The 71,793-nt window shown below is 36.6% G+C and overlaps 5 protein-coding genes and 1 long non-coding RNA gene across 8 annotated transcripts; 2 read left to right on the top strand and 4 right to left on the bottom strand.

Annotated features, from left to right (window-relative positions):
• The first annotated feature begins 12,221 nt into the window (after window positions 1-12,221).
• LOC121785404 lies at window positions 12,222-13,951 on the top strand. The gene is made up of 2 exons (XR_006046951.1): window positions 12,222-13,001; window positions 13,093-13,951. It is a non-coding gene; the product is annotated as an uncharacterized LOC121785404 (long non-coding RNA).
• Window positions 13,952-21,672: 7,721 nt separating this feature from the next.
• LOC121785012 (regulation of nuclear pre-mRNA domain-containing protein 1A-like) lies at window positions 21,673-25,354 on the bottom strand. The gene is made up of 7 exons (XM_042183336.1): window positions 24,771-25,354; window positions 23,614-23,861; window positions 23,243-23,398; window positions 22,965-23,121; window positions 22,732-22,874; window positions 22,604-22,639; window positions 21,673-22,513 (listed from the first exon to the last, which is right to left on the bottom strand). The coding sequence occupies exons 1-7, from the start codon at window positions 24,844-24,846 to the stop codon at window positions 21,803-21,805; spliced, it is 1,527 nt and encodes a 508-aa protein (XP_042039270.1). The 5' UTR covers window positions 24,847-25,354; the 3' UTR covers window positions 21,673-21,802.
• A 1,246-nt stretch (window positions 25,355-26,600) lies between these two features.
• On the bottom strand, window positions 26,601-28,558 carry LOC121785575 (60S ribosomal protein L30-like). The gene is made up of 5 exons (XM_042184035.1): window positions 28,449-28,558; window positions 28,218-28,323; window positions 27,993-28,094; window positions 26,921-26,989; window positions 26,601-26,836 (listed from the first exon to the last, which is right to left on the bottom strand). Exons 1-5 carry the CDS (start codon window positions 28,467-28,469, stop codon window positions 26,796-26,798), a joined length of 339 nt encoding a protein of 112 aa, XP_042039969.1. The 5' UTR covers window positions 28,470-28,558; the 3' UTR covers window positions 26,601-26,795.
• A 1,287-nt stretch (window positions 28,559-29,845) lies between these two features.
• Window positions 29,846-33,974, bottom strand: LOC121785058 (actin cytoskeleton-regulatory complex protein PAN1-like). Its single transcript, XM_042183399.1, has 5 exons — window positions 33,786-33,974; window positions 32,000-33,269; window positions 31,096-31,281; window positions 30,856-31,007; window positions 29,846-30,614 (listed from the first exon to the last, which is right to left on the bottom strand). Exons 2-5 carry the CDS (start codon window positions 33,234-33,236, stop codon window positions 30,105-30,107), a joined length of 2,085 nt encoding a protein of 694 aa, XP_042039333.1. The 5' UTR covers window positions 33,237-33,269; window positions 33,786-33,974; the 3' UTR covers window positions 29,846-30,104.
• Window positions 33,975-39,027: 5,053 nt separating this feature from the next.
• On the top strand, window positions 39,028-47,993 carry LOC121785346 (protein CELLULOSE SYNTHASE INTERACTIVE 1-like). 2 transcript variants are annotated; one of them, XM_042183727.1, is made up of 8 exons: window positions 39,028-39,210; window positions 39,595-39,726; window positions 40,211-40,284; window positions 40,705-43,753; window positions 43,889-46,430; window positions 46,631-47,085; window positions 47,336-47,452; window positions 47,571-47,993. In XM_042183727.1, the coding sequence occupies exons 2-8, from the start codon at window positions 39,724-39,726 to the stop codon at window positions 47,730-47,732; spliced, it is 6,402 nt and encodes a 2,133-aa protein (XP_042039661.1). In that variant the 5' UTR covers window positions 39,028-39,210; window positions 39,595-39,723; the 3' UTR covers window positions 47,733-47,993. The 2 variants fall into 2 exon arrangements, with proteins under 2 accessions (XP_042039661.1, XP_042039662.1); XM_042183728.1 differs by having other exon boundaries at window positions 39,160-39,367.
• An 8,438-nt stretch (window positions 47,994-56,431) lies between these two features.
• LOC121783584 (photosynthetic NDH subunit of lumenal location 4, chloroplastic-like) lies at window positions 56,432-57,948 on the bottom strand. 2 transcript variants are annotated; one of them, XM_042181700.1, is made up of 3 exons: window positions 57,605-57,948; window positions 56,900-56,992; window positions 56,432-56,825 (listed from the first exon to the last, which is right to left on the bottom strand). In XM_042181700.1, the coding sequence occupies exons 1-3, from the start codon at window positions 57,890-57,892 to the stop codon at window positions 56,613-56,615; spliced, it is 594 nt and encodes a 197-aa protein (XP_042037634.1). In that variant the 5' UTR covers window positions 57,893-57,948; the 3' UTR covers window positions 56,432-56,612. The 2 variants fall into 2 exon arrangements, with proteins under 2 accessions (XP_042037634.1, XP_042037633.1); XM_042181699.1 differs by having other exon boundaries at window positions 56,459-56,825; window positions 57,581-57,941.
• Window positions 57,949-71,793: the final 13,845 nt, after the last annotated feature.

The raw sequence follows: 71,793 nt of genomic DNA, 5'->3' as shown, positions 1-71,793 counted from the left end.
TTCGGTGGAGAGCGGTTGAGCGCGAGAAGGATCTCGTCGGCAACCTTAAGAGGGGTTTCTTGAAGCACAAATATTGAGCCAAATTCACGTTTATTTCGTAGATAGATTGAATTCATAAAATAATTACATTATTCCATATTTATAATACTAAACCCTAACTTACCAAACAAGAAAATAATATATGGAAAGATATGCAAATACCTAATATATCTAAACAAAATAATAATATTAGAAGTACTCGTATCAACTCCCCCACGGTTAAAATCCACCATGTCCTCAAGGTGGAAACCACGAAGCAACGAAGAGTTGAAAGAAAAAGCTTTGGCGATTTATCTCCTCCGGGATCAAATGTAAATGTGCATGGTCGTTGTTTCAATCTCCAATAACATACTATTGAATATTCGATGTAAACATCCTCAACGAGCACCCTCATGATCGTAACATGAATGGCTTGTTATCAAGTTCTCCCATCCTCTTCACACCCATACGAGAGTATATTGACATGTCTTTCAACCCATTAACCGTGTCTTCGCGAGCATCATGTAGCTCATCTTTATACCGATTATGGAGCTTCTCTGGTATTGAAGGAGACACGAGGGACCATGTATCTGCATTCACTTCCTTCACAGATGTCTTTGTGAGACAACCATCGAAATCAAATGTTGCAATTTTACTTGAATCATGAAGACCATCATTGTCATCAATTTTATCCACCTCTATTGCTCGTACTTCTTCATCTACTAATTTCATCTCATTGAGCTGCAAGTCAACTTGATTTAACACTTGTGAATCACCTTCAACCCCCAAGTGCATCTCTTCACAAGAAACAAGCTGTGTAGTCGGGCGGGTGTGATGCACTCTTTATTAGCACTAAAAATACCTGCAAGTTTACAGGGTAGAACTAGTATAGCTAAAGGTCAGTACCGGGATATCGAACACAGGGAATAAGATTGCAACTGACTATCATATACTAAGCGTCATATACTATCTAGAGACACGAAGTTTTGGGTTTTGATTTTATAAACTAGACATAAATATAAACAAATATAAAAACAAAACAATACAAAACAGGCTAAAGAAAGTAGAGTTTTATGATCCAACTACTACGACCTAGTGATGATTAATCTCACAGAACCTTTACCTTTATGTGTCTCCAGGATTATTAGGAAAGTCGCGATTTTCAGATAAGCCCTCTCTCAAGTGCACCTATCCAGTAGATTAGACTCTAACTATCAAAGTCTCCTTCCAATAGATTAGATTCTAACTCCTTAAGTTCCTAAAACTCAAGTCCTCACAAAGGGTCCCCTCTCTCGAGTGCAGATAAACCTATGTGTTGTACTCGTTCCTTTTACCACGTAAAACTAGCTATCTCTCAATTAATCTAGTTAAACGGACATAGTTTTAAAGTTGGCCAGACAAAAGAACAATAAAAGTACAAGAACAAGCAAAACAATCACAAGAGCTAGGAAAAGGTTCAATTCAATAAATCAAAACACATGTATAATAGTTTTCACCAAAAGAAGCTACAAAGTATGTTTAACTACTCATAGACAAGTAGTAAAAACAATAATAAAAGCACTAGTGAAAGAAATTGATAAAACCCAAGGTTGAATCTTCAATCTCCAGTCTTTTGTTGCCTGGATCTGCAGAGCTCCGCTCCAATGGAAGATGGATGAATTATGTGTGGAAGATGGAATGGAAGAATGTGTAGAGGGGGAAGGATTGGAGGCTCTGAGATGGGGATTATGAATTAGGTTTAGGAGTATTTATAGGCTAGAAAAAGGGTTAGTCTTGGTTATTTTCGTGCCCTACAAGAAATGAGAGAGATTTGGTTTCACAATTTAATAATTTATTCTCTTTCTTGAATTTCCGCCCAAATTTCCGTTAGCCTTGACTGCATTGCGCAATATTCGTAGAATTATAATAACTTTCTCTACAGAACTCCGATTGAGACGTTTAAGGTATCCACACGAAGCTCTTTCGAAGACGAAGAGAATGACATGTAGTAAGCACTGATTGGACTTCAAACTTGCTGGGAGAATGGGCTCGAACAGAGGCTGCTACACCTTGACCTTTTTGCATCTTTTTTCTATCTTTTTCTATCATTTATCAACAAACACATTCAAAATACCAAATGTATAATATATGCAATTTAAGAACATAATTTGCATGATTGACATTTAAAACTAGTCAAATCTAGCCCTTAAAAACATGCAAAATCCGTGTTTGTCAGGGTGCTTGGTAGATGCGAGGAGGGCGGTGGGACAGCAGCAGGGGCCATCGGTGGTATTGCTGAGCGTTGGAGACTTGTCGGACCGAGCAGCGGTTGCAGCTCAACAGTGGGCTGCTTGTGGCAGGATCGGCTTTGGGTTGTGGCTGCTGGGCGATCGCGGTGTCGGTGGATGCAACGTTCGGTTAGTGATAGGGAACTCTGGCTGCCACAAATGATACCTGGCAGATGAATTTTGTGGCTGCCCATATGAGTCCGTATATGGCGGATGAGGGGGCAAGTAGTCAGATTGCCTCACATGGTATTCGGCGTCGGGATTTTGCAGCGCCGCGTCTGAAAGCGTACAGGTGTACGGCGAATGCTCAAAGACCGGTGTTGGATTTGATTGATGTTGAGGTCGGGAATCGCCAAACTGATTGAGGGGATCGATATGTGCAGCAACAGGTTCGTGTTGCTGCCTATAGGTGTGTGTCTGCTTCTGCTTCTCGTAGGCGTGCCGACGCCACTGTGCTGGCCAGCAACTTGGGGGTGAGCGTTGCGGTGGCGGCCAGCCGGGAGGCTGTTCGTGGCAGCGGAGAAAACGAGTAGGTTGCTAATAGGGATCAGTATCGTAGTTGGACGAGTAACGTCGATACGCTGCTTTTGATGCCTGTAATCTTGTCACACTTCGATCAGTTGCTTCCCAACGTGATTCCAACCTGTCGAACCGAGCCATGATCAATTCCAAGCCTTGAGACGAGGTCTCGCCCGCCCCTGCCACGGCGCGCTGTGGATTGCTGCACGCAGGGCTATCGCGCTGGAGCAGCCTCGGGTTTCCCTCGCCGCGGCGGACGAAATTTCCAGAATCCTTGGGGAGGCTCCCCAAGCATCCGAGATTGCCAGAGCTTTCCAATATCTCTGACATTTTTACGCGCTTCGGCTCATTCAAGGACACGGAAGAGGATATCGAGCAAATCCTTCCAATAGATGAAGCCAGCGAAGGCTGCCGCGTTGGCGGCCAGAGTTTTGGGGTGGTGCTGGTGTAGCCACAGCGCGGAGGTGTAGAACCTCTCTCTGTCAGATTTGCCGGCGCCTTTCACTCCGCGGAGATTGCAGACGAGTTTCAGAGCCTTGAGCGGATCGTGATCCCACGCGAGCTTCAGGCGGTGGTTGATGGTTTCAGGGGGTGTGCGGAATGATTCCGTCGGGCAGCGGTGTGGCTAGTTGTTGTGCGCGGGTGGATTCCAGTCGGGTTGCAACGTAGCTTTGGCTCGATCAATGTGGCTAGTTGTTGTGCGCTGTGGATTCATGTCGGGCAGCGACGTAGCTATGGTTCGATCGGTGTTGTGGAGGGTGAGCTCACGATGAAAGCACCAATTGTTAAGGATCTAATTCCTCAACGTCGAGTTCCAGTTACAATCAAGAAACGAGCGCCCAACGCGTTGGGTCGGCGATTGCTTCGGTGGAGAGCGGTTGAGCGCGAGAAGGATCTCGTCGGCAACCTTAAGAGAGGTTTCTTGAAGCACAAATATTGGGCCAAATTCACGTTTATTTCGTAGATAGATTGAATTCATAAAACAATTACTTTCTTCCCTATTTATAATACTAAACCCTAACTTACCAAACAAGAAAATAATATATAGAAAGATATGCAAATACCTAATATATCTAAACAAAATAATAATATTGGAAGTACTCGTATTAGTCCCACACTAGTATTAACTTAAATTTGATATTTTGTGCGCCATAGGAGGTGACATATTTTTAAAAGTCCACGGTTCGAAAATAAATTTAGGATTACATACTTTTGATGAAATGACTAAGGCACGCTAGCTTTTGAAGAGTGGAAAAGCATGAAGAACCCATTAAAATGTGACGATCATTTTAAATCAACCAAAAGTTGTGGTATCACCGCCCCAAACTAACAAAATATTTCAATTATTGCATGTGTGGGGCTATTGGATTGCGGTGGAAAGACCATAGATGTCAAAGACATCATAGGATTTGGGATAAGAATAAGTATTAAATTAATTTTTAATTTGAGTATCGAATTATTGACTATTGAAACTTTTATACTATTGAACTTTATTTTTTTCGTAATTTTACACTATTTTTGTATTTGGACATAGTAGTTATTTGCATATTTCTATCTATGCTAATGCTTTATGTATGATGTATTGTTTTACCGGCTACGACTTCCTCATAGCGTGTAAAAATACGCCAAACTTACTTGAACTCCTGAGTATCCGCGCTTCACTCAATTTTTCGACGACGACCCCACAATTGTTGTCTACTCCTTGTGAATATCATGATTAATAGCATGATTGGCCACCTAATATTGGATGGTTTCAAACTAGAGAAACATGATCGAACTGATTAATGATATTTTACGATAATATTAACACTCATGGGGCTGACAGTGAAATCGGGTCTCGTCCACCCCATTTCTTTCTCCATTGCTGAAGTCCCGATAGTCAAATAATTAACATTAATTAATCCAATGCAAATCTATAAGCGCGGCAATAATTAACATTAATTAATCCAATGTAAATCTATAGCGCGGCAACTGCGCGTAAATTGATAGGTTAATCCAATGGCAGTACGTGTGCGAGAGATCTACCGTTGCCCCAAATCGTGCGGCTACGATGCAAAGCCCCAATTTCATTATTTCCAATCTAAACCGCCCCTTCCATCGCCACAATCGACGCTCATCCTATCCTTCCCCTTCCTTTAAATTCACTCATTTTCGCCTCTGCATTCACACACACACTCGCAGCAAAATGTATTCGACTGGGGCGAGCTACGCGGCGTTGCACGTGGCGCAGAAGCGGCAGAAGGAGAAATTAGCGAGGAAAATGGAGAAAGGTGGGGAGAGAGTGAGTGTGGAAAAGCATGTGGGAGAGGCATCAGATCGGAAGGCTGCTGCTCAAATTTGCAGCGCTAAGGGAAAAATTCACCCTGCGCCCTCCTTGATTTGATTTTGAATGTAAGTGGAATTGAGTTTGTGCTGAACGAAACCATCCACGGTTAGGGTTTTATCTTTTTCATTAGCGTCTAGTTATGCTATGCTTCTCCTCATATTGTAATTGTAATTCCAGCTAATGTTGAAGGGAAATTGATGTATTACTATTTCTTTTCCTTTTCTTTTTGGGTTTAACTTTAATTGATTTTGAATGTACCCTAATGAAGAATGCATGAAGAACTCAAAATAAGCCAACTCCTTAAGAGCATCAGCACTGGGGCGGAATTCCCCACGGAATTCCCAAAAACATCTCGCCACGTCAGACGAACTTCTCGCTGCACTGTTACGTCATAAGGAATTCTCACTGCACAATGACAGACTAACCCCAAAGACTTCCCACAATTAAAAAAATTTACAAATTAAACAATTTTCGGAAGTAATAAATTTACAGAATTAAATAGTACACGAATACGGAGAAAATGCAATCACTTTATTTTTAAAAAAACATACTTCATTATATAAAAAAAAGTGGTGCGAATGAAATGAAGTTCAACGAGACGTATTTATAGAAATTAAAAAAAATATTTAATGCAATAAACGAGAATTCTGCGCGGACGTCCGTTGGAGTTAACGCAATGACGGACGTCCGCGCGTTGTCGCAACGGAATTCCGCGTAAACGCCGCGGAACTGCGGTGTCCTCGGCGGAATTCCGTATCCGTGCATACCATGGACAATGGCGGACGTCCGCCGTGGAATTTCGGCACTCCGGTCGGAATTTCGCCGGGACGGGCGCCATTGCTGATGCTCTTAGTGTTAAGATTTAAGTACTATTTTCCCACAAATTTTGAGTGCCTATTGTTATACATTTATTTAAAATAAAATACTCCTTATATGCCAAAAAAAAGTTACTACTATACTGGGTCATGTTAACGGACAAATTACAAAAATATGATGATTTTTTGTTGAATTCCAGTCCATTATGCAATTTTGAAAATTGACATGAATTTTATTATTTTTTTGAATAATGCATCCTAAGGAATTACTATAAATTTAAATTCTCCATTATCATTGTGTGCATATTGAGAGATTGGTATACCGATAAATATGCGAGCAAGACTCGACTTTTAATTGGGCCAGCTATTAATTTAGCCCAAGTATTTTAAAGGCCAAATTCTTGGACTAAAGTCCGAATTCAACTATGGCACAAGATGCTTTCCAAAGATAAAAATAAGATTTTATATCTTTGTTTATTTTCATGTAAGATTGAATAAGATATATTATTAATAAATTCCACTATATGGCCATAGTTTCCAGATATAGAAGAACATAATTTGATTGGTATAACAAGTCAAATCTTTATATGGATATATTATGAATATTTAATAGTCAATGAAATCACCACATGACCACATCAACCCTTGGCTTAAAATCATGCAAGCTCAGTATAAATAGGGTTTATGTATATCTGATCTAAACTCATCAAATCATAATTGAAGAGTTTAAGATTGAAATCCAATGCACTCTTCATAGAAGCATCAAGAGTTGTCTGAAAGACAATGAAGCGTAACTCAGTTGGTAAGACACTTCACTTCTTACCAATAGGTGAGTGGTTTGAGTCACCGCAGGGAAAGATGGAGAACCATTATTGATCATCTTAATGGAACCATTATTGATCCTCTTCAAAAAGAGGGATAAATAATCAAAGAGTGTCTGGAAGCCCAACGTTTGATCTGAAAACATAAACATGTGGATTGCCTCCACATCAATCAATGACCTATGTGATCAATACCAAAACTTAAGTCAAGCCCAACATTTGATTCGGGAATAAGACAAAGGTCCTCTGAATCAACGTGATAAAGCTCAAAGTTCAAGTGAAATTGTTATGGACTTAATGTCCCACATCGACCATAAGAGCAACCTCTAAATCAACCGGACTCAATGCCCCAAAACTTAAGTCAAGCCCTAACATTCTAAAGTGTTTGAAATAACATACAAATGTTCTTTTGTAATTATACACTTGGAACATAATTTAGGTCGAACCAACTAAATACTTCATATAGTAATTTATTTGTCGTAATCAGCTTTTGGTCTCACTTACTTTGCATACATGTCTATCACTTACCACTGATTGGCTATTCTCTTGAGTTTAACTTTTCATCAAGTTAGGTTATGTCAACCCCAAATAATAAAATAGGGAGTAGTAATTAATTTAAATATGTCGCATTATTAATATATTTAAGAAAATGTATGCACCAACAATTTAAAGTAGGAAATAAAATATGATTTGAGTTAGACAATTTCTGTTCTAATGACCACTCGACAATGTGGATAACATTTACTATAATATATAAATATAAATATAATATGACATAAGTTGGTGGGAGATAAGTAGACTTGCTAAATATTACTGACCTTAGTACTTAACTGGCCAGGGCAGACCACTAATTAACATTGCTTTTTTATCTTAATTTATTCAAATAATATTGTTGCATGGAGGTAAATTTTTTTGTTAAAATTAAGATATGACGTTAGCTGTTCTTAACTAATGACATTGATGTATGTAAAAATAAAACGTTAAACAATTAAATTTTTTTAATTTGTGTTCCAAAATTACAAAAATGTGAACAAATTAAATTAAAGCCAATTAAACTGTATAATCATTTTAACATATTCTTTCGGCGGTTCCCCATGCAAATACAGCACATGGATAATTATATAACGTAACTATTGATTCCTAATTTGGATATATTAATTTCTAAATTTATTAACTTTCAGTTAAAATTGATTAATTTACAATTATTTTACTTGGAGAAAGTGAATAAATCCAAGATCAAAATTAACACAATCATGTCACTAACAATTATACACTCTCTAGCTGACTAGCTCCATCTTGATCTTATAAAAATGTTATGCGGTGATGAACTCATTCTATTTTTTTTGTTTACAAGAGAGGAGAGGAGAGCCCTTAAGAAAATACTACGGCCTATCCAACTTGGACACATGCAATTTCCAAATAATTGTTCAATAACAAGTTTCGTACCCCAATTGGTGGCTCATCATGCAAATGTATACATGTATATCCCGATCTAACGACCAGCTTGCCAAATAATCTGCAACCAAATTAGCCTCACAATATACGTGTTTCAATATCACAGATCAATTTCTGTCACACATACCAAAAATATTTCGAACGACCAACTCATTCTTGATAAGTATATAAAAAGGTTAGCATAAAGATTTTAAAACTAGAATGAATAAGCCAGCAATAACGACTATTCAATTAATTAGTTATGACAACATTCTCTATTTAGCTTGGGCAAAATTATGGCATATAAAAAACTGCACAACACAAGCTAGTGGTTAGTGGTTACCAAATACTAGTTGATAAAACAATTAAGCAACTGACAGCCTAGTTCCCATATTAATCACCAAAACCACCCATAACCACAATATTCTTCAAGATAATAATGCCTTTAAAGATGACCATTTAATATGCCTTTCCTTCCATAATTAAACCACACTACTTAGTGATTTTCTTCCTCAGAAAGCAACCAACACAACACCTCTTTCCCTATAAATTCATCCTCGCCTTGTAGTTTCTAAGCACACCAACTTCTTCCATTGCATTCATAGATAGATACCATTTAATAATTTTGTTGTAGAATGTCTTCAACAGGAGCTAGCTACGCGCACCTCTACGTGCAACAGAAGAAGGCGCAGAAGGAGAGAACGAAGAGAATGGAGGAGGAGAGAGCGAATAATGGGGTTTCGAACAATGTTGATGAAGGGAAGAGTAATAGGAGCAACACTAGGGTTTACCCTGGGAATTTAGTCTCACCTCATTTCAATGGAGACACAAGAGCTTAATCATTTATCATAATAATAATAATAATAATAATAATAATAATAATAATAATAATAATATGACTTAATCCCCCATGTGTAAATTATGATGTTCTTGAAATATTTGCTTGTTCGTTGGTTTCTTAACGACTCATTTGCTCGTTGTATCTTCAGCTTGAGCATTTCTTTTGTATCAAAAAAATCTTTTTAGTTTGGGTTTGAAAGTTCTCTCCTTTTTCATCTTGTATTAAATATTGGCTTAGTGAGTTTCTTGTTACATGCATTTTCTCTTTTTCTCAATTCCATAAGTTATATTCCATTTCTATTTGAATAATATTCATAATTACAAGTTGACAATCTCTATAGTATTAATTAATTAATGAGCTATTTTATATTAGAAGCGTTGCCAAAAGGAAGTGCGTTGCATGTGCGACACTAATTATTTATATATTTTCCGAAAGAATATCAATAACTTTGATCATAAAAATAGAATAAGTTTCATGTTAATGGATGTCCAAATTAGGCATTTAAAAATTAAATATCACCTAGTTATGTGTCACCACGTGAGGAGGAAACCTTAATTAGAATATGACTTACATGGCCGACCATAATGTTTTTCGTTGTTATAGTTGGATAAAATTTGTCACTTGAAAGTTTTAATAATAATAACTTCATACTTCTGTAACCACACAATGAGTTGAGGGCCATGTTTTAATTGTTAAAGTTTCATAGAGAAAAGGGACATTTGTAATTGGCCTCCTAAGAGAATGAAGCCAAATGACCTTGGCAAACAATAATTAATATAGTAAAAGCAAACTCAAATGGCCTTGGGCATGCAATAATATAATACATGCACACGATGCAGCTATTTTAGAAAAAATATATACTCCCTAATTCCTTCCATAAAAATAATCCCATTTTACCAGTTTAGGATATTCATGTATAATAGTCTCATTTCAAAATAAAAACTTTTTCTCAAATTTTACCCAAAATTTTTTTCTTCTCTTACTTTTTTCCTCTCTCCTTCATTCCTTCTCTCTCTTACTACTTTTTATCATTTCTCTCATATTCTCTCACTATCTCTTATTTTATCAATTTATTATTAAAACTAGTATCATCTACAAATAAGACTATTTTTTTTGGATGTAAAGAGTATATATTACTATCTTCTTTTGTTGGCAATAGTTAATTTGTATGGATATCCAAATATTGGAAACCACTCAAAAGTCTTTCATTAGAAATAGCTGTGAACGTTTATGTAGTATACTTACATTTTTATATTTCTGATTTATGTTATGCGCATATATATTAAATATGCATATTTTTGTATGGCAGTATGCATAAATTTGTTTCTAAATATGCTAGTTTCATATTTGTACTATGTATATTTTGCTCGAAAATATATTTGTGTTCAAGTATATTAGTATGTGGAGTATGTTTCAATTTGAAAAGTGGTTTCTATTTATGCATGTTTTTATTTGAAAATATGCTAGATTTTGTTTGAAAATATGCACATTTTATGTTTACAAATTGTCACGACCGCATTTTCTAAGGATAGAAAGCACGGTTGATCGCGACTAGGGGAGGATTAAAGAAGCGGAGAAGAAAGGGGGGGGGGGGGAAATAATATCAAGCATTGGCTGCGAGACATGACTAATCAAGTATTGATACATAGAAGAAAAGATACTCGATCATGAAAACTCGAGTAATTGTTTGTAAAGAAATTTCAAAATATCAGAGTTTTGAACAAAATAGACTTGAGTCTTTTAAGATGCACAACGGAAGCAAATGCACGCGGTTCCATGTATGAAGACATGAACCTCCGAGAGTCAAAATCTGACTGAATTAAATGTCTTGTCTCAATAGCACTTCCTCCACCACTTCGCTGCTCAACCTGCACATTTAGAAATATATGCAGGGCTGAGTACAAAAAGTACTCAGTGAACACATTGCCGAACAATTACACATATACATTTGAAAATATTGTCAAGCCATCATCACAGTAACACTCGGGGTTTTATTGAAAAGACCCAAGCTTACTAAAAATACTCACATTGGACTGCAGTCCCTTTTTCCTGTACTTAGCCATATCTGATCACATTGTGCCGTCGAGATGGTGTTCTCACACGGTCACCTTCTCTGCCCAACATGTCAGAGGTATTCTTGTGCCGGGAAGGTGGCCACCTTCTTCGGTCACCTGCTCTGCCCAACATGCAGAGGGAGCTTGTGTACACTAGTCCGAGTGGGGACACCACCCTCACTGGGACCCGAATTCGACTTATATCATCATTCATAATTCACTTGGCCGTAGCCAACAGATAGGCATCATACACAAAAACATTTATGACAAGACAACATCTTTAAAAAAATCACGAACATGTGTTCAAGTTTTCATAAAATACAATTTGTATTTTTAGTATAAGAAAGCTCACCTCGACTGCTTAAAACTCCTTAACTTGAATTTTCCTGACTCCACCCTTAACTCACGGAGATAGCCTTTTGAAAACAAATAACGTACTAATAAGACTCGAGAAAATTCACATACTTATATGAATGCATGCCCCTACTTTATTTCTTTTATCATTTGTTCACCGATAGAAATTTTAGAAACTTGCATATTAATTAAATTGGGAAAAATTTAATTAATAGCACTTCTTTATTAAACTTAATTATTTTTGTGACTTGAGAACGTCGTCTCCCTCTTTCTTTCCATTTCCTTAGCGGCCGCCCGAGGCGTCGCGGGGCAATGCCGGTCGGCCGCTTACGCCTATAATTCCTCCGTTGGCTCCTCGTATTTTTCTCAACGATATCGAATTAAATCCTAAGATTTAATTGAGCACATGAATTAATTATCGAAGATGTTTTCCCTTGCAATGTTTATTTCGGACTTGGGATAAATTATTCATCCTTCGAAATATTCCAAAAAATTAACTAACTAATTCTCAACAATTAAATTATCGGCCCAAGGATTAATTACTTGACCCAAGATAATTGTTATCTTAGTCCACCTTATTTCACCAATTTATTTAGTGAGGCCAAAAGAAAAATAGCCCAAATTAATAAATCCCCATCCTTATTTCTCCATTTATGTAATAATGCCCAACTAAAATTGGTGTTGTGTACCTTACTAATTATTCTACAAAAACATAACAACTAGGATCATAACAAATCATTTTATCTTACTTAACCATTTGATTTAAGCCCAGAAATAATTAAATTTGAAATCGAACCTCACATTCACTATGCACTGCAGCCCCAATTTGTTTATAAGTGCTCGAATTCATGTTTACATAGTCCAAACTTCCATTCAATTAATTTGTCTCATCTCAAAACAATTTGTAAACTTTGTGTAGTCCAGCTTCTAACTTGAAGAAGGAAACGGACTCTCCCTATCTCAAGTCATCCCCAAAAGGTTAATATTGATTTCACTAAACTTAGTGTGATTCGAAATATTCCACTAGTCTAATATATTTGCTATTACACATGTGAGACAAATCATTATCGGGCCAAAGAATTAACATTTTAGAGCCCAAAACAATAATAATCCCCAACCCAAAATAATTTGAAGGAGCCCAAGTCAAAAGTGATATAAGAAAAAGATAAAACATGGAAGTATTCTCCCATTCCCTACGCAAGTCTACTCCCTTCCTTCACTTTTCACTTTAACCCAATAAATATTATAGTAGGAGTACTAAATAATTAAACGAGAAAATCAAATACTCCCTTAACCCCCCTATGCGTATCTCTCTCTTCTCTCTCCCTCGCGTTTTTTTTTTCTTTTCTCCCCAAAACAGAACCCGCCGATTTTCTCCGATTCGCCGTGGTGCAAGAATCGACGTTGCCGTCGACTCCGATCTCTCTCTCTCGATTTCCACCGCCTCACATCACCGCTGCTCCACCGCCCCAGCCCCCTTCTCTCCTGAATCTGCCGCCGCCGTCCCTTCTTTCTCTCCAGCTTCGCCGCCGCTCCGTCGGACTCCCGAAAGGTAAGGATTGATTTATTGTTCTTCCCTTTCATTTCAATTTCTAAGAATTTATAATCTTAGATTTTAAAGTTTTGGAATTTAATTTGTGAAGGTTGTGAAATTAGTGACGTATCGGAGTGGGGGCTGTCCTTGGTTGTCTCCGGGCTGCCGAAGAGCCGTCGCCGGAAATCCGGCAGATTCATGTTCAAGATAAGATTCTCAATTTATGCTTACCCTGGTTGTAGGACTTAGTTGTCTATTTTATAAATTTGGTGAATTCTGGACAATTGTGTGTCTTCTTGGAAGACTTAATGGTGAAACAAGTAATTCTTGGTGTTTATTGTTAACATTTGGGCAGATTCTTCTTCCAACTACATATATGCATGCTTGTACATAGATGAAAGAAAAGAAAGGCTTGGTGTTTACCTTTTGATGTGGCAGTTAAGTGTTGTTGGATGGTAGTGTTTCACTCTACGAATTGTGTGAAATTCTTCTTCCTCAAACTCCTATATCCATGTTGGCTTGGTGTGTACAGACAACTTAGGATTACTTAGGATTTGAGGGTGATGTGTGTGTGAGGGAAAGAAAAATGATTGTATACAATACAAAAAAGGTGGCATTGAAAGTGACGTGTAACAAGTTGGTGTAGCAAGTTGCATGGTATTCTTATCTCTAATTATTCTCTTTTGTCAGAAGGGATATGATTTGTCTGCCCTCATTAAATGAGGCATTTAATGTTTTGAAAAAAAAAATCATCCTCATGATCGGCCCTCTCTCCCCTTTTTTATATATATATTATTTGTTTAATTTGGTGCAGGAAAAAAAATTCAATTCCAGTTCGGAGCTGTTCTCGTTGATGTACCCGATTTTCTTTAGAACAAAAGATGTATTAAATTAAATTTTTGTTGGACTTTTATTGGATGTATCGGACATTAAGATTTTGATTATGGGACTTTATTTATTTACTTAAATTTATTGTATTCATAAAGGTGTAATATATATTTACGTGTGTTTTATTCATTTGTCTATCGTCAAAACAAACAACAACGATAATCTATCGTAGCTCGGATTTAATCGCATAAAAGTTACTTATATAGATAATCAAGCTAATAATATTGTTTCTAATAATATTGGCTTAGCGGGCCGTTACACAAATATTTTGATATCTATTGGCTAATTTATCGAGTTTCGAGTCAATCCTACTCAGATTGCATGCTAATTGAGTTCAAATTTTATCTGAATTATAAATATTTCCAAACTTAACCCTGAATCTCGTTTTGGGCTAGCCTAATTGGTTAATCGAGCTAAAAGCTAATATTTAACCAACCGCGTCGTCTGCGCATGAGGGCTACCGGAAAACGACACCTCTCAACCCCATCGTAAGTACTAGCGAAAAATTTCATTAACCGGTGACTTCATGATTCCGACATTCGTCAGATCCTTAAGGTAGAAATCTGTTACTACTACATTACATTTTTGTTGTTTCTAAGCCAACTTAATTTAGGTCGAACCAACTAAATACTTCATAATTTATTTGTCGCAATCAGCTTTTGGTCTCACTTACTATTGGTTTATATGCGTGGCTATCATTTTAGAACCAAAGTTGGGTTTCCACTGATTGGATTTTCTTTTTCAGTTTAACTTTGCATCAAATTAGGTTATGTCAACCCCAGATAATATTTATTAATTATACCCAAGTGTGGTTCATATTAATTTAAGAAAATGTAATACATGATGTATTATGCCCCAACAATTTAAAGCGGGCACTTAAATATGATTTGAATTACAAAATCCCTGTTAATTCTAATGACCACTCGACAATGTGGATAATTGTGAGATAAGTTGGTGGGAGATAAGTAGACTTGATAATAATTATGACCTTTTAAATATAATACTCCCTCCGTCCCCGAATAAGAGTCGCTAATTTCCATTTTGGGCCGTCCCCCATTAAGAGTCATTCTTCATTTTTACCATAAATGGTAGTAGGCCCCACATTCCACTAACTCACTCCACTCACATTTTATTATAAAATCAATATAAAAATGTGGGTCCCACATTCCACTAACTTTTTTAACCAACTTTTTTCTACATTTCTTAAAACTCGTGCCCGGTCAAAGACTGACTCCTATTAGGGGACGGAGGGAGTATGTAACTTGGCTTGGCCAGACCACTCATTAGCAATGCTTTTTTTATATTATTGCATGGAGGTAAAACGCATTTTAATATTTTGTTTAAATTAAGATAAGATATGTTAGCTGTTCTCGACTAAATGACATTGATGTATGACCAAAAACTAAACATTAATTAAGTGTAGAAAAATTTACAAAAAGGCCTCATTAGTACATATACTTGTGTTCCAAAAATGCAAAAATGAAAACAAATTAAAGCTACTATATAAACTATATAATGGGAAAAAATAACATTTTTAACTTATTCTTTCGGCCTGTTCCACATGCAAACATATAAAACATGGATAATTACGTGACTATTGATTCCTGTTTTGGATTTATTAATTGCTAAACTTATTAACTTTCAACTAAGATTTAATAATTACTTTACTTTGGATATAATTAAAGATAAAATTAGTAAATTTAACTTTAAATTAACTCAGTCATGTGACCAAAAGAACTCAACCGCACCATTCTACAAAGAATTTAGTATGAAAGATATATAGAATAACTTAAGATTTTGAAATTAACTCGTTAAGTATTAGATTTTACTTATTGATGGCGAAAGTAGTAGATTCGCCTTTAGGATTTGATCAAACATTGGAATTCAATAACGACAACACACAATATTTGTTATTTGTTATGAATCTAGATCTATATTTGTCTTTGTAATTTCCAGTGCGTATAATTTGATGATTACATTAATTCCTAACATAAAACATTTTGTATTATATTAGTATTGAATTCAACCAATATGTCAAATGATAAAATTATTAGTATATGAGTACTACACTATAGTACTATATTTTTTTTTATTTAGCAAAGAAGTTTAACATTTTTCGTATAAAAGTATACAACACATGAGATAATTATAAGCCATCACAGAGAACAATGCCCACATGATACATATATATTCAACATCGACACTCATTCTTGAGAAGTTTATAAAAAGATTAGCATAAAGGCTTCAAACGGGGGTGGATAATTAGCTAGATAGCAATAATAAGTATTGAATTAGTGATGACTACATTGATTAATTCTTTAATTAGGGCCCAAATCTTGAATATAAAAAACCTCACAAAACGTATTGGTTTCCAAATAGTTGATAAACCAATTAAGCATAGAAATCAAAAGCTGCTGACAGCCTAATGACCAACTAATGCACAAACCATAACCACAATATTATTGAAGATAATTAATAATGTCTTTAAAGATAACCATTAAACATGCCTTCCATAATTAAACCACACTACTTAGTGATTTTCTTCCTCAGAAAGCATCCAACACCCCTTTGATCACTCCTCTCCTTCTCCCTATAAATTCATCCTAGCCTTGTAGTTTCTTACCACACCAACTTCTTCCATTGCTTCCATAGATAAATATAATTATTTGAGCTAATTAATTTTGTTGTAGAATGTCTTCAACGGGAGCTAGCTACGCACACCTCTACGTGCAACAAAAGAAGGCGCAAAAGGACAGAACAAAGAGAATGGAGGAGGATGGGGTTTCGAACGATGTTGATGAAGGGAAGAGTAATACGAGCAACACTAGGGTTTACCCTGGGAATTTCATCTCACCTAATTTGAATGGGGAGACAAGAAATTGATCATTATCAACATCAAACCCTACTTCTCCATGCAACTTCCTTTCATCTATCTTTCATGCCTAGTTTCCCATGTGTAAATTATGATTAAGATTGCATGTGTGCTTTTGTTAGTTTACGTTTGAAGTTCTTTCCCTTTTCATCTTGTAATAAATATTGGATTAGTGAGTATCTTGTGACATGTGCATGTTTACGCGTTGCATTATACACGTTATGTTTATGCATTATGAGGGTAATGTGGTCAATTCATTATTGAAGTTAACCGCCAGAATTTGGCAAGTCCGATTTTGGTGCGATTTACTCCCGTCTTTTCAACTCTCTTCCACTCTCATTCAATTCTCTCTCAACCCTCTCCACTCTCTCCACTCTGTCCACTTCCACAAACCCTAGATCCACCAGCCGTAGTCAGAAATCGGAAGCCTCTCACAAATTTGACGCCGTACGCCCACCCAACGACGAATCAATTCCAGATACACAATTTCTGGTGTATTCAAACATTCATCAAGGTATGTCAGCCGTAGTCAGAAATCGGAAGCCTCTCACAAATTTGACGACGTACGCCCACCCAACGACGAATCATTTCCTGATACACGATTTCTGGTGTATTCAAACATTCATCAAGGTATGTCTGTGAAGCGAATCTCGGTATTAGTGTTCTGATTTTGTGTAGATGAAATAGTTTAATGTGGAACTTCAAATATGTAGTGTCATTTGGAAATCAGAACTATAGAGTTGTTTGTTCATGTTTTGCTTTGTATCCAACGGGTAGGCAATGTCGTGGGTTTGAAATCATGGTTTCGTGTATCTTATAGGTTCATGTTTTATGATCTCTTTTTTGTTTCTGTGGAAGGTAAAGTGCCTGCATTATTTGTTTGCTGTGGGACATTAGTGACCAGATTATTGCAGGACCCTGTTTTGGCATATTTCAAAATTTGCAGTAGAATAACTACTGTTTGATGATTGAGGTCTTGTTCTTGCAATCTGAGTCCATTATTTATGTTGTATTGTTGCATTATTTGGTTGGTGTGGTACATTATTGTAGTATGAGCGAAGGCTGAATGTTTATTTTCTAAATGTACATTCCTGGGTAAATGTTATGCACTATTAGGTTGATGTTGTGCACTTTAAAACTATTTCTATGCATTATATACATGTTTCATGCATCAAGTGCCTGCTGTTGTACATGGGTTAAAGAGTGAATGGAATATTTTTATGTTCATAACTAGCCTGAATCTGTACATTATGTAGCTATTTCTATGCATTATTTATCATGTTTTATGCATCATTTGACTGCTGTTGTGCATGAGTCTAAGAGTGAATGGAAAAATTTTATATGTTCATTACTTGAGTGATTCTGTTCATTATTTGGTTATATGAATGCATTATTTATCCTGTTTTATGCATCATGTGACTGCTGTTGTACATGGGTCAAAGAGTGAATGGAATATTTGTATGTTCATTACTTGACCGGATCTGTACATTATTTAGTTATTTCTGTACATTATTTAGTTATTTATCTGTACATGAGTTGATAAAATGATACTTTTGACTGATAAAATGATAAAATGATAACCTAATAACCCTCATTTTATGAACAAAAAGTATCATTTTATAGAACATAATATCATTTTATCATTTTATCAGTCAAAAGTATCATTTTATCAACTCAGAGTATCATTCTATCCGGCAAAACTATCATTCTATGCAATAAACCTAACATATATCATTTTATCAGTCAAAAGTATCATTTTATTAACTAAGAGTATCATTCTATCCGGCAAAACTATCATTCTATGCAATAAACCTAACATATATCATTTTATCATTTTATTAGTCAAAAGTATCATTTTATCAACTCAGGGTATCATTCTATCCGGCAAAACTATCATTCTATGCAATAAACCTAACATATATCATTTTATCATTTTATCAGTCAAAAGTATCATTTTATCAACTCAGAGTATCATTCTATCCGACAAAACTATCATTCTATGCAATAAACCTAACATATATCATTTTATCATTTTATCAGTCAAAAGTATCATTTTATCAACTCAGAGTATAATTCTATCTGACAAAACTATCATTCTATGCAATAAACCTAACATATCATTTTATCAGTCAAAAGTATCATTTTATCAACTCAGAGTATCATTCTATCCGGTAAAACTATCATTGTATTCAGTAAACCTAACATATATAAGCCAAAAGTATCATTTTATCAACTTAGATTATCATTCTATCCGGCAAAACTATCATTGTATGCAGTAAACCTAATATTTAGCGAAATTCAGAAATTAAATGAGGGAAATGACATATTTACCCCGCGCTTTTTTTTATGAAGTAAATCTAAGTTTGAATCTCAACCACAAGATTAGAAAATATGTGTGGTTCAGATTTGGTTATAGGGTTATTACGTGATTTAAGGGTTATCATATGATCACAACTCTAGGGGTGTGTTATAATGATAACCCCAATTTGTGTGATAACCCTATAACTAAATCTCCACCACACATTTTTGTGTTGGAGGAGAAAAGCTCTTCACCTATAATGACAGCGAGAGCGGGCTGTTAATTCTGGGATCCTCACAGGGCATGTGATCCACCATATCGGCGGGGCAAGTGTCGATGGCCACCGCCTGACGCCCCTACTCCACCAGCGCCACCAATCGCAATATCATAATCACCACAGAATATTGCTAGCAGATTCACCTTCAAATTCATCTGATTATTGCGGATCTAAGGTTTAATTACCTCTTTAAATTATTGTTATCTTGAAATTTTCATTTTTTTCTCAAATTTTATTTTGTTTTGTTTGGAACAATAGGGGAAGACTTCATTGATGTCGGTAGAGGGTATGAATCAGCTCAATATCATAAGAATCAAAGGATTTGGTGATCAAGTTGGTGGAAATATTACCACCAGAGGCGCTTGCCCTCAAGGATTCCAGTGGAGAAACTGCCTTACACAATGCTGCCATTGTTGGAAATACAGTGGTGGCAACTGCTTTGGTTGACAGAAATCCAAATTTACTACATATTGTGAACTATTATGATGACTTGCCAGTGGTCATAGCAGCTGCAAATTGCCATAAGAAAACGTTAGAATATTTGATATTGCAGCACGATATTGCTATCATAAGAAAACTATCATTTTATCAACTCAGAGTATCAGAGTATCATTCTATCCGGCAAAACTATCATTTTATCAACTCAGAGTATCATTCTATCCGGAAATTGAGCGAAATTCAGAAATTAAATGAGGGAAATGACATATTTACCATCTACGCCTTTTTTATGAAGTAAATCTAAGTTTGAATCTCAGCCACAAGATTAGAAAATATGTGTGGTCCAGATTTGGTTATAGGGTTATCATATATATATATATATATGCAAAACTGATAGATATTGATGGATTTGGAGGTTGGAGAGATTCTAGGGAAGATGGAGATATTAAAAAAAAGTATACCCAAAAAGAAAGGAAAAAAAAACGGGCGTTACAATATATACTTACCCAATGTTGCAACTTCTAACATGATATGATAACCGTCAACTTTAGCAGAACATCAGATATATTTAGTTCACAACCAAATTAGAAAAGAAGTCGTGAATTCAAAGAGAAGGACGAACTGGAAGCATCTATAACAAAATGGCTTGGCATGACAAATAAAATGCACAAATCAATCACAGATGCGAAAGGTGAAACCAACATAAAAATGTCAAAATTAGAAACCCAAACTAAAAAGTTGGTCTCAAGATGAGTAATTTGCATAAAAAAGAAACTTGTATGATTAACTCAGCAGTTTTAGTTGTTAAAAACCTCAATGGCCAACCATCAACACAGATTATCAGTTAAATGGGGATTTACTTGAGCATGATTTTTCCCAATTGCATAAAATTAGTAGCTCCAATTTTAAACTTTTTCTTAAACCAACCAAAATACTATTATTCGGTGATTGACATATAGGCAATCTAGTATTCAAGTTTCTGCTTCTAAAATAAAAACATCACATTTCTGACTCGGTATATAACAATATCCAATAATTGATGCTTAGTTATAAGTAGCATTAAATCTATCAGGTTGCACGGATTCGGTCAAACGTGCATCAAGTGGTCCAACTCATTAAACTCTTTTTGTAGTAATGTTTCCAAAAACAAAACTAAAATCATCCAACTTATTACTTTTAAATTACTAACACCCTAACTAAAAATATCCAATTATTTCGTTCCTCACATGGCATCTCGGAAGAAGGTCAAGATCGTAAACTTTGGAAGTGTGACAGCATTGGCCCCATTGCCTTGGGGAGGCGTCTACACAGCAACAAAATCTGCACTACATTCCATCTCCGAGTGTCCTTCCATGCTCAACTTTTTGGCCCGTCTCACAACGACTTCAATGCCAAAATGCAGATTGGACCCTTTGGGATCGACGTGATCGCAGTTGTAGTACCCGGGGCTATTAGGTCCAACATAGGAGAGACTGCTTTGGCCATCTACAGCAGAATGCCAGAATGGAAACTGTACAAGCCATTTGAAAAAGCGATTCGAACTAGGGCAGCAGTCTTCTCCCAGACACCGAAATCTACTCCTGCGGAAGTGTTTGCAAAGAAGACAGTCGACGCAGTACTGAAAGAGAAGCCGCGCGCTTGGTTCAGCTTTGGCCATCAGTCCACAATTATGCCAATATTGTCCTTTTTATTAGAGATTTTATCTTTTGGAAAATGATCAATAGCACATGATTATTTTGGTATATTCTTGTAGTTTCATTTATATGAGATGGCTCATGTAATAAGAGTCTTCATATTTTCTATGTTTTTAGATACGAGTCTTAAACAGCTTTCATTTGAAGGATTTCCGTCTGCAAACGTGCATTTTCCTCTTCGATGAGATTTAGAATGTCTAAATAGTAATAGAGTCCCGATCTTTAAGTATAAAACTGAAAAGCCTATTATTATCCAAAGCAAAATGATACACTGCTATTGATGTCTACTAAATCTCACAACAAAATTTCAAGTTTACAAGAAGCCTTTTGACGACTACAAATGTCAGCACATCACTGCAATCGGTAAGGGTGTGAAAAATATACCATTCCGGGTGCCTGAGTAGGAGCTAGAGGGCGAAAGCCTGCAGGCGGAGGCGGTTGCTGTTGAGATACCGACATGGGTTGCTGCTGAGGTACCGTTGATGGCTGATGCCCCATTGGCAGCATTTGCACCATCGGGTTAACCATGTACGATGGAGGGGCCGGTGGAGGAGGCCCAGGCGGCATAGGACTCAAGCCACTATAATCATATGAACCAGGCTGCATATACTGCATAGAAGGCTGGTTAGGTACTGAGTGATACAGAGCTTGAGAGTTGGGAACTTGCATCGAGGGCTGAGCCATGACGGTTGGATAAGGGTTTTGTGATGGGTTTATCTGTGCAGCCATGTAAGCTTTAGGATCTGAAACAGGTGGGTTTTCGGATTTTGACTGCGATGATGAGAAAGAAGTCGTTGAGGTTGATGATGGCGTCAGCCCAGCACCTTTGGCTGCTTCGGCAGCAAATGAGGAGAGAACAGATGACATGATATACTGGGAGGATGTAGAGGCTGCTAGCCTATCTGCAACTTCAGCTGCAATTGCAGCAGCAGATTTTTTTGATGATTGCTCCGAGTTGGGATTGGCGTCTGTTGGCGTGGTTGATGGTTTTGAGTCAAATACACGATCTTCATTCAATTGTTTCCGCATGTGTGTGGCTTCTTCTACCTGTGCCTGTGCAACCTGAAATTTGATACGACGCCTTGGATGTTAGAACGGTGTCTTAAAATGATTCTTGAAATAAAGTTTCGTGAATGGATCTCAACGACAAACCTGCATCTGTGTCCGAACATTCTCCAGTTCAGATTCCTGAAATACAGGAAAATTGTACCATCAACGATTCATTAGGCCAGTTGATACATAATAAAAAGGAATCATTCAGGTATTGAGCGACTGACTACCTGCTCGTGAAGTGCATCCCTCAACTGAGCAACGAGTGCGGTTCTATTGTTTTCAACTTCTTTAAGTTTTTCAATGCATTGATTCAATGTACTTTCTTCCTCCTCTAACTCTTTGGCTAGGGCCTTGCGCGATGGATCTTTGGCTGAAAAAAGTAGCAAATCCTAGAATAAATAGTAGGAATCAATAAAACACTGCAGCGCCAGTAATGTTGCTTCATTTAACAGTCGCCTACCTTTTGTTAACGCCACATCAACATCTTTCTCCATCTTTTTCACACGATGAACGGCAGACTTGCATTTACTCAATTCTTCGTCTTCACTATTGTGTTCACTGAACACCGAGTGAAATGCTGAAACAATTTTCTCTGCTGTACCACCAATGCTCAGTTTCTGGTTTCATTAAAAGAAGATTTTTTCAAAAATATGTATAATCTAACAAAGCTGACGACGTACAATAAAAGAAAAGAAAGATAAGAGCCACGCAAAAAAGCAATGAATTGGTAAATCCTACCGTCTTTATAGAACGTGAGTCCTTTTTAACTATTCTGACAGAGCGAGACCGCTTCTTCCTGAGCTCCAAAGGTGGAGGCAATTCTTCTCCAAGCATTGCATCTCTAAGTCTTTTAGCTTGAGAACCAAAAACTCTTCGTTCTTCCCATATCCCAACCTAAACAGCACATTATAGTCAAGCATCTCCGCCAGTAAAAACAAAATTGATTATGTAGCATTCACATTTGAAGAATTACAAGACTAAAAAACTGAGATATCTACAGAGCATTTTAAGAAATGACAATTCCCGACTGAATAATCAACTTTTCCATTTGGGGTTGAGGAAAGGAGTGGTAGAGTGGCAGTGTTCTTAAATTATGCAAAAGAGCTCACCAATCTAGACACCACATTCTTTCCACGATCATCGCCTTTACTCTCTAACTCCTTGAGTGCTGAAGGAAGAACTTTCCAGAACTCGGTAACGAATTCATTGCCTTTACGCTTGCTGTTCTGTAAGATGTCATTTGCAAGGTATAAAAGAGGTACTTTCTGGGCTATTTCTGAACTGTGGAATTGTCTGTCCCATGTTGTAACCACTAGCTCTGCTTTGCTGCGGTGAAATATACACCAGTGCGATAAAGCTATATCCCAAGTTAAGGGAAAACCAGAGAACGTATTTGCATATATAAGTAGAGGGTGTCAGAGAAGTATTTCCTTACAAGTAGACCTCTAAAGCAAGTTTATAAACCGTAAGCATAAACTACATCAATTTTGAAATTTATGCATTTCCATTCTCCAGAAATGGACACTTATTCAATTAAATGTTGCGTGGAAGATTCGCTTACACGGAAAGAAAATTTTCACAAAAAGAATACTCCATAATGTTAGATATTTGTGAATAGTGAATATAAAAGATTACGGTTATATACGTATGCCAACTCAAAAAAAGCATCCACACAAGAACTTGAAATGCTCGTCTAGTCATTACAAAGAATATAATTCAGAACATTAGGAAAACAAAACAAAAAACAGAACGTAAAAGGCAAAGATATCGTTCTAACATAATTGTGACTCTACGACTCTATAAAGTGCCAACTCAGGTGGAAATTTATCATAGATGAAAAGAACTGTGTTATCCTTTAATTTGAAATGATAAGCCTAGGTGTAATAACTTCAAAAAACCAAATGTATCAGCAATCCTATCAAAATTAAACAATAAACGAAATCCTAGTATCAAAGCAAACGGGACGAAAGATCAACTGCAACAAGCGGAACGGTGACTCCACAATACATTCCTCATTTCCTCTAAGTATATACAATGAAACTGGAGCACCAATTCACACTGTTCGAACACATGAAACACATTGTACAATTACAAAATCAATCCCAAAATGTTTAGCAGGATAGATGAAGTAAGTGCATCTCCCAATCCACTCAGAAAACACAAAGCAAAATCAAGAAACTGCAAATCACACTACACTTGCTAGCAATACAAGGAAACAGAAAGAATTAGAGACAGCAATAAACACAAAATAAGCAGAGGAGGATACTCTCAATGCATTGCTGAGTGCTATTGAGATTCGAAAGCTTGTCAGCAAGAATCTGTTCACTGAACACACTATTCATCCCACCGCCGCCGCCACTTTCAGCTCCGCCGAACAACTACGTGTGTGTGCGTGTGGCGAATGTATTCACTTGAATAGAAGCGCGGCAAAATCCGAAATTCAATTGAATCCAAGAGTGAAACCCTAATTTATGTATGAACAAGAACTGAGAAAATATAATAACTTTAACCCAATTAATCGAAAGGGCTCTGCGAGAGAAAATTTTTTTCAACAAATCAGCTTATTTGCATTGCTACAAAATCGAAAACGGAGAGCAAGGGGAGAGTTTTTCCGAACCAAAGCAAAAAATAGAAGTTGGGCGGAAAGAAAATTTGAAAAACAGGTAGCTTGTACAAAATTTAAACGAAATTTGATTTCAGTTATACCACAAACCCTAATAAAAAGTTGTGATTTTGTTAGGATTTTGGAAGCGGGAGTGATGGGGAGGGATTCATACAGAGAGAAACGCATAAAAATGAGAGGGGATTTGCCTTTTTTGGTAATAAAAATTTGCTGCGTCTAGTGTGTGATGTGTGTGAAAATTCTATGAAATTTAGAGATGTAAAACGCAATTTTATTAAATTGGGTATGTCACGTGCACCTGTAATTCTTGTTATTTTACTACTAAAGTTGTGCAAAGATGTGATTTTGAATTTTAATTTCCATTTCCATTCTTTATATATTGTGTTTTTGAGTATAGTATATGCAGTTTTTAAGAGCAACATGAATAAATAATTATATTATCTTAGTCCAAAATATTTTGCTCGCATTTTATGGGTGTGGATTTTAGTAAAGTTAAAAAATACTATTGATTTTTTGTTGATAAAACTGTCACGTTTTAATGTAGAGATTTGTAGGTTAGTGGAGAAAAGTTATCATTTGTTGTTATTCAATGAGAGTGGTTATTTTTTTTAGGCCATGTATGATGTATAAACAAGATAAGATAAAAAAAATATAGAGTAAATATAAAATTAGTAATTTCTAAAAATTGCAAGAACACATTCCTCCTGGGGGTGAGGAAAATATTTAATTGAATACACTCTCTTATGAGACGGATGAAGTATTAGGGGTGAGTACGGATTTGAGATAGAATTGTTGCACAGACAGATCCAATCCAAAACTTTTAAAATATTATGAAAAATGAATCCAATTAGATCTGAAAATTTTGAGATTGCATAAAAATATAAAATATGAAAACTCAATACCAAAAATTTGAAAATTTTGAAAATCTAATACCGAAATCCGAAAATCTAATGCTAGACACCATTGGAATTGTTCAACACAAATTATATTTGTTAGGTTTACAATTATAATAATTATTTTTATGTATGTTAACAAATTATTTTTAAAATCTAACTTCATGTTATTATGCACGATTTGATTCACCTTTTAAAATCATACTTAATTGATAATAAACAAATATATTCATGAAACACTGTTTCTTAAATAGGAGTAATTAATAGTTTTCACTTTTTGCATATCTTAAGCAAAATGAAAAATAAAACTTTCAATTGTTGGATAAAAATATATTTTCACATGTAATTAAAAAGAATTTAGCACGTTAAGTACTACAGTAAAGTTGGGGAGAAAAACACAAAGTGATGAAATTTGAAAATTAAATTTTGAGGACTCACTTGGCCTAGTTAAAATGTAAAGGGAACTATTGTAATTTAAATTTCCCATGCTAATAATGTCAAGATCATTGAGTACAAAGAGAGAAAAGGAAGTAGAAGATCAAAAATAGGGATAATCAGATCTCATACGCTCTACCAAACATGATTAATGGAAGTGCATTGCATTGACTGTCAAAAACCAGCAAGGACATGACCACGCTGAACCATAACACACAGCATAGAATATTCGAGATGATAATTCCAAGACTAAGATAAAAATGTCTTACATATGAAATAGAGAAAATGATACAACGGATCCAGAATATCGAAGTAAATCATTAAAACTATTTATCTTTCCTCAGTGATCACCGGGCAGTGACTTGATGATGTCCGAGTCACCTGTATAATACAGAGAACAATTGAAAGGTATCAAATCACTCCAATGTCCATGTGATGTTAGGTATTAAGCAACAACTGTCATACCAGGATCAACAATGCTGAGGCACGAAACACGGAAGTACTTCCCACACGCAGTCCCCAAATCAACATTGTCTGGAAATTCACAATGTAATTTAAAGCAAGCGTTAGACCAAACTCATGCCTGCTAGCTCCTACTTCGCGATATATTGCCCCAAACATATATCTACGTAGAAAACACTCCACGTTTGTTCCTTTACATTAGCGTTATTAGAGAGTATACTGATTCAAGCTTGATTAAAACCATAGCCTTTGGCAGCACATAATTAGAAAAACGAATTGACTCTATTTCAAATGAATCAGCATATAATGCTAATAAACACCCAATACATTAGGAATTGTCAACTACTCCTTTACATTAGCGTTATTAGACAGTATACTGATTCAAGCTTGATTAAAACCATAGCCTTTGGCAGCACATAATTAGAAAAACGCATTGGCTCTATTTCAAATGAATCAGCATATAATGCTAATAAACAACCAATACATTAGGAATTGTCAACTACTCCCTACTCCCTCCGTTCCACAGTAATAGAGTCATTTCATTTTCTGCACTCGTTTTGAAAAAATAATAATAAATAGTTAAAGTGGAGAGAGAGTAAAGTAAAAGAAAGAATAATGTAGAGAAGAATCTTATCTACAATATTCTCTCTCTTATTTTACTTTTTTCTCCACTTTAACTATTTATAATTATTTTTTCAAAACAAGTGCGCAAAATGAAATGTCTCTATTACTAGGGAACAGAGGGAGTACATCACAAGCTTTCTGTTTCATCTCATTGGTGGAATTTCCTATTGTTTCATCCATTGGTGCTTATCATTTGACGTATTATTCTTCCAAATATCATATATGTTCACAGCAAAAGTTTAATCAAATACTGTAACAAACATTAACCCTAAGCTCCAAATCATGTGTTATTATGTCTTCCATTTGCATAACCAAAATTAAAAACTTGGAAACTGTAAGCATACCTAATGTATAAATCCTTCTAATAAACAAGCAAATATAACAAGATGTCCCAGAAATAAGCGTAAAGTCGTTCAAACCAAAGGGGAGTAAAACGCAAATCAGCACTTACTTCCGTTGTAATGGTGAACACCAATCTTCGCGAGCATAGCATAGTACTCAATCTCGGATTTCCTCAAAGGCGGGCAATTGTTCGAGATCAAGATCAACTTACCTACAAAAATTCAACCAATCAACAACCTCAAACCCATCTACACCATAGAGATTTAGCTGAAACGCATTCGCACCGAGATAAATCTAACGAACATTGCAAAAAACGAAAAGGGGGAAAATTTACCTTTGGAGTTGCGTAGGGTTTTAAGCACGGTCTTGTATCCGAGCGTGTACTTCCCGCTCTTCATCACGAGAGCGAGCCTGTTGTTGATGCTCTCATGAGTCTTCTTCTGAAAACGGAAATGAATCAGCGCAAAAGCGAATTAGCTATTGATTTCAGATGAATTTTAGAAATTAATATGAACAGAAATGATAAATTAGGGAACGATGATCAGAAAATAGAGGAGAATCATACGGTCTTCTTGGCGGCCACCATTGTTGCTGGAGTCTGCTGGAGAGCGAGCGGCGGAGAAGAATGTGAAACCCTAATTCGGCTAAGAGATGCAGCACTGAGTGATGGGTTTTTAATAGGGTATAAATTTTTGCAGATCTTCAATTTCGTCCTTCAATGTTTGGAAATTACCTAAATCTACCCAATTCCTTGGTCGGAACTGTAATATTCGAATTAATGAAGGGTTAAGTTGAAAATTATCCACAGTAACACGATGATCGAAATTATCTTATCTTATTGATTTAAAAGATAAACGTTTTACGAATTAACAAGCCATTTGCCATTATTAATTTCTTACTAAGGGTGTTTCAATTTCATTTCTGATTTTTATGACTCATTATTTGTAACAAAAAGGATGTAATCAGACAAAAAAATAGTCTTCCGATTCTTCTGTGATCTAATTAACTCGGGCTCGTACAGTAACTTGTTTAGAGTAAATTGAGATCAAAATCACAATAAACCTTAAGATGAAAAAATAAAATAATATTAGCATTACTTTTATTTTAATTATAAGGATCAGATGTACCGCAAGGTTCACGTGTATTAATCGATACCTCTTTTGCCATAAACATTGTGAGATGGTTACAACAACATCGATATACATGGATATATGAAACTGTTATATTGCTAACTCAATATTTAATTGTTAACTGTAATTAAAAAATAATCACAAGATGTTCAAAATACGATCAACAAAAAACGTCAATAAGGATATTAAGTCAATTTACAACCAATTAGTTGTAACTAACTTTTAAAAAATATCTCATAACTTTAAAATGCATATAACTTTCTAGATTTAAATTATTTTTTCGCACAACATATATCAAATTACACATGGCAAATTGTAGACCACGAGATTTTTAAAATCCGATGGTCTTAAATTAGTTGTAGTAAGCAATTAAATGATGAGTTAGCAATTGATCACTCCCCCATGGATATAAGTCTCATAACACAAGATCTGTAAAAATAATAAATACTATTTATGAGTAAACGATGAACATCAGTAGGCTTCAACACATACATTGGTCTTTGGCGATGTATATTTTTACCGTATATCTCAAGGGGAGACTAGTAATAGAATTACCAAAAGGCCAACACAATACAAGTATCAATGATCAATTAGGGGTTTCAATTCATTATAATTTTTTTTTATCGGGTTTGAACCACTGAAATATGATTCCGATGAATATTTGTTAGAACATTGAAATTCAAATCGATATTTACCAATAAATTCGAGATACTTCCAATTTGACATTCAAATCGATATTTACCAATAAATTAATGTATATTATACCTCAATACTTTCACTTTCTTAAAAAAGAAACACATCACTTATCATAAAGAGTGAGTATGTGCTAAGGTTGAAAAAAGCAGAGTAAAAATGCATGCTGAGAATAAAAAGGATCCAAATGTTGTAGCAATGTTAGTAACATACAATCCTCCTTTAGAAACAGATGGATGTCCAAAACTCTCATCAACTAAAAGATAACAAATTCCTAACTCAGCCTCAGATGAGATCCATGACTGAACCAGCACCGGAACATCCTACATTTGTCACCTGCAGACCTGCAAAGATATAGTTATAACATACCTTTCACTCTAACCAATCTTATCAGAAATCTACTGAGTAACATTCTTCCCCGGTGTCTTCAGCTTTGATGCAACTACTTCATCAGACAACGGCAGGTAGTAGATGCGTGGTGGGGCCTTGGTTTTCCGAAATAGGTCATCCAGAGTGACAATTGGTGGATCAACAACCTTCTCCGCAGCTGGAAGCGGGGGTGGAGGTGGGAGGTTCAGCCTGTCCCTTGCCGGGACAGGCTGTTCCCTTGGTGGATGCAGCCGTTCCCTGACTTGGGGTGGTGGGTTGGATAGCGGTGGTGGAGGAAGAGGAGGTGGTATCTGCTGCTTCATTAATTGCTGTCGTGGGGAAGGTTGTGCGACAGATGGGGATTGAGTTGGAACTGTAGTTGGTGAGGGAGCTGCAGGAGACGCAAGTGGAGCCTCCACGCGTGATTTGACTTCTTGAGGATCAACAAACTCTGCAACCAAGAGGCGCCCCCCGTTTGTTGGCCACTGGAGATTGTATACAGCATTACGAGTTTCTAAAGCCTCTTCAACAGATGAGTACTGCATAGACAAAGTTATTCTAATAACTACCCATATATATCAAAGTGGGCCAGCTTCCCAATATAAAAATAATGAGCACATTCATGAATTAATGTGAACACACACACACACACACAAGTAGATATATGAGCTACACAATGCACAAGTATTTGTCATAGTTACAAACACATGCTATAATATTTGTTTTGCACAAAATAGATAAAACGAGGGATGTAGTTATGGGAGTGAAGACAAAACGTACTGAGACAAAACAGTGGGTTTTGATGTGATCCATCCAGAAACTGGTAACAGTTCCAGTCTTTCCTAGAAGTTCTTGGACAGCTTTCAAAGTGAAAGGGCGCAGAAAATGATCAATTCTGAGAGAATTAGTCGGTGGCTTTGATGATGGTGGAACTGCACACAACAAACAAAACAATTCAGTTGAGATAACAAAGAATATTAGAAACAAATTACTGGAGCAATGACAAACTATGGAACATACCCACACGCTCCTTGGGAGCCTCCTCTACATTAGCTAAGGAGTTAGCACCTGTTATGGGCTTAAAACTAGGTTCAGATGAACCTTTTGGTGTTATAGAACCACTCTGTGGCTCAGAACTCTTTAAGCCTTCAGTGTTCCACCTGCGGACCTTCTTCTCAGCATCATGATTGCCAACGGCTTCTTTGTCTGGAATATCCAAAGCATGAGTTTGTTGTTAAAGCCTTAATAGAAAAAAAAAAGTAGCTAGACATAACCAAAGAAGGACAAAGTGAATAGATTTTCTTAAGTTATCATAAATTTCAGCCAGGAGCTATTATACATATATCTGTTTTAGCCTGGATTCAGAATTTGGTTGAGATCGAACTATTACAGGCACAAAAGGGTGACAGATTTAGATCTGGAAATCACTCATAACCTTCAATAAAAAAGGAAGCATGCCTAGATTAACCACAATCTTCACAATTATAAGCCAAATATTTTAGTATTCACAATAATAGTTAGCCAGTATTGTCCAAAAGCTTGTTAATTGTGTGCAAAGAGTTGTCATAGCAAAAAATGTTCATAATAACAAACTGGATCCTTTCCCACCATATTTATCATATTCCAGATATTAAACTGCAAAAGTATTTATTTTAAGAATCCAGAGTCTTTACTATATAGTATGAAACATCATGTTGACATCAATTTACAGCACGCATTAAACATTCAAAAAAGGCCCTGCGGATATAAGCCAGAAAGCCATCTAAAAAATATAACAAATAAGGTGCAAACAATATAAAATCGTGGGTTCCTGCATCTCTAGAGCTTTATTACCCAAAGAAGGCATGGAGCTTTAATATAGTTAATCCATACAATATTGATATTATAGTGTGTCTTTTCATGCAAACCATCATAATGTACTTACCTTGAAATTTTCTTTTCACAGAGGTCGGTCCAGAAGCTGTCTCCATTTCTACGGGCTTATCATGACCAACCACGTCCACATGATCCTCCTCTTTCACACTAGGTGTTCCAGAGTTCTCCACATTTTCAGTAAATGAATCAGACTTGCCATCCATCTGTTTACTCTCCATTATATCCTCTTCCATGGAATCATCGCCAGAACTCCGATCTAAACTTAATTTCTCAGGGGGATCTGCATCCCCACTATCAATGCTCTTGACATCATGAAGTTCTTCAACATCTTTTATGTCAAGGTCAACTTTGTCATCATTTTTGTCAAGTGGCTCTTTAACATCTTTTATGTCAAGACCATCTTTCACATTATTTTTGTCAAGTGGCTCTTCAACATCCATTGGATGTGATTCACCACCATCAGGGACAGCGACGTTGGGAGACTGCTGCACCGTCCCAGGCTTAACATCTAGTTCTAATTTGACATTATCATTAATTACATCAATCTTTAGTTCATTTTTCTCAATAATGGAGACAGATTCAGTAGAAACAGAATCAGATGTTACTTGAAACCCTAAATTAGGGTCAACCGCAGATACCTGATACTTCAGTGTCTGGACACTGGAACCTGGTTCGAGTGTACTGGAATCATCGTTTTCCCTCTGCTCCGTTGATTGAATACCTTCATTAGTATTAGGAGCTGAGAGTTCAACCTTCGCATCCTCCTGCATGGATCCATCAGCATTAAGCAATATAGTAGCATCTGCATCCTCATTTGTTCCATGATCTTGTGAGTTTGATTCTTCCAAAATCTTCACAGGTTCAGTTATCTTTTCAACTTCAGTAGTTTCCACAAAAGAGGGCTCAGGAACCTGTCCACCTTCCAGCCCAGCAAACTCGGTTCCCTGCACCAAGCCTGTTTCAATGACTTTGCCTTCACCTGATGACCCTCTGGAGTCATCTATCGTTACGACAATGTCAATATCTCTCCCGGTAAAAGCCTTAGCACTATCATTAACATCAGTCACTGCATTTTCTTTTTCAACAGGAACCTCAGGCTGTGAAGGTTCGTCTTGTGCTTCCTCCAAACTTTGCATTTCAATACGAAGTGCTTCATCCAGACGTTTCACCAGATCTTGTTTCAACCCACTACTAGTCAATCTACGCCTCTTGAGCTCTTCCCTCAGCTCAGTGACCTTCAATTGATCAACCGTTCGATTGCCAATTTTAACATATGGCGAAGACATCTTTCCTTACACCAACTTTCACTTCTACAAGACCTGCAACAACAAATATAATCACTAACAGGAGACTGTTTTCGGAGATAACATAAATACGCATATGTAAATTCAAAAGGAAAATATTCACTTCCAGCTGCTTGAAGAGGATGTACAAATGTGCTTAAAGTTTTCATTAAAAATTGTACTCCATTTTTAGGCAAAAAATTGTTTTAAAAAAAAACTTAAAAGATGTCAGGATACAATTCCTCGTTCATATACATGTATTTATATAATAACAGCTAGTTTAGAGAGACGAGTAGTCAATAATGTAAAATTCCCAGTCAAGTTCAGTAATACACAACATCCATTACATAACCAAAAATTTAAACATCCTGACATCGAAATTCAACAACAGGAAATACTTCAAACTCCAATTTTTAGATCCACGAATTCCAATTCAGAAAAATAAGCTTGCAGATCTCTTGACCAAAAAACCAACAACCCAGCAGCAAAAAGTAGATATAGATGTGAAGAAGAAGTGGAAATGTGGGAGAAAAGGCTGCAGAAGAAATTGACCTGATGATCAAATGGAATTAGGGTTTCTTGATTTTGTTGCGGCAAGAGGTCCACGACGGCAGCGGCGGGGAGCGACGGTGGTGGCGTGAGTGAATAGACGCCCGATTTTAGGAAATGAGGGGAGGAAGCGAGAGTAAGGTTAGCCAGAGATAGAGGAAAGAGAGAGACTTGGAGATAGAACATAGGAGCGAGAAATGGAGAGAGAGAGATTAAGACGAAGAACCGATTGAGTTATTGGGCTTTTGTAATAACTTGGGCCTTTTTAATAATTTGGGCCTTTTGATAAAAGTAGGAGTTGCATTAGATTTGTGAAAACTTATCCAACTTTAGATCATTATAAGTCCGATTCGAACTAGAGTCATTCTAATCCCATCCGAATCTAGTGGACATAGGGGGTGTTCGGTTGGCAAGATTAAATCTCATAATTAAATATGTATCATGTTTGGTTCATAAGATTGAACCCTTCAACTTAATCCTAGATGGATAGTCTCATGATAATTAGTCATAGCCTCACCCCTCCAACTAAAATAATCCCACAACTTAATCCTAGATGGATAGTCTCATGATATTAGTCATGGCAACCGAACACCACTATAGTAGAGGCCAAGTAGATGCTTAAGTCTCTACCCAACTTAAATATCTCTTTTTATTCTTATAAGAGCACCGTCAATAGGACCGCGTTTTGTGACAGTTAGAGCAGCCGAGATTTGCGGCCCAGTTGCAGCGTAATGGGCGAGGCAGTGGCCGTCGAAACTACCGCAGCAGTCACTGCAAGTGGCCGTTTTAGCAGCCCTATTGCAAGGGTTGCGACTGCCATATTATTTTTAATACTTCATTCGTTTTATGTTAATTGAGTCATTTTTCTATTTTAGGAAGTTCCTAGATTATTGAATCACTTTTGTTTTTTGGAAAAAAAGTAACCATGTCTCTTACTTTATTCTTTCTTCACCACTTTTACTTTATTCATCATCCACTTAACACACTATTCTGAATCTCTGTGCCGAAAAGAATTGTCTCAATTAACAAGGAACGCATGAAGTACAATGAAAGTCGTCCCATGGGCCACAAAGCTGGCAAGATAAAGGGTAAGGATAAGGGCCAAATCAGCCAAAGTCGACTTGGATCCCATCGTGAAGGTGATGATCTATGCATTGATGAAGAAGACATTGAAGTTCACGATAAAACTATTGAATGAGGAAGAATGCCAAATGCAAAATACTTGATTCGGCTGCTTTGCACAAATTTGAGACTTTTGACGTGTTCTTTCCGAGTCGCAATTCGACTTCATCTATGTACTTGTCATTGTTGTGTTTTAAATTTATGTATAGTTTTTTAGCAGTGTTTTTAATCTATGTTATTCATCTATGTACTTGTCATTGTTGTGTTTTAAATTTATGTATAGTTTTTTAGCAGTGTTTTTAATCTATGTTATTTTGTTTTCATATTTTGCAATTTTATTTGTCTTATACTTCAAAAATTATAAGAAAATAACATGAAAATAGATCCACATCTTACTATATTTTTCAACCAACTTTTCTTGCATTTTTAAAATCCGCTCATTACTCAATTGGATTGTTAAAGTAGGACAAAAAGAGTATTATACGGAGTAGTAAATACAATTCTATTTTTTTCAGTTTTAAAAAATCAATCTAAATCAAATCGATATTCATTTTTTGAAGAAGACAAAACTAATTCGATCTGAAAAATAAATAAATCTAATATTATTTCTGTTAAGGGATAATTTCCCTTAACAAGATTCCGGCGTCGCGATTGCGATCGGCGGAGGAATAAAAGGTAGTCAAGGTAGTCGCGGGAGCTTTGCCTGTCGATCAAACCAAGAACAATACCGAATTGATATAAAAGCGTAAAAATAAAATAGGATAATTGTATTTCTGATTGATTGAGAAGGATGCAAATACTCCTATTTATAAGACTAGCCTAACTTAATGAGCAAGAAATAAAGATCCTAAGAGATATATGGGAAAATATGGGAAAGATATGCTAAATCAATAATATATGAAATAATAGAGATATGGGGATATTCGTAAAGATATTCTTGTATCAACTCCCCCACGGTTAAAATTCACCTTGTCCTCAAGGTGGGAACCACGAAGCAATGAAGAGAGTCGCTGATAACATACGCTAGATGAGATCTCCTCCGGGATCAAATCGGCAAGAGTGTCGTCTTGGAATAAATGTAGCACCATTGGTGACCAATTAGTTCAGATTCTTTACATTCAGAGCTTTGTTAAGAGGTGTCATTCCATATGTCTGTTGCTCCAATATTTCCTTCTCATGAGCACACTTAACACCTTCCCTAGCTCTTTCAAGACGAATCCCTGCTACTGATAACCAACGGATATCACGGAGCCTCAAATAGCACCAAACCATATTTATTTGAAGAATTAACACATTATCAACCATAGAAAGCAACTTTAGATTGTAGAGAGAAAGTAAAACATTGCCCATGTTGAACACTACCAATGCATCTCTGGGTAATGCTGCACTTGGCTGCTTTGGCGGACGATCTGATCGCATCGGTGGCGGAGTGTGCGTTTCCCAAAAATAGGGTTGTCAAGCATGTGGTGGGTTCCGCCGAGTGTGAGGTTGTTGTTCCTCTCGAAAGACAAAGTGCTGGAAGTCTCGCTGCTGGCCAGTATACCCATCGGTTGGGAATCTAGGCGGCGCGGCTGAATCAGCGTGCAGAACGCTGCGGGGCCCGAAAGAAGAGTGTGTCTTGTGTTTTGACGCGAAGGTGTCCCCACAAGGACCGTACAACAGGTCTAGAACCGGCTGTGGCGGTGGTTCCGGTAGCGGATGAGGTTGCATCTCTCCAACATGGCGACCAGACGTTCGGGAGGGTAGATCCCAGCAAGTCGAGCGACTCGTTGGCAGTCTGGAATCGATGTCCGCATAGGGCTGTTGTCTATATGCTGCTTTTGACGCTTGCAATTTTGTCACACGACGATCGATTTCTTCACATCGTGATTCCAGCCTGAACTCCAATTTGTCAAATCGGGCCATGATCTTCTCCAGCCTGGCGGAGGAAATCTCGCTCGATCCCGGGAAGGCGCGCGACGGATTGCTTCCTTCCGGATTATCGCGCAGGGGCAGCCCCGGTTGACCATCCCCGTGGCGGGTCATCGCCGACAAGCGACACGACGGATCACCGATCAATTCCTGAGCGTTGCCTCCGGTGAGGAGGCCGGCTCGCGGAAGTAGGTCGACTGAGCCGTCCATGTGGTCCATCTTCGCCATAATGGATTCTTGTGGCGTCGAGCCTCTTAGCGGAGGCCTCACTATAGCCCGAATGTAATCAGTACTCGACGACATGCAGATTTGAACCCTCCGTCCAACTCCGATGTAGTTGCGTGACATGATGACGTTGAATGGTGGCAGTGAAGCACGACAGTGATCGGTGGTACTTTATTTTTGGTGAAGAAGGTATATTCTTTGTTTTTTTATTGACAGAATATGGAGGGTGAGATGCGGTGGTGATGGCGGTGCTGCGGAGGGTGTGCGGAATGATTCTGTCGGACAGTGGTGTGGCTAGTTGTTGTGCGCGGGTGGATTCCCGTCGGGCAGCGACGTAGCTATGGTTCGATCAGTGTTGTGGAGGATGAGCTCTCAATGAAAGCACCAGTTGTTAAGGATAGCCTTCCTTAACGTTCGAATTCAACACACAATCAAGAAACGAGAGTCGTCGTTGTCGAGCGACCAAGCGTTTGGGTCGGCGACGTGAATGGCGGATGGGCGGTTGAGCGCGAGATCAGCCTCGTCGGCAATCTTAGGAGGTGTTTTTTGTTTGCTACTCAATTAAGCCAAAATAACGATAATTTCATAGATTGATTGTCTGAATATTATGGAAGACTCCACACATATTTATAATATGTGTGGATACAAAAAAGATATGCTAAATCTCTATAATATCTAAACAAAATAATAATAATAATAGAAGACTCGTATCATGGGGCCTGCAGGGTTAGAGCATTTGTGGCATGAGACTCAAATTTAAGGGATTGATGATGTGGATGGGACTTGGGGCCTGAATCCTGGCCGGGGTTAAGGATGCTCTAATATATTTAAATTTTAAATTGTATAAAATCAAAATGATTTTTATAATATAGTACTATAAGTTGATTTAATTATATAATAATTTATTTGTTTTTTTATCTTTAACCAAAAAATATAACTAAATGATAAAAAAAACTACACACAAGATTAGGATTTTAGATTTTTTTTTAATGTTAATAATTAGTTTTATTTCAAAAATAAGAAAAAGAGGAAGGAAAGGGGAAGAGAAAGAAATCCATGAAAAAGAACGACAGAGGCAACAATACATAAATTTAAAGTTAAACAATTAATACTTTGTTTATTTTATAAAATTGGATTGAGTGGGCTTTGAACGGATCATCTATTCGAATAATTTAGCTATGCGTTTAAATGAATCAATTCTAACTCATAATGACTTATAATTAGTAGATACATTAGATTTATTTATCCTATACTTTTTAGCAAAATCATTTTTTTAATAAGTGCGAAGAAAATGAAATGGACCGTGTATAAAACCGGTGTGATACTAGTTTCAATATTGACTAGGATTCAATTATTTAAAGTATGAGTATTTAGTGTAATATTACTCTTTGCCTATTTAATATTTCCACTTAATTTCACCCCTATTCAATTGGATCTACACTGGCACAATGTTCCTAATTGGTAGTTAAGTTAATTTGATTTGCTCTTCCTCTAAAAAAAGAGAAGTTAAAAAGGATCTGCTTTATTCAGTTCATTTGTCTTAATCAAATCCTTATTGTTTATTCACCCTACTAACTTTGTGCAATAATCCTATGCAATTATATTACATGATGTGTACATTTTGGCTGTCATTAGAATATTAGTACATTCATAACCATCATTATTAGTTGTATCCTGCTGTATTTAAATGGACATCTTACCCACTTGTATCCTCATGCACCATTACTTTTCACTTTCACCACCTAAATTTTTTAATAAACTTGAATAAATTAAATCTAGCCAAATAAAGTTTTGATTATTTATCCGAATACTTGTATTTTCCCTATCAATTTTAATAGTATGATTAATTATAGTAATTCATAACTAACCGGAAAAGAACAAAAGCCGACGGTGAAGCCGGAAAAATTAACCGCCGCCGCCGCGATATTTGTCGCTCTCTCTCTCTCTCTCTCTCTCTCTCTCTCTCACACACACACACACACACACACTCGTGAAAGCTTTTTTATCTTCCTCGCTTGTCAGTTACGAAACGATAATTTGGAATAGAGACAATAGGTACAGAAACTGAGAGAAAACTTCTCTCTCTGACTCAATTGCATTAATTCTACACCAACATTGTTGCCGAAGAAGGAAATTGTGATGCACTCTCTCTTCCACAATCTAACGAAAGGTTTCCTTTATTCTCATTTCTGCTAGATCTTACTCTCGTTTCACTACCTTCCTCCCTCAGCTCGCATTTTCTAGCTGCATTCAGTTTTATCCTTGATGATTTTCGGCTTCGTGAACTTGTCGTGCGAGATCACGTTGATCTACTGATTTACAGCAAGGTCTGTGATGAGATTTTGAGAAGAGCTTGTTTTCTGGTGTCCAGTTCAATTCAGTGTCAATTGTTGATAATGTGTGCCTCTTGATATGCAGTGATTTTGATATGCAGTGATTTTGCAATTGAACATTCGATTTGTGCATAAATCAGTTGAAATTTGTCATTGCTAGTGTAAATGTGAAATTCGGATTGGTGTTCTTATTGTGTATTGTGAATGATTTGTGAATTCAGCATAAGCATTTTTCCTGTGTGGTGGGAGTGACAAATCTGAAGTGGAGATCTCGGGATCAGGCTCGTAAGAAGCTGGCGGCGACGGCGACGTGGAGGGCTGCTGCCACCAACGGCAGCGCCCACAGTGATATGGTAAGATTTCTCCTTCGGTGGTAACGGGATTATTGTGAATTTGTGATTGGTAAGAGTTGCACTATAATCGTTCTTGAATACTATATCTTATTTGGATCTTATGGATCAGTAATGAATGTAGAGTCTAGTCGTAATGAGTGTTATGTTAATGAATTTTGTTTTTACTAGTCTTTGGTACATTGTCTGGATGCAAATGCAGAGAATATTGGTGTTGAATCACTTGCTTTGTTTAATCAGTCTATAGTATACTTGTGCAGTCATTGTTTGGCTTTGAAGATAGTGTGCTCGGGGAAGCTATTAGCATCTAATGTGTTTATCATAATCTACATTGCAAAGTTCATGAACTGTTTGATGCATCAATTTGGGGCCTATTTTTTTTAAATGGTTAATTAGTTACTCTAATGTTAGATAACTTAGATATTGGTTCAGCGCTTCCCTCAAACCTCAACTGAGTATGTACTTTATGTGTTTTTTTCTACTGTAGGAGAGAAGTGGAGAAACAAAATCTCAGGACTTGGAGCTTTCAACTCCTCTTTCCCTCTACAAAATGAATTCAAGGTTGGTTGAATGGTACTGTTATAGAGCATCTGTAAGAACCTAGCATTGTTCATCAACATTTTTATTGTCTGTCATTTTTTAACAAAAGCTGACAACAATCATTTGGTGTGAGTATACAGAAGTACTTCAAAACTCGGAGTAGAATTTTGCCTCCTAGATTTTTAGATGTTCTGTAGTCCTCCAAGATCCAACTTTTGTTTTGTTATTTTATGTTTATAAATATTCAGTAATATTCTTTATGCTATTTTGTTTTGGTTTTTTAAACTTTAGTATGGTATTATAGGCATAAGAGTTGCTCTTCCTTCCAGGTTAAACCACACCCATACCGAAATGCATTTGCTTACTTTTCTGTTAGAAATCACTTCATGAGTTTATGTTGAACAAGTTTTGAACGCCATAAAACTGCCTCTTTACTTGCAGGGATAGGAGTAGCATGGAGGACCCAGATGGGACATTATCAAGTGTTGCACAATGCATTGAGCGCTTGCGGCAGAGTTCTTCATCATCACAAGAAAAGGAGAATTCATTGAAGCAATTACACGAGCTAATTAGTACAAGGGAAAATGCTTTGGATGCTGTTGGATCTCATTCCCAAGCAGTTCCAGTACTTGTCTCTCTTCTTCGTTCTGGATCGTTGGCAATAAAGATACATGCTGCTACTGTTTTATGTTCTCTTTGCAAAGAGAATGAATTGCGTGTCAAAGTCTTGCTTGGAGGTTGCATTCCACCACTGCTTGGTCTTCTTAAATCAAACTCAGTTGATGGACAAATTGCAGCAGCAAGGGCCATATTTGCGGTTTCACAAGATGGTGCTAAGGATCATGTTGGCTCAAAAATCTTTTCGACAGAAGGAGTTGTCCCTGTCTTATGGGAGCAACTAAAGAAAGGACTTAAGGCTGGAAACATGGCAGATGAATTGCTCACCGGCACTTTGCGAAATCTTTCTGGCAGCACTGAGGGATTTTGGTCTGCTACTATTAAAGCTGGAGGAGTCGATACACTGATCAAATTGCTGACTTCAGGCCAATCAAGTACACAAGGAAATGTATGTTTTCTTATGGCATGTATGATGATGGAGGATCCATCTGTATGTACAAAAATTCTGGCTGCAGAGGCAACTAAACTGCTTCTCAGGCTACTTGGACCTGGGCATGATGCTTCTGTAAGAGCAGAAGCTGCAGGTGCTCTTAAATCTCTTTCTGCTCAGTGCAAAGAAGCAAGGCGGGAGATTGCTAGCGCGAGCGGTATACCTGTTCTAATCAATGCGACAATAGCTCCTTCAAAAGAATTCATGCAGGGTGAGTTTGCGCAAGCTTTGCAAGAGAACGCAATGTGTGCGCTTGCAAACATATCTGGTGGCCTATCGTATGTCATATCAAGTCTTGGTCAAAGCCTTCAATCATGTAGCTCCCCTGATCAAGTGGCAGACACATTGGGAGCAATAGCGTCTGCGTTAATGATATATGACAGCAAAGCAGAAACTGCTAGAGCATCGGATCCCATGGAGGTCGAGGAGACATTGCTACAACAGTTCAAACCTCAGTTACCCTTTCTGGTGCAGGAGCGAACAATAGAATCCCTTGCTAGTTTGTATGCAAATACGGTATTATCAAGCAAACTAGCAAATTCTGATGCAAAAAGGCTGCTTGTTGGTTTAATTACCATGGCCACCGATGAGGTTCAGGAAGAGTTGATAGGGTCTCTTTTGATTCTTTGCAAAACTGATGGTAGTTTGTGGCAAGCCCTTCAAGGTCGCGATGGGATTCAGCTTTTGATATCACTTCTTGGTCTCTCATCAGAGCAGCAGCAAGAGTGTGCTGTAGCATTGCTCTGCCTTCTATCTCATGAAAATGATGAAAGCAAATGGGCTATTACAGCTGCTGGTGGCATTCCTCCTCTTGTTCAAATTCTGGAAACAGGGTCTGCAAAAGCCAAAGAAGACGCTGCATTAATACTTGGAAATCTTTGTAATCATAGTGAGGATATACGTGCTTGTGTTGAAAGTGCTTCTGCGGTCCCTGCTCTACTTTGGATACTAAAGAATGGAAGTTCCAATGGCAAGGAGATTGCTGCTAAGACCTTGGGTCATTTGATTCACGAGTCTGATACAGCAACGATCAGCCAACTTTCTGCATTATTAACCAGTGATGTACCTGAATCCAAAGTCTATGTTTTAGATGCCTTGAAAAGTTTACTCTGTGTGGTCCCTCTGAGTGATATGATATGTGAGGGTAACGCTGCAAATGATGCTATTGATACGATGATAGATATCTTAAACTCTACCAACGAAGAGACTCGGGCAAAGTCGGCACGGGCATTGGCTGGAATTTTTGAACTGAGGAAGGACTTGCGTGAAACTAGCACTGCTGTTAAGACCCTTTCATCAGTCATGAAGCTATTGAATGTTGAATCTGTAAACATTTTAGTTGGAGCTTGTCACTGCCTTGCCGCAATCTTTCTCTCTATCAATGAGAACCTTGACGTCGCTCTTGTCGCTAAAAAGGCTTTCCCCTTGTTAGTGGCACTTGCAAACTCCTCAATGCTTCCGGTTGCAAATGAAGCAGTCTGTGCTTTGGCAAGTCTGCTTTTAGACAGTGAAGCATCAGAAAAATCTATCCCTGAAGAAATTATACTGCCTGCTACTAGAGTTTTGCGTGAGGGAACAAATGCTGGCAAAGTCCATGCTGCAGCTGCAATTGCTCGGCTTCTGCATTCTCATCAGATTGATTCTGCTTTAACTGATTGTTTAAATCGCACCGGAACATTTCTGGCTTTAGTTTCTTTCCTTGAAGGGGCTGATAGTAAATCTGTTGCTGCGTCAGAGGCTCTAGATGCACTTGCTCTCCTCTCATGGCCTATTGGAGATATTGGGCACAACCAACCTTCTTGGGCAGTTCTTTCTGACTACCCAAATAGCATTACACCTGTAGTTTCATGTATTGCTGATGCCATACCGCATTTGCAAGATAAAGCTATAGAAATACTCTCTCGGCTCTGCCAAGCTCAGCCACTAGTTGTTGGGAACAAAGTTGTCAGCATCACCGGGTGCATTTCATGTATTGCAGGAAGGGTTATCAGTTCCTCAAATGCAAGGGTTAAAATTGGTGGAGCTGCACTTATTGTTTGCAGTGCAAAAGTGAATCATCAAAGAGTAGTTGAAGAATTATATATGTCTGATTTGTGTACTTCACTTGTGCGTTCTCTTGTTGGAATACTAGATTCTTCCGAGTCATCTCAAGTTGGAGATCAGGGAAGCAAAGATATCATAAGTATCTCCAGGATGTATAACAAAACAACTGAACACAACTCAGAGAAAATTACTTCCTTCATATATGGTTCGAGTATAGCTATCTGGCTCCTTTCTGTTCTTGCTAGTCACAGTGACAAAAATAAGCTGGATATTATGGAGGCTGGAGCAGTTGATATTCTCACAGAAAAAATCTCTCAGTCCTTTTTCCAGTGTACTCAGGTACCATATTACTTCTTTATTACTTGAAATTCAATACTCAATACTTTTGGTGCCGTGAAGCTGCTTTTCAATTACTTGCATCTTTAAAAAAACCACTTCTATATTCCGTACTTATTTTTTCTAAACATTTTGCAGTCTGATTACAAAGAAGATAGCAGTATATGGATATCTGCCCTATTATTAGCTGTCTTATTTCAAAATAGAGATATCATTCGTGCAAATGCAACCATGAACGCAACTAAAGTGCTAGCTAGTCTTTTGAGGTCAGAGGTGGCAGCAAACAGATTTTTTGCTGCCCAAGCTTTGGCTAGTCTGGTCTGTAATGGTAGCAGAGGAACTCTTCTGTCTGTTGCAAATTCAGGGGCAGCTGTAGGACTGATTACCTTGCTTGGTTGCTCTGATGCTGATATACATGACCTTCTGGAATTGTCTGAGGAGTTCACTTTGGTAGGCTATCCCGACCAAGTTGCCCTTGAGAGACTGTTTAGGGTGGATGACATTAGAGTCAGCGCAACGTCTAGAAAAGCAATACCTGCGCTTGTTGATCTGCTGAAACCTATTCCAGAACGCCCTGGAGCACCTTTCCTTGCACTAGGACTTCTGATTCAGCTTGCGCAAGATTGTCCTTCTAATCAAACTGTCATGGTGGAGTCAGGGGTTCTAGAAGGTTTGACAAAGTATCTTTCTCTAAGCCCGCAAGATGCTGAACAAACTGCTACTGATTTACTTGGAGTTCTGTTTAGTACACCTGAGATAAGGAAACATGAAGCCGCATTGGGCACTGTCACTCAACTTGTCGCAGTTTTGCGTTTAGGTGGAAGAGCGGCAAGATATAGTGCTGCTAAAGCATTGGAAAACTTGTTTGCTGCTGACCATGTAAAGAATGCAGAATCTTCTAGGCAGGCTGTTCAACCTTTGGTTGAAATCCTGAGCACGGGGTCGGAGAAGGAGCAGCATGCTGCTATTGGTGCTTTGGTCCGGCTACTGAGTGAGAATCCATCAAGAGCCCTTGTGGTTGCTGATGTTGAGATTAATGCTGTTGATGTGTTGTGCAGGATTCTTTCATCAAATAGTTCAATGGAATTAAAAGGGGATGCTGCTGAGTTGTGCTCTGTACTGTTTTGCAATACAAGGATAAAATCTACCGAAGCAGCTGCTCGTTGCGTTGAGCCTTTAGTTTCTCTTCTCATTACCGAGTATAGTCCAGCACATCATTCAGTTGTGGGAGCATTGGATAGACTTTTAGATGATGAACAGCTGGCAGAACTTATTGCTGCGCATGGTGCTGTTATCCCTCTTGTAGGTCTTCTGTACGGTCAGAATTATTTGCTTCATGAGGCTGTCTCTAGAGCTCTAGTTAAGTTAGGGAAAGATAGGCCTGCATGTAAGATGGAAATGGTGAAAGCAGGCGTGGTCGAGAGTGTGCTTGATATACTTCATGAGGCACCTGATTTCCTCTGTGCTGCATTCGCTGAATTGCTTAGAATACTCACTAATAATGCGACCATTGCCAAAGCTCCATCAACAGCAAAAGTTATTGAGCCTCTGTTCTTGTTACTAACAAGATTAGAGCTTGGACCTGATGGACAACAAAGTGCTCTGCAAGTTCTTGTCAATATTCTAGAGCATCCACAGTGTCGTGCTGATTACACCCTGCCATCTCAGCATGCTATTGAACCTCTTATATCCTTACTCAATTCTCCTGCTTCAGCTGTGCAGCAATCTGCAGCTGAGCTACTTTCCCACCTACTTTTGGTGGAGCATCTTCAAAGAGATTCTTTAGTACCACGGGTGATTGGTCCGCTGATACGCGTTCTTGGTTCTGGAATTCCTATTCTGCAGCATAGAGCTGTCCGGGCTCTTGTCTGTGTTGCAGCCACATGGCCAAATGAGATTGCAAAGGAGGGTGGTGTGACTGAGCTGTCCAAAGTCATACTTCAAGCTGATTCTTCACTCCCAAATGCCTTGTGGGAGTCAGCTGCCTCTGTTTTATCCAGTATTATGCAATATAGTTCTGAGTTCTATTTGGAAGTACCTATAGCAGTATTAGTCAGGCTGCTTCATTCAGGCACGCAGAGCACAGTTGTTGGTGCACTGAATGCTCTTCTAGTGTTGGAGAGTGATGACTCTAGCAGTGCTGAAGCAATGGCTGAAAGTGGGGCGATTGAGGCACTTTTGGGAATTCTTAGAAGTCATCAGTGTGAAGAAACAGCTGCCCGACTACTTGAGGTTTTGTTGAACAACGTAAAGATCCGGGAATCTAAAGTTACCAAGTCTGCCATTTTGCCACTATCTCAATACCTTTTGGATCCTCAAAGCCAAGGTCAGCAGGCGAGGCTACTGACAACTCTTGCTCTTGGTGATCTTTTCCAGAATGAGGTTCTTGCTCGATCAGCAGATGCCATTTCAGCATGCCGAGCACTAGTGAGTCTGCTTGAGGATCAACCTACAGAAGAAATGAAAGTAGTAGCTATATGTACTCTACAGAACCTCGTTATGTACAGCAAAGCAAATAAACGGGCAGTTGCAGAAGCTGGTGGTGTGCAGGTTGTGCTTGATTTGATTGGTTCAAGTGAACCTGAAATATCCCTGCAGGCAGCAATGTTCGTCAAACTTCTTTTCTCTAATAATACCATACAAGAATATGCCTCAAGTGAAACTGTCAGAGCTATAACTGGTAAACTTCTTCATCTCTTAATGAAATGTCGTTTTGTAGTACTGCACACCACGGCACAGAACTAGATGAACTTTTTTTTATCTGATGATGAGAAATAAATTCAACTGTCTCTCTAAAGCCTGTCTTGGTTTCACTATTCTTTTATCACAAGTTTACTCCTATCATTGATGCTTCATGACACGATTTTCATGTTCTTGCAGCTGCAATCGAGAAAGACTTGTGGGCCAATGGTGCGGTAAATGAGGAGTATTTGAAGGCCCTCAATTCACTATTTAGCAATTTCCCCCGTCTTAGAGCTTCCGAACCTGCAACACTAAGTATTCCTCATCTGGTCACCTCTCTCAAGAGTGGAACGGAAGCCACTCAAGAAGCTGCCTTGGATGCACTATTTCTTCTCAGGCAGGCATGGTCAGCGTGTCCAGCTGAAGTTTCTCGAGCCCAATCGGATGCGGCAGCAGACGCCATACCCCTGTTACAGTACCTAATCCAATCAGGACCTCCTCGGTTCCAGGAGAAATCCGAAATTTTGCTGCAGTGTTTGCCTGGAACCCTCACTGTCATAATGAAGCGAGCAAACAATTTAAAGCAATCAGTTGGGAATCCTAGTGCATTTTGCAAGCTGACCCTCGGAAGTTCACCCCCACAACTAACAAAGGTCTGAAATCTTACTTCTTTCTCAACTTCTTGTTTCCAGTACTACCGTGCTGGTTTTTATGTTTTGCCATCAACGCGTTAATCCTATACAAAAGTAAGTGCTAAATTATGGTAGCTTGTATGAATTTACGTGATATGTTTATCGTCATTTCGGTCTAGAGCTATTACACAGAAATTTGGATACATTGACTTCAACATACAAATTATATCAATTTTTGCACTAACCAAATTACATTCTTAACAACCATCAGATTGTATCAACTGGTCCCAATCCAGAATGGGATGAGAGTTTCACGTGGTCGTTTGAAAGTCCCCCCAAAGGCCAGAAGCTTCGCATTTCATGCAAGAACAAGAGCAAAATGGGGAAGGTAAGCTAGTTGAAAGCAACCAGCTATGGAGCCACTTGGTGTTTTTAAAAATACAGCACACACATACACATTGGACTTTACTTTCCTCAGTCTAATACTTTTGATGGTATAACGGCAGAAATCATTCGGAAAGGTGATGATCCAGATCGACCGTGTAGTAATGATGGGTACAGTTGCCGGAGAGTACACATTGCTGCCTCAAAGCAAAAGCGGACCTTCAAGAAATCTGCACATCGAATTTCTCTGGTCCAACAGTAAGGTGCCCCCTCCTGAGACCTGAGCTTTAACCAACTCCATTTCAAAACAAAGTTACAAGCCTATTTACTGATTTCTTTAAATTTTTTTATTACAAAATATATTGTGTGTAAATATATAGTTATAGCAAATCCTGTGAAGCAGTTTCTGTTGCTTCTTGATGTATTCTTGTGTAATTTGAGAGTTTTTTTGTTGTTGGATTTTTTGCTTTGAATTATGATGGCAGTCTTTCTATGTAATTGTTTGTAACCTCATTTGTTGATTAAAGATATTTGGGAGTTGAATAGTCTTGATTTTGAGATTTCTTTAATCATTAAAAATGGACACTTTTGCAGTTTGCAGAATGGTATTGAATGGGGACCAAAAGTTCCAAATACTCAATTTTGTCTGTTTTAGCCTTCTTTCTTTTTTTTTTCTATATTTTGCCTTCTTTCTATTTTCGCTTTTTTCATTCTCTAAATTAGTTTATTCATGTAATTATTTAATTTTATTGAAATCAAACATAAATATAAAAATTACGATACATAGATTATAATAGTGAAATAATTTTGTTAAAATTGAGATTGTTGTTGAAGTGAACATTGTCGAATTTTTTTATTTTTATGTGTGAATTAATATGCAAAAAGTACGCACAAGGAAATGAAACATATGAAAATTATTGTCTCAAAATCTTAAACTCGAAATTTAGAATATATAGCTCGTGCGTATCATAATAAATTTATGTACTCGGCATATGGTTCTTATATCTTTGCAACTTTGATTTCTTTAAAAAAAAAATTCATTAACTTTTCCAAATTTCCTAGATTTTTTTTTAAGGTTTAGAGGACGGAACCGGCGCCACCACCGCCGGCTTTGCCTTCTTGGCGTCGGCAGGGGCGGTATCGTTAACACTCATCAGCTGAGCACAACCCACCTTTTTCCTAAGCCGCGACGTCAGCTCTATTGAGTCGACGTCGCCGATCACCACCACGTGATGCCTGTCTCCGAGCACAATCTCCGCCGATTGAACTCCTACTCCACCGGAGAAATAAATAATTCCATGAATTTGTTAGTCTTTATTAATTACTATATAATTTATAACTAAAAAAATACTAGTAATAAATAAACCTGGAAAGCTGACAACAATTTTGAGAACTTTGGATCGACATTTTTCATCACAAAGTGCGATGGCAATCAGAATTTTTTTCTGCAAACACTCATAATTAATCGACAAATGTGTTAAGAAAAATCTTGGCCTAAGAATTGAGTAAAGAGAAATTATTGAAAAAAATTTACCGTCATTTTTTTCTTCAACGGAGAATGTTGGGATGATCATTACGTATAACATTAATTATAGGAAAATATTTAAAAGTATTAATTTGTGTATGTTGGTAGGTCGAATTTGCATTCGTACTAATTAAATTTAAGTATATTCTCAATTTTTAATGAACGTATAAGGGGCTGATTTTGGGCTGAAAGATATTTATCACAAAAAAATTTGTTACCGAATTAAGGGTATATAATTACGCTAATGAAGAGAATATATTCAATTAACATAGCAATTATAGAATATATACTATTTGAGTCATTAAATTTGGATCGAAATTTATCATTACAATGTGAGATTCCAGTCACACATAAACAAATGTGTTAAATAAATCTTAGCCTATGAATTGAGTAAAGAGAAATTATTGAAAGAATTTTACCATCATTTTTTTCTTTTTCTTCAATGGAGAATGTAGGGATGATCATTACGTACAACATTATCTATAGGAAAATATAAAATCAGAATATTATATTGCGTGGAATAATATATCAAAAAATATATTTTTATTTTCATGTTTATGAGATTTTTGTTATAAGAAGAAAATATCGTAGTATGAGTTAAGAAGGCACTCTTTCTCTGTAAATATTTTGATATTTGAATATTCTTAGATTTTGAGAATTCGTTATAATTCATTTTACAGTGGAGCGTCATAAAAAAATCGGACTCTTGTTATTAGGGCGGACAATTTTTGACACGACACGATAATCCGACACGAATCCGCACGAAATTATTGGGTTTGGATCAAGTCTTATTGGGTTCATGTCGTTATCAGGTTGATCTGTTAAGAACCCGATAATTCCGGGTTGGGTTCGGGTTGGATGCGGGTTGAATACGGATAACCCATTAAGAAATAATATTATTATTTTTATTATTATTAAAAAAATATATTTTACTTTAATTTTTAAATTTATTGTAAATCAGGTGTAAATCATATAAAACAAATTTTAATCGTGCAAATTAGGTTAAAAAATAAGGTTTGATCGTGTAATATTAGATTTAATCGTGTAATATTAGATTTAATCGTGTAATATTAGGTTATAATCGTGTAATATCAGGTTCGGGTCGTTATCGTGTCGTGTCAACCCAAATTATATCGTGTCGTTAACAGGTTCGTGTCGGATACGGGTCGTGTTCGGGTTTGAAGGTAACAGGTTGGGTTCGTGTTCGGGTTTAGAGTTTTCTTAACAGGTCAGATTCAGGTTAGGCCTTATTGGGTTGGGTCGTTATCAGGTTGACCCGATAACGACCCAATCTGCACGATTTGCCACCCCTACTTGTTATATCTATTGCACAATGGTATGGTTGCAAGATAGAATATATAGTATATTTTTTAATTTCGATTTTTTGCTTTATATATTTATAAAACTATGATTAAATGGGGACCACAAGTCCATTTCTCCTTTCCCCCCTTTTTTGCATTCTCTAAATTACAAAGTGAGATTCCAATCACAATCTTTTTCTGCAAATTAACACTCATAAATCAACACATTTCTGAAGAAAAATCTTGGCCTAAGAATTGAGTGAAGAGAGATTGAAAGAATTTTACCGTCATTTTTTCTTTTTCTTCGGTGGAGAATGTTGAGAATGGTCATTACGTATAACATTATTTATAGGAACATATAAAATCACAATATTATATTCGGAAAGTTTCCAAATTATTCTGAAGTAATTTGAAAAGTATCCAAATTTTAAGATTTTATTACATTCATCAAAAGTAAATACCCTTTTATAGTTTAATTATTCAAAACGAAATACCTGATTTTGGGCTGAAAGGTTGCAACTTCTTGACTTAGATATTTATTGTTCCAAAATTAAGGGTATATAATTACGTAAACGAAGAGAATCTTTCATAGCAATTATAGTATATATACTATTTTACATTTTTCATTACAATATTTTACATTTTTTATACAATGAGCGAATGTAGTAGGTAATGCTATCTATATATGGCTGTTGCTGATGTTACTCCTAAAAACGGAATTATGTAAATTTATAGATTAATTATGTATTATTTGATTGACATTATTTGATAAAAAGTTGGTGAATGTATTTTTTAGTTAATAAATTGTAGAGTGTACAATCATGTCTTAAAAAATAGAGTGAACTACATAAATGGTATCTGATCTTTCACTTTCGCATATAAATGGTATCTGATCTTTATTTTATATCTTTTTTGGTACTTATAAATCACATTTTTTGTACCTGAGGCAATTTTCACCACAAAATACCCTCTAAACATATTTTCAACCCTAAAATGAGTATAAAAAATTTAATTAAAAATATTCAATTGATTTAATTACTTTAAATAATTAATTTAATTAGGTGTTTTGTTATTGATTTATATTATGAATACAATTAGATGTATGTATAAAACACTAAAAAGAAAGAAGAAAAAGAAGAGAAAAGAAAAAAGAGGAAACATAAACTAAGGAAAAAAAGAAAGAAGAAAGGAAGATAAAATACTAAAAAGAAAGAAGAAAATGAAGAAAAAATAAAGAAGAATAAACTAAAGAAGAAAAAAAGAAATAAGAAAGGAAGAAAAAAAAATCACATATTTGGTTCTATTTAATTGAAACTCCAAAAATATCCTCCATAACAAAAAAATCACATGTTTGGTACCTAGGGTTATTTTCGTCATGGGATACCAAAAACGATATAAAATAAATATCAGGTACCATTGTGCGAAAGTGAAAGATCAGGTACCATTTATATAGTTCACTCTAAAAAAATAAAATAATAATATTTCCCTTCATCTCACATCCCACTATTTATTTTTTCTTTCAACCTACTAAAATAGTAGAAGTTTATGGAAATCTTTTCTCTTTTTTTTTATTTCACCATCTACTAACACTGTTTCAAGTATATTTTTTTTTGAAACATAAACTAAGGAAAAAAAAGAAAGAAGAAAGGAAGATAAAATACTAAAAAGAAAGAAGAAAATGAAGAAAAAATAAAGAAGAATAAACTAAAGAAGAAAAAAAAGAAATAAGAAAGGAAGAAAAAAAATCACAAATTTGGTTCTATTTAATTGAAACTCCAAAAATATCCTCCATAACAAAAAAATCACATTTTTGGTACCTAGGGTTATTTTCGTCATGTGGTACCAAAAACGATATAAAATAAAGATCATGTACCATTTATGTGCGAAAGTGAAATATCAGACATCATTTATATAGTTCACTCTAAAAAATAAAATAATAGTATTTCCCTTCATCTCACATCCCACTATTTATTTTTTCTTTAAATCCTACTAAAATAGTAGAAGTTTATGGAAATCTTTTCTCATTTTTTTTTATTTCACCATCTACTAACACTGTTTTAAGTACAATTTTTTTTCCTTAAAGTACTTATTTTTATGAGACATGGAGTATATATATTTGTGAATACTAAATTAGACAATTGTTGTATACTTTAATGAACGAAGAAGATAGTACTATGCAAATATTGGTTTTAAAATTTTGGTAAATTACCGCTCATAAACTTAGTCTTGAAAATATTTTAAATGTAAACGATAATGCTATTCTTAAGAAAACATAAAAAAGTTAAGATTCTTAGTAAAAAGAATGTACCTAACACCCTATTAAAAAGAGAGTAAGTTAAAAAAAATGCAGACAACTTTTCAGTCTTCACATCTCATTCATTCCAAGCCCAATGCCCAATGCCCAATCCCATTTCCTTCATGTTACTCGTATATTTTTTGGTAGAAATAATACTACTAGTATTTTTTAAATTCATGAACTTCAATCTATTTAGAGAATTTACCATTTCCGACCTTAAATTTAAATTAAATATTTCATTTTGACGTAATGACATAAAAAGATTAGAAAGTGATAAACACCCTTTAGTTGGTTGGCTATAAGTCAAACACCCTTTCTAAGTCTTCTCCTTTTTGTTAATTAATGGACATTTTAGTTACATATAAATTGTTGAAATTCCATCATTTTCTACTATGAAACTACCTAGTAAGTATATTATTTAACGATTTAAATACTTCCTCCGTCCACGAAAAATAGGGTATTTTGTGAATGACACGAATTTTAATGTAGAATTTGTAAAGTAAGAGAGAAGTAGTGTTAGTGGAATGTGTGGTCCATATTATTAGTAAGAGAGAAAGAAGAAAAGTAAGAGAAAAGTTGTTGAAAACTTTCCTTTTTTGAATGTACCATATTTTTCATGGACGGAGGGAGTATAAATTATACTATTATATTGCATATTCTCGGAATCCCTATCTTTTTAGCGTGTTTCGGTTCATTTATGATTTTATCCGTTATAGGAGTAGGAGTCGCTCATCTATGTACCGACAATCATTCCCTACTTTTATCTCAGACTTTACAAATAAGTAAGGCTAAGTGTAAGCTTAAGGTGTTGGAGTTTAGATTTGACTAAATGAGTTTGGTGTATCAATGTAGTGTAAAATTTATTTACAAGGAATAAAAAATTAATTAACTTAATTATTAACAACCATCATAATCTAAATTACCAATATTTGAACTCGCAGACATTCGAGCCTCTCATTTTTTGATACTCCTTGCTTTAATAAAAAATTTGTCCTAACTTTAGTAAAACAGTTAGTTACATGGTGATATTTTGGGTAAAGACTTAGTGGTCCCACTTTAAATGCATGATTATTGTGATTTGTGTGGATCATATCATTATTAATACAAAGAGACAATTTTTTTGTGAGCAGACTAAAGAAAAGCAGGGTAATTTGTTACATTACATTTATTGAATAATTACATTAATTATTAGAATTAAAAATTCATATATTCAAAATTCTTAAGGACCAAATCTTTGATGGGCCAGCCAAGCCCAGCCCACCCAAATATAGACCAATCTCTGTTGGATCGAATATTACAGCTCTATTACTAAGTAAATAAGGAAGTCAATGGAAAATATATGTAAAGGTGAAGATGATGAAATTCACACCAATCATGGGAGTAATTGTGCATTTTCCTCAAGTTTGAGACATCACCCAATAAAATCTATTTTATCATAAATATCACTCCCCCTTCTTCGTCTCAAGGTAATTAAGTAAGTACGTACATTTCTTAGGCTATCCACAATGGCGCCTAGCGCACAGCCTAGCTGATAAGGCTAATTTCATGCATCGGTCTAGGGGTTTTATTTCGTGAAATTACTGGGTCTAACGCACGATTTAAGCCAGGTGTGTGAAGATTTTCGCTAGATCCAGGAAAAGAAGAGGACGCTTGCATGGTCCTAGGAAACTGGCGAAAAAGTGGACATTATGAAGGAAATTGCTTGACGGAGGAAGCCTCGAAGTTGAAGGGTAGAATAGGGATTTCTACGAAGACTCTAGAAGGCTATGTCCGCATCTATAAAAGGAAGAAGCATGCAAGCTGGAGGGATCTTCTCGGGGGAGACCTTGCTAACAGCCTGTAGCTTAGTCCATTCTCTTCACACTCTTGGGTTCTTTCGGTGGGAAATTCAGGGCACACTAGGGGGTTCACCTCTAGCTTTCATACATTTTCGATCTGGTTGTAACACCGTCCTTCTTTAGGGCGAAGAAACAATTTATTTTCTGCTTTTGTTTCTGCTGAATTCACCGAGCTTCGCTGTTCGAAGCTCGGACCTCTTTTGTTTCTGGATATTTCTTACTTTTATGCAAGTTTCGTTTTCGTTTACGTCGATCGTGATGGTTACTGTTGTTTGATTGTGTTTACTTGAATTCTGGAGTTAGATTGTTGGAGTTGGTTGATTTCTGGATTATTGCAGGTTAATGGTTGAATCTGGGAGAATGGAGCTGGTTTGTGAATGAATCGGGGTTTTGTCTGGTTAATGTTGTGGAGTTGTTCGTGATTGTTGGAATTTGGCGGTGATCGGAGCAGATCTGTTAGAATCGGAGTTATGGAGTTGATTTTGTTGATTGTTGAGTTTGGATTGCTTGGATCCGGAGTGGATTAAGCGTCCGACGTGATTCTGAGCAGGAGTGTTTAATTTTATGCCGCGCTTACGTGTTTTCATTTCATTTCGCCTAGTTTACGTAGATCTGGTGTATTTCCGATTCGTAGCAAGTTTCCGGCGTCCAAATTTCTATATTCTGTTCGAATCCAGGAGTATGCTCTGTTTTTTGCATTTACGCGTCTGAGTTGGTTAGGAAATTGCATGGGTTGGTTGTCTGCAACTTTTACCGTACTTGCTATTTCTGGAAACATGGTCCCCACTGTTAGTTGCTTTCTGTTTAGCTAGATTAGGTAATTGTTTACTTAGTCTAGGGAGTAATTGTGTCTTTCGGATTTGATGTCTGATTCCAGTAAGTTTTCTGTGTCCTAGGTCTAGCGTTTACATTTCTTGCCTAGATCTAGTGATAGTTAAAATCTCAACCCCTTTGCGTGGCAGCAGCCGTTTGTTTCCATAGTCTCTTAGCACTACTTTGCGAATCCATCTCTGTGGGATCGACCCCACTTCCCTATACTAATTCATAGTATTCGGGTTAAGAGATTTATTTTTGAAGGGGAGTCGAGTGTGTCCAACGACAAAAACACTGTAGTTCTCTTGAGTTCCTGGACCCAGTGATCCAGTGGATTTAAGGAGCGTTGTGTCTGGACCGAGCTTTGCATTAATTATCATATGTGCACACTTGCTTACTCCTGAGTCTAGTCATTCGACATTAGAGTCGAGCGCCGGCACTAGGCGGTCGCTAGGCGAACCATTGCAGCTTCCGAAAACCGCCGAGCGGTTTTTAGGAATTAAAAATCGCCTAGCGCTAGGCGGTCGACGGGCGCTGGGCGATGCGCTCGGCGCCATTGCAGCGTCGGGATCGCCCAGCGCATTGCCCAGCGGTTTTTTTGTTTTTTTTTTAAAATTTTCGAGACACTATATATACGCGATTTGCACTTCATTTTCATTCGCACGGAGTGGGGTACCTCACGATGAAGCCGACCTCCTCCAAGCACATGCCGACATGCGCCAAACGGAAGCTCATATTCGACTCCAAAAGGATTTAATTGAAGAGTTATTGGCGCGGATGACTGCTCGGAGTTAGTTTTTTTTATTTATGTAATTTTGTAAAATGTACTTTTTTTAATGTAATTTTTATTATTAATGTACTTTTTTAAAATTTTAGTACTTTTTAAAATTTATTGTACTTTTTTAAAATTAAAATAGTATTATTAATGTTTCCCGTATATGTCTCGTAAATTAAATTCCGTATATTGTGTTATTAGTGATGTGGCTATTGATGTGGCTGAGCTATTTATGATGTGGCTGGGCTATGGCTGGGCTATTTCTGATGTGGCAGGAGGATTTTTAGTATTGATGATGTGGCAGGAGGAGTTTGTGGCTGGGCTATTGCTGGGCTATCACCACTGTGGATACCCTTATAGACATGTCTGAAACTGACACGTCATCTATTCATAAAACTATCTTTCCATGTATCCCATTAAACATCAATTTCTTAATTTCCGTGTCAAAATGAAATGCATCAGTTAAGTCAAGATGGAATGACTATTTACATAGTCTAATGTTGATCTTCTTTTGCTCTGATTTTGTATCATCCAATCAATCACACTCCCTCACTTCATTTCCCATCACATTGGAAATAGAAAAGGAGATTACCTCATAAAATGGTGAGGTGTAGACTCACTCTTTTCTGTTTCCAGAGTAGACATTAACAAAGTTGACATCATAAACAAGTGTAGCATTTGCAGGGATGTTGCAGTCTCCTGAGAAGCAGCCAGCTGGCTCAGGCCCATATGCTAACTGTGGAGGGATTTGAAGCTTCCTTTTGCCACCTACATGCATTGGTGGCACACCTCCTCCTCCCAATATGCCTTGATCCAATCCTTTTATCACCTGAAAATATACGACGATGATGATGTCGACTACAGTGGTGATGAAGAAGAAGCGAAGAAGGGAGAAGTGCGCACCTTGCCCATGCCAAGCCGCATTGTGAGCGGCCTAGCACGTTTGTAAGTGCTATCAAACACGATCCCGTCAGCGAATCTCGCTGTGTAGTGAACCTACCAATCAACACGTGTGAGTGAAGGCGCTTAAGTCCCTACCAATCCCTTCATTCCCCCCCTTTTAGTGTCTAATTTGTTGAGATTGGTGAAAATTATGTTTATTCCTTACTAAATTGGTCATATAAAGATCAAATTGCTAGAGGTTGGAATATCAAAAAGGGCTGAAACTGGATGAAAAAAATAATTAAACAAAATACTCAATAAATATCTTAGTTTATTATTTTGGAATGTTCATCGATGCATGTCTCATTTGACTTTTACTTTATCTGATAAATAAATCTCATAAAAGTACCATTTACATTTCAATATATAATGTATAATATACACACAGTTCTTCTCCGAATAAAAGTCTTATTTTTTCTGAGCACATATATAGAAAAATGTAAAGGATATAAGCCATACTTTTATTTATTAATTAAGTGAAATGAGATTTTTATTAGCACACAGATCCAAATGAAGTTTCTATTGGACGGATCAAACAGATTCTCTATCAATATTTTTTTCTATGTCCGCCTAAATTCTAATTTATTCTACTTCATATTTGTAAGAATTCAGTAATAAAATAATTAAAATATGGAAACTGACATTGATGAGCTGAGCAAACGGAACCTCCTCGCCGGAGCCAAGAACAACGTCGCAATATCCGAGCCCGGACCGAACAAAATTGAGCTCGCACGAGGGCTCTGCGACAGTGGCGAAGTACTCAATCCGGGTGGCGTTGGCCTCAAGAGGAGCGGCAGAAGCCACCACCGAAGCTGCCAAAATGCCGGCGGCGACGCCCATAATTTGCTTCTTGACGCCGCCGGGAGTGACGGCGGAGCATGAAGCGGTGGCCCTGAATGCCTGAGGGGAGCGAGGCTTCGGCGCGAGAATGGTAAGTTGAGAGGCTGCCGCCATTTCTGATTCAATGGAGCTCTCTATTCTATCTCCAATTTGTGGAAGTTATGGGGATAAGCTTTAATATTTTCAATTTTATTTTTTGAGAAATTTTAAGAATTTTCTTATTTTTTGTGTATAATAAAACAAAAATAGAACTGTTTTTAGTACTACAACAACTTGGTATGATAAACGAGATGCAACATGATTTTTAGTAAAGCAAGAAGATATTGACGCATAATTTTAAATATTAGTAGGAAATTAGAATTATATTTAATTTAGTTTTTAAATATTGACACATAAATTTTAAATAATACTCCTAGAAAATAGAACTGTTTTTAGTACAACAACTAAAATGATTTTAATTTTAATTTCTAATAGATCTCAACTTTAAAGTCATAGAGAAAATTAGAAAATCGGATTTACTACAAAGTGAATGATGAAATGCTTTATATATTGAATCATTTTCATTTTATATGTGTCTTGATTAAATTAATATACAAATACAATGTTTTATCAAAAATGAAAAATTAAATAATGGAATAAAAAACTACACAACAAAAATTTTAAAAAAACGACTACTACTAAATTAAGAGAGTTCCAATTTATCCTGAGACAATTGAGAAATCAGCAGTGCATTTGCAATTGTTCCACATCCATCTTAGACGTGTTTTTGTTATAGAAGGATGAAGTTAAAAAAGATAAAGAACTATTGATTTCAATGGTAAAAAAAGGAATAAATTGTAAAAGATTCGATTTTCTACTAAATTTTCAAATTAATTAAAAACGGCTATATTCAAGCCGAGGCCGAGGCGCATCGTATGTGCAGTATTGGTGCGACTAGCCGAGACGGTCGAATGAAACGTGTGCAGATGCGTGCGAGCCACTCCGATTAATTTTAGTACTTATAAAGCAATTTGAACACAAACACCAAATCTAGCACATCAATAAAAGTAGATGCATATGAATAACATAAAAATGTTAATTGTGCCTTTATCATATAATGCTCAAGGTATATTTACAATCACGCCCATGCACTAATGAAAAATGAACCCTAGCTAGAGTCTCTTAGGGTGGGGGGAAATTATGAAAATTGAAATTTTCATCCAGGAGAAAATCATCCCACTCCAAAAAACCATTGTTCTTTTGTTGGTTCATGTCCCATTGTGTCTGATCTTCCCTAGTTTCCTGAAAATTCGAACAAGCAAGGAAAATGCATTAGTTAAATTAAAACCCGAAACCCTACACCCTAAACTGAAACCGCCCGAAACGTTCTTTCTTGATAAATTGTAGTCTCTGCTATTTAATTACCTCCAAAAGACTGTTGTCAAATTCAGGCACTTGACTTGGCTCCTCCTGTTGAGGCACATAAGGTGGACCTTGTTGGTCCATGCTTGTGGTCCCTCCTAGAGCCACACTATTTTCATCCCCGACATTGTCGCCATAGGTGAATATAGTGTTCTCGGCCTGTTCGCCCTCTTCCATGTGCCTAAATTTGCCCATCAAGTCGGACGTCAACATTCCCATCTCGTCGAAGATGGTCCGCGGGACTTCCGACGTGCTAGGGTTTGTCGTTGACACGCCCGTGCTCGGCCTTAATAAATATTGCACAAGAACTTTAGGAAAATTTTCTAATAGACAAAAATTAGTCCTTGATATTAAAATTTATCATTTTACCTAGGGTCTAATTGGATGCCGCCTGGGTCCAGAGTGGACATGTGAACAGAATCTGAAAAGGGCACCTACAAAGAGATATTTGAAAATAGTTTAATATAAAGTCTTGTTACTAACTATTGTATGTATTCAAACATAAAATTTCCAAAAATAATAAAATTAGATACACTTATAGAAGATGCCCTACATATGCATCGGCATCGGCATCGCCATCGCCATCGCCATCGTATGCATCGGCATTGTCGGGCTCATTGAAGTCGAAGAAGGGAAGGGGTTGATCCATGGGCAGTGATTGCTGCAAATTAATTTGGGAAAAAAATAACTATATTAAAAATTACCAAATATATTTGTTGCACAAATTGGAACATAGGTGCACATAGATGACACAATATTGTAACTAAACTTGCACAAACAAATTTTTTTATATATTTTTTAAGCATATATTTTTTTCAATAACTAATTATAAACATATTGTGATAATAATAATAATAATAATCATAATCACAATAATAATAATAATAATGATGATAATAATAATGATGATAATAATAATAATGTCGCATTGAACTGTCAAGTTGTAGTATATATACCTTCACTGCTTGAGCATTGTTTGGATCTTGGTATTGGAATACCGGTGGATCCGTCATGCAATGCTGTGACAGAAATTGAAAGAAATTGTTTAAATGTCAAAATTAAAATTAGTTAATTATTAATCAATTCATGTCTTAAATATATATGTTGTACCTCTGAAGTAGTATGGAGTGACGGGGATTGTTGAAACGGAGCTCTGTTTAGATCCGTTGAAAACATGTTCTCGTTTCTTTGGAAGTCATTGAACATGCTTTCGCGAGCTCTGGCACTGCACAATAACGACCAAAATTAATAACATGTGCATTAACATATTAGGACTATAAAAGTAGACTAGAGAGTTAAAATGATCAAATTCAAAGGAAAATAAATACAATGATTGTTTACCTAGAAGGACAAGTACTCCAAGGATCATTTTGCCTGAAGACTTGGCTGGAGCTAGGGTTTTCTGCTACAGGCACTTGCTTGCCCTTGTTAGCAGAAGTGAACTCCATCTACAAGAATCAAGGTAAGATTTAAAATTAACAAAGAAACAAAATTAGTGAAATGATCATCTATAAATCTATTACTATTGTATAGTGCATATACTTGCAAATTAATTTCGATGTGCGAGTTTTGAGAAATGTGAAGAAAAGTTAGTGCAAATATGTGCAACACTTTTGTACATTAGTTTTATAATGTTGTGCAGTGTAATGATATAGAATTGTAAATTAATTAACAAATTTTATAAATGAATAATTGTATATACTATGAAGGACTCACCTTTCGGGCAATGACCCTTTGTAAAGATTGGGTCAAGTTTCTCTCACACCAAGACAATTGGAGCAATGAAGGCTCTTGGTCAGGGGCAATTTCATAGTCCCTACAAATTTATTGTAAGAGCAATGTTTTTATTTCATTTATAGTCAAGATTTAGTATTTTAGGAACAATTTTAATCTTTTAAAACATTCTATTATACCTGATGTCGGTTTCTAGAATTTGCAATTCTAGATTGGTTTTCTTGATTTGCAGCTCAAGATTCTGATGAAATGACAATAAAAGAACTAAGTAAAGATATCCTTTCATCAAAATTTGATTTATTATTTAATAAAAAAAGATTAGTGAAGATATTTGTACCTCAATTCTGATTTTTGTTTATTTCCAGACGCGAAAGAGTTCAAATTGAATCATGCCACGGAAAAAATGTTCTAGTTAGTTACAAATTATCACAATATATGTAAGAAGTAATGTCTGCATAAAAATCATAAAAATATAAATATTTGGCTTAGAAAAATGTAATATTTCCAAATTGAAATATAGAAAACAATATAATGTGCAATTAACCAAACGAATTAGGAATCTACTGAATTTGGTTAATTATATTCCATTTTTGCTATGTGAGTTTAACAACAAATACATAAAAATATCTTATATTTCAACTAATAACAACAATTAAAAATCATAAAGTCCACAACTTTATCAAGTATACCAACTAAGGGCCCTCTTCTAATGCTTATAACACAATAATCTAAAATTAAGACTAAATCTACACCCTTATATTTTGAAATGAGTGGATGAGATTAAAGCTCACAAATTTCAATAAATAGTAGACAAAATATCAACAAAAGGGTAATATCGTCATTATGTTATCATATGATAATTTTCGTGGGTTTTTTTATATCAACATAGTGTATTATAAATATCTACAATATGACATGAGTATATCAACACAATTACAAGAAAATATAACACAGTTTTATTGAGATTTTACATACACTATATTGAGATTTCTTTTTACATTTGTTGATAAAATCTGTTTATCAATATGTATGAAAATTAAAATATAAATTATCAAATTTCATTACCCGAACATCGTCGGAACATATGAAATAGAGATTTCGTTGGGATCCTTTTAAAATTATCTTTAATTTGATACATTTTTTGCGAAAAAATAATTTAAATCGAGAGAGTTACGTTAATTTAAAGTTTTGAGATAATTTTAATAAGAGAGAATTCACATTAATACCCTTTAATTTTATTTAATAATTATTTAAATTTAAAATATAATCTACTTGACATTATATCAACCACTAGATCTCTTAATCTAATGGTTAAAAATTGATCTTAATTTTGAATTGTTAATTAGTTAGCAATTAATCACATCTCTACCAACTAAATATCGAAGAAATTAAATTGCTAAATTTAGTGTTGGATCTTACAGATCTACAATTTTAGATCTAGGAACACATCCACCAAAAGAAAACCTAATCAATTAATTAAAAAAAATTAAAGATATAAACTCGTGTTAATCATCATAATCACACAAGATCTGAATTTCCGGCTGAATTCATTAATGTAAATTCATTATTGCAATGAAAAAAAAAGATTCTCCTCATTTCTTAGTGTGACCTTAGCTTTAAAAATTGTCATTTTATGCAGAGAGAAAGAGAGAGATTACTGTTTATCAAGATAGTGCAGCTTGCTGGAATCGCCATTGATATGGCTAAGATTGTTAACCTTCTCCAGTTTTTGCTGTATAAATAATTAATTTAATTAGAAACCCTAACCATATAAATTGAGATTTGAAACCAAAATTCTTGAATTTGAGAAAAAAGACACATACCTGCACGTTGCTTATGTGGCTGTGCACCCAAAAATTGCACGAAATCACACAAAGAAAAATTAAAACTTGAAAAAATTGAAAATCAAACAAAAAAATTGAAAAAAGAAGTGGTTTAATTACCTCAATCTCTTGTCCGCCGGCAGATTCACATACCGATATAGCAAATCTTCAATCCTGTCACAATTTTACATAAATCAACTAAAATCAGTAAAATAAATTACTTACTTTGACATATATATATATATATATAGAGAGAGAGACATACTTTTTTAGATTGGAAAATTTGCTGACACGGCCAGAAGGAGAAAATGCAATGAAAGCGACATCAGCATCGCAACACACGGCCACTTCATTGGCCTTCTTCATTAGGCTGCTGCGACGCTTTGAAAATGTTACCTGGCATTTGGTAACATCAACGATCTTCTTCATTTCGATTTTGCGGCCCATTTCCTTGGAGATTGAAGGAGTGAAAGGGAGAGAGAGCTGGTTGAAGGAGAGGAGGAAGCTAGAGGCAAAGGAGGATGCAAATGGCTTGAAGTGGTGTGATGATTTAGGGTAGTAACAAGTGCTATTTATAGGAGGGGGAGAGAATCTTTGATGAATAAAGTAGGGGTAGTTAAAAAAACACACTAATTACTAAGGGTATTCCCGGGTTCGGCGCGCTAGGGCTTGCGTGGGTGTTGACTGGACGGGTTAGCGTCAATCCAGTCTCGTAAAAAAAGTCGGTGTCGACGTCTTTACAAATTTTCCATTCCCGGCATTTCGGTAATTAATGTCCAATTACGGGTAAGAGATTTCTCCGAATCTGTTTATTTTCTGTTTGTCGGTGTACTGTCAGGAGCTAATTACTGTACGGTCGGGGTCCCACTTCGTACGCGTGTAATTTAGGTTTTAAATTCGGCGATCCGAATAAATACTGATGACGCATTAGAATTTAAAAAGTGGGATATAGATTTTTTTCGAATCAATTTGTTTTCTTTTGTCGGTATTTTGTCGATTGTACATTAATGATTAGTTATTGTTACTGATGACACGTTAGAATAAAAATTGGACATCGGATTTTTTCGAATCAATTTCTTTTTATTTGTCGGTATATTGTCGATTGTACATTAACGATTAGTTATTGTCCGATACACGTATGTGAAAGGTTCGTTCTATGTGTTCCGCTTTATATTCGCGAAATGCGAAATATAGCTTTTAAATCCGATGAATCCAAATAATAACTGATAACGAATTAGAATAAAAATTTGTCAATACAAACTAAATGTTAACTATGCTCAGGGATGCTTACAAACATTGACTGACGCCAATATGATTCTCAAGGGACCTGAACCCCTACCGAACTTGTTTTTATTTAATTATTTTCTTCAATACAATTTTCAAATTTTATTTATATTTTATATAAATTATTATGCAAATGCTCATATTAGTGATTTAAATCAACTAAAGCATAATTTTTACCAAATTGTTTCCTGTGTACGCTAAGCGCATTGTATTTGTGTAAATGGTATGTATAGTATTATAAATTTAGTATGGATAAGTTTTCAACAAGAAATTAAAATGTTACACGCTCTATAGTGTAAATTAGAAAGGAGTTGGAGTCACATGAAAATTCATCATTTTGCAATAAATAAGGTATGTATAAATTACAAGTGATGCTGATTCATAAAGGTCTAGAGATAGAAAGTCATTTGTGACAAATATTGTGGCTTAGGTCGGTTAGAATAAGTATAGCTTTAATTTAAATTTATAGAGATAATGAGATGAGACTACTTGGCTTATTTTATTATTCTTTTTTATTTTGTATCTATCACTTAGAAACTAAAACACTTTCCCTATATTTGAAATAAATCAGTTCAAATCTTCATATCACACTTTTTCTTCATATGCTGAGCTATTTGGAAAAAATTAGCACATGTTTAGAGAATAAAGTTGAAGAAAACTGTGGGCGAGATAAACAACTCATGATTACTACTTGTATTTTAGTTCAATTTAGTGGTAAAATATGTTAAATAATGTAAAACATAACCAAATATAACTATCATAAAATCTAACGTCCACACAATTTAGTGGTAAAAAATGTTAAAAGATAGTCAAGATAACTAGCATAAAATCTAACACCCACAGATTGCAAAAACAATGTCTAGTTAGTGGCATGCTAATAGTGACATGGTATTATAAAATTTATTACATTTTAAGTTGTAATAAATTTCTTTAACGTGAAATATGTAATTAGGATTTTGTAGAATCTTTATAAAATTATCTTTAATTTGACATTTTGTATATGAGAAAAAAATTTAAATAAAGAGAGTTAAATGGAATTCAAAATTTAAAATATTTTAGAAGTTCAATTAAAATGAAAATGATAGCTTTCATAAAAGATTCACAAATACACAAAATCATAACACTGAATTTACAGTATTTTAACATGAAATTTACAACAATATAATAATGAATGTACATTATTTCACACAAATTACTATAATAATAGTATTTAGATATGCGGTTATGCCCTCGCTACATAAATTTATTTGGGAAATCATAGTGAATTTGTTATACAAATAAAATGCATATAGTCTAAAATTAACTAAAGTACAGAAGCAAGTCAAAATGGAGATAAGAGAGAAAAAATTAAATCAACATAAGAACAAATATTTTATTCAAACTCACTAAAGAAGAAAGTCAAAGGCATAAAGGCCTCCTACCATATCATTTGACCATTCCTATTAATGAATGTGATAGAACAAATCTATTAGTCAAAGAGGAAAATTTGCTGAAAATAAACAAAAAAGAACTAAGTCAAATCATACAATGTGATGAACATTTTCCCTATTGTTAATAATGATTGGTTAAGTGGTTTCTTCTAAGAAATGATCATAAATACTTGATCCTGATGAACACTTGACAATTGCTACTCTTGTAGATGTCAAAAGAATTTAATTATACAATCCACATGTTACAAAAATTAATCACATTCTCATATTTTACTAAATTGTGTGACATATAGTTTTATGTGTGTGACATATACTTGATCCTGATGAACACTTGACAATTGCTACTCTTGCAGCTAATTTTTTGTGTTAATCTATACTATTATTATTATGGAAAATTTTGAAGCATATTATTTGCAATTTGATGATTTTATTTGTTAACGAAATTTTAGATGTAGCTCTATACTCATTAGTTCGTGCATATCACTTAAAGGAAATTGATTAATCACCCTATTTAACACTGGATTAGGTAAAACTTAACCATCATAATTAATATATTAATTCATGTAATTAATGCATATCAATGGCTGCACGCATTGTCAACACCTACCAAAGTTATTATGCAAGTTTTACTATGAGATGAGAGTTTAAAATTTTAGTGAAGTAAGATTTTTTACCAAAAAAATGGTTGATATTTTTAACTATTAAGGTATTTGAAATTTTAAAATTATTTAGCAATTTTGGGAACATAATACAAAATAGTTCGTTCATGTTTATTATTGAAGTCAATAAAATGGTTGGGATTTTATGTCATATAGTACTATATTTAGACTCAAATGGCACCTCGATTAAAATTTCTCCATTCATTGTCATGTAGTAACCAGTGGTGTTCAGTTTGCTAGATAAAATAATACCAAGATATAATTTAGGATTGAGTTGTGATTAGTCATAGGGGGTTAGCTATGACTAATTATCCCATGATTATCCATCTAGGATTGAGTTGTGAGATTTAATCTCATGAACTAAACACACTACATATTTAATTTGGGATACAGTCTTGCAAACCGGACACCTCCTTAGTGCTTAGATAAGAAAGAGCTAATACTGCTTCCATAAGAATTACTCCATAATAGTATACTTTTAAATTATGGAATGTCCACAAAAAATAATTACCTTAATATTCTAACTATTTTTTTCACATTTCTTCTCTTTATTTACTAAATTTGCATAGAATGGAGGTAATACATTCATCCCATATTGCTCAAGTCATTTCCTATAAACTTGTAACTCTTCTATGTGATTTTAGAGGATCGTTCTCTTTGATAGAAAAAAGAGGAAAATATACTCCCTCCGTCCCATGCTACTTGCACTTTTGCTTTTCGGCTCGTCACAAACTCCTTACACTATTTATAGTTTAAGTTAGAATTAATGCATTTAATTAATATGTTAGATTAATATGTTATAATTTATATTTATATTATTTTCGTATATTTGAAATGGAAATAAATTTCTGCATACTTGTGCTCCATACTTGTGAAATACTTTAGGTCGGCCCCTTTTATTTTCTTTTCACTTCAATTATACACTTTTAAAACAAAGAATATTATTGATGAGATAATATTTTACATCCTATAGAAGTATAGAACACAAGATAAAAACTTGAATCTACTAAAAAGCGATAAACTTTTCCATAAGTATTTTTCTATTTCTCATGATAAATTCCTATTAGGTGTTAATCTATATTCCTGAAAAGCTTTATGCACATTATTTGCAATTATTGATTTTATATGTGAAAGCAAAATTTTAAACGTAGCTCTATACTCATTAAATCGAGTATGATTCGAAATAAACGTAGCTTCTCTTATGCGCTCTCTAGTGGTTTAATTTTATCATGAAATTTTAATAATTTAGTGAAATACAGTGTAGGACTTGCTTATATCTAATGAAAAAAATTAAATAATTTATTTTGAATCTATTCTAAAATAAAAAAATGATATATTACCTTAGTCACAAAATGAATGTTATAAGTATCACTATTAGGTACGAAGGACAAATCAAACAATGAATTTGACGATTTCAAATTTCAAAATATTTCGTAATTTTGGGGAAAGTAAGTTCTCTTCGTTGAGAAAAATTTCCCGTATACTATATTTAGTTATAAGTGGCCAAAAATTGATTTTTTTTAATATAAAACAGTAAAGTTAGTTTCGAAATACGACAGCCAGAATTCAAGCCGTAAAATAAAATGCGTCAGTTACAACTAATGGTTAGATAAGAATAAAGCTAATAATGCGTCAGTTACAACTAATAATCCACATTTTTTGAATTCGGGATTGACCAAAAATATTACTAAGTAGTATCTCTTATTTTTTTACAAGTTCTTATAGTATATAATAAACTGTGTCTGATGATTTCGCGAATCTTTGATGGGAATAAATGCAAGTAATAAACGATCACAACACGGAAAATTACGTGGTTCGATTTACTGAGGTAAATCTACGTCCACGGGAAGAAGAGAGGGCAAATTTGTATTGCTTGGTCTCGCTTACAGATTACAATACTGATTTGCTATAAGATTTGGGATCTAGAGAGCTTAACCCTTGTCTATCTGATCTCAGTTCTATTTATACAATTCGAACTAAGATCGTGGTTTGCAGCCCTGGTAGGGGGGTTGATAACTGCTTAATACCACTAAATAGATCGTGGGTATAGAGGTCGTGGAGATCGTGTAGGTCGTGGAGATCCTGCAGGGGTCCACTATCTCCTTGTTCGGTCGAATACTGAGACCGAACTGCTGGACTTTGCCGATCAGCTTTTGCCGATCTGAGAGTTGAGCTCGATTGGTCGGCTTTTACCGAGCTATAGGCTGTGACCGAACTCTTTGGTTGTGCCGAACTGATACTACCGAGCTATAGGCTGTGACCGAACTCTTTGGTTGTGCCGAACTGATACTCTTTCTTGGGTTTTGGGCTGATGGGTCGTCACTGCTATTGGGCTCGCAATTAGGGTTTAGTTGTTTAGTTCGTATCCCATCACCACCCCCCCCCGAAAAGCGAAGTAAATCACTTCGGCATTTTGTAAGGGGGTCAGGAGGCGTGCTCTGCACGTGTCTGCATTAAATGTGACAGCGAATCCGGCCAGAGAATCCAGAAAAAGTGGGATTTGAAACGGTGCGACGAATTTGAAATGCCTTTGCGAATCTGATAAATATTTCCTCTCTTCATCATTGGAATACTTTTGCGATTATTTCTTCTGTATTCTCTCTCTTTTTCGTAAAATTTTCTTCCGCTTCTTCAAGAATTTCTTCAGAGACTTTCGACCATCAAAGAGTAAGAATCATGTCTTCTTCTTCTGAATCTGTTTCTGAATCAGGTAGTGGTAGGAAGGGGGGTAAGGGGTCTTCTGGCCGGAAAAGGTCCGGGGAGAAGACGGTAGAATATTTCCACAGCATTTTGAGTAAGGATACTGTGATATCCTTACACGGAAAATATTTTCTTCCTGGGGGGTTAGTGGTGATTCCCGACGACATTCATAGGGCTAACTCGCCGCCGGAGGGTTATGCCACCGTTTACGAAGCCTGCTTAGAATGCGGGCTTCGTTTCCCTCTTCCCCCTGCCTTTGTAGAGCTTCTTGATTTTTTTCAACTTCCTTTAGGTCAGGTGACTCCAAATTCTTGGAGGCACTTATCGGCCTTTGCTGCCGAGCTGCGTAGACTAGGAAAGGATCTGTCTCTGAGGGCAATCCTTAATTTCTTTCAGTTTAAGAGAAAGGGATCCTGGTTTTACTTGATCCCTTTACAGCCCTTCAGAGCATTCTGTAAAACCAAATGGCCGAAGTGGCAAAATCGTTTCTTTTTTTACAATAGGACAGCGGCTCCGGACTTTTCCTGGAGAGGGCCGAAGTCCGTAATTTCTCATCCTCGGGTAGAACCGTTGGACGAGCTCGAGGGCGAGCTCAATAAGATTCCCATGATTAGGAAACAGTATTCGGAATCTGAGCTCGTCAAGGGTGACTTCGTGTTCGATTCCTCGTCTTCGGACGAAGAGACTGAGGGTGAGGATTTCTTTTTTATGCTTTACTGCTTTAGCGGCGAAAACTAACTTTGTTTCCTCGCTTTTTGGCAGTGAACATGCTAAGCAGGCTAGGTCGCAAATCCTCCGAATCCAAGGAGCCGGAGAAACAGAGAGCCACCAGCTCGGCGTCTGATGCCGAGAAGAATCCGAAGAGGCAGAAGACCTCTTCGAGTCAGTCTTCGGATCCAAAAAAGCCGGAATCGACTTCGGCAAAGGGGAAGGCGAAGACTCAGAAACCCCCAAAAGCGCCACAGAGAGACATTGTCCTGGGGGGTTGTGGATCCGGAGCGGTTGCGGCCACTTCGGAACATATCTCTGAGCCCTTTTTATGGCCAAAGGACTTTGTGGAGGTGAATTTCCTTCTTGATTTTCTGGTTTTGCTTCTTTCCTATATTTTTTGTGGCCCCTCTGTTGACTTTTTTCCTTTTTCCATTTTCAGAGAAACAATATGCTCTGTAAGCTCGTCACAGTTGAACTCTCTAAAGCGTCCAGCGATTATGATGAGATGCAGAGGAATTTGAATGCTGCTCGTCACCAGGCCGAACAGGCTCGGGCAGACTTTGAGGAGGCAAGGGCCGCTAGGATCTCGGCTCAGGATGAAGCCCAGCGTGCCAAAAACCAGCTCATCATCCAGAGAGAGCAGTCGAAACAGAGGGAGGCTGCTGCCGTGGTTGCTCAGGGGGAGGCTCTCCGTGTTTACACGGAGAAACTCTTTTTGAGCAATCAATTTTCGGCCCTTATCGGCGATCTGCTGAAATTGATGACCGATAACGCTGAGCAGGAACCCGAAGTCGTTTTGCCGCTGTATGGCCGAGAGATTGCAGCGCGCCTCCAGAGTCTGCCGCTCCTTGAGGAGCTTGCGTCTTCATCGGTCCTGCTTTCTGCTGAACGAGTCCGTAATTGCCGTGCTGACCGTGACGAGAACATGGAGGCCATCTTTGCCTCCTTGGGGCCTGTTTCACCCGCTTCAATTTTTAAAGAGGGTGAGCAGGAAAATGAGGCCGGCAAGGAGACCGAGCAGAAGGATCAGCAGACCGGCGACGGGCACGCCGAGCAAGAGGTGCAGCAGATCGGCGATGGGGGCGCCGAGCAGGAGGGAGGGAGTAGGGAGGCCGAGGCTGAGACCGAGGTAGACAAGGAGAAAGAAGCTGAAACCCACAGAGAAGCCGGAGACGAAACTGGCGGAGTATGATTTCGTCTCCCTTCTCTTAGTTTAGTTTCTTTCTATTTGTAAAATGGCCTTGAAGCCCTCCTTGTGTAAATTTTTTCTTTGAATGGAAAAAATTCTTCTTTCTACACTCGTGTCTTCCTTATAGCTCTTCTTAATCTCTTTTACTCCTGTTGTGGTTTACTGCCTGCTCGGTAAACTGAAATGCCGAACTGACATAGCTGATTCGTATTCTTTACTCTAAGGAGCTGGAGGTACTTCACTGGAAGCGGCTATACTCTTCGGCTTTAAATGAAGCTGAGAAAAAAGCTATAGATGACCAGATGAAGTATGATGAACTCTTGGCTCGTTTAGTGGAGCTGGAGTCCAACAATAAGGACTTAGAGTCCATAAGGAGAGATCTAGAGGCCGAGCTGAATACTGTCATCGCTGAGAGGACTGCATATGAAGACTTCATCAGCGGGTGCGGGGGAATGACTATATCCGAAGTTCAGAATCAAGTTGATGAACTGTGGGAGAAGCTTCATGTACTCCGGAAGAACAATGTGCTGGAGAGCTCGGCTTGCCAACAAGTTGTGAAATCATTGCGGCGCTTGGCTTCTCTGTACGACATCATTCTTTCCCGGCGTCCCGCGATCGAGAGATTCCTTAGCTGTTTCCCGCTAACAGACGCTCACGCTCCAACTCAAACCTCGGATCCACTTACTCAAACTTCTACTCCAAATCAGCACCGGACTCAGGAGCAACCGGAAACGTCAAGACAAGAACGTACTCCAAGTCAGCAACGGACTCAGGAGCAACCGGAAACGTCAAGACAAGAACCTACTCCAAGTCAGCAACGGACTCAGGAGCAACCGGAAACGTCAAGACAAGAACGCCCTGAAGTTCGTAGAGGAGTGGTGAATATGAGTGAGCAAGATCAGCGAATGCTTCGTGAAGAGACTCTTCGCCGCCGAGGTGCTAGAACTTCCCGGACTCAGAGAAGAGGCGGTAGGTCGATCAGAGCATCTCGTCCACCTACTGATTCTTCAACTGCTCGGAACGCCCGAACTCAGCATCATGAGGACTTTTTGGATAGGTGGCTCAACTTTAGCAACCGTAGACA

This window comes from Salvia splendens, chromosome 21 (genome assembly GCF_004379255.2).
Source record: "Salvia splendens isolate huo1 chromosome 21, SspV2, whole genome shotgun sequence".
Lineage (NCBI taxonomy): Eukaryota > Viridiplantae > Streptophyta > Magnoliopsida > Lamiales > Lamiaceae > Salvia > Salvia splendens.
The sequence above is the reverse complement of the archived record's forward strand: the minus strand, read 5'-3'. Positions and strand labels throughout refer to the sequence as shown.

Coding starts and splice junctions, on each gene's coding strand:
- LOC121785012 (XM_042183336.1), bottom strand. CDS start 24,846: ATGAATAGTGTGTTCAGTGAACAGATTCTTGCTGACAAGCTTTCGAAT. Junction 22,640..22,731: donor GGGATGCACTTCACGAGCAG/GTAGTCAGTCGC, acceptor CCTGTATTTCAG/GAATCTGAACTGGAGAATGT. Junction 22,514..22,603: donor ATGTTCGGACACAGATGCAG/GTTTGTCGTTGA, acceptor ATCAAATTTCAG/GTTGCACAGGCACAGGTAGA.
- LOC121785575 (XM_042184035.1), bottom strand. CDS start 28,469: ATGGTGGCCGCCAAGAAGACC. Junction 28,324..28,448: donor TGGTGGCCGCCAAGAAGACC/GTATGATTCTCC, acceptor TTCCGTTTTCAG/AAGAAGACTCATGAGAGCAT. Junction 28,095..28,217: donor AACCCTACGCAACTCCAAAG/GTAAATTTTCCC, acceptor GAATTTTTGTAG/GTAAGTTGATCTTGATCTCG.
- LOC121785058 (XM_042183399.1), bottom strand. CDS start 33,236: ATGTCTTCGCCATATGTTAAAATTGGCAATCGAACGGTTGATCAATTG. Junction 31,008..31,095: donor GGCTCCCAAGGAGCGTGTGG/GTATGTTCCATA, acceptor TGTTGTGTGCAG/TTCCACCATCATCAAAGCCA. Junction 30,615..30,855: donor AAACCCACTGTTTTGTCTCA/GTACGTTTTGTC, acceptor TTGTCTATGCAG/TACTCATCTGTTGAAGAGGC.
- LOC121785346 (XM_042183727.1), top strand. Junction 40,285..40,704: donor CTCTACAAAATGAATTCAAG/GTTGGTTGAATG, acceptor CTTTACTTGCAG/GGATAGGAGTAGCATGGAGG. Junction 47,086..47,335: donor CACCCCCACAACTAACAAAG/GTCTGAAATCTT, acceptor AACAACCATCAG/ATTGTATCAACTGGTCCCAA.
- LOC121783584 (XM_042181699.1), bottom strand. CDS start 57,892: ATGGCGGCAGCCTCTCAACTTACCATTCTCGCGCCGAAGCCTCGCTCC. Junction 56,993..57,580: donor CGTTTGCTCAGCTCATCAAT/GTCAGTTTCCAT, acceptor GTTGATTGGTAG/GTTCACTACACAGCGAGATT. Junction 56,826..56,899: donor TGCGGCTTGGCATGGGCAAG/GTGCGCACTTCT, acceptor GTATATTTTCAG/GTGATAAAAGGATTGGATCA.